Source organism: Lichenostomus cassidix, chromosome 14, assembly GCF_008360975.1.
Source record: "Lichenostomus cassidix isolate B80296 chromosome 14, HeHo_3.0, whole genome shotgun sequence".
NCBI lineage: Eukaryota > Metazoa > Chordata > Aves > Passeriformes > Meliphagidae > Lichenostomus > Lichenostomus cassidix.
The window spans coordinates 6,809,914-6,867,130 of NC_139495.1; the positions used below are offsets into that span (position 1 = coordinate 6,809,914).

General features: G+C 39.0%; 5 protein-coding genes across 9 annotated transcripts; 4 read left to right on the plus strand and 1 right to left on the minus strand.

Annotated features, from left to right (window-relative positions):
- The first annotated feature begins 345 nt into the window (after window positions 1-345).
- LOC146430736 (parvalbumin, thymic) lies at window positions 346-5,398 on the plus strand. Its single transcript, XM_085074648.1, has 5 exons — window positions 346-454; window positions 2,168-2,235; window positions 3,012-3,144; window positions 3,362-3,471; window positions 4,754-5,398. Exons 2-5 carry the CDS (start codon window positions 2,175-2,177, stop codon window positions 4,777-4,779), a joined length of 330 nt encoding a protein of 109 aa, XP_084930774.1. The 5' UTR covers window positions 346-454; window positions 2,168-2,174; the 3' UTR covers window positions 4,780-5,398.
- Window positions 5,399-10,632: 5,234 nt separating this feature from the next.
- Window positions 10,633-13,311, plus strand: LOC146430737 (parvalbumin beta-like). Of its 2 annotated transcripts, none has more exons than XM_085074649.1 (5): window positions 10,633-10,711; window positions 11,064-11,134; window positions 11,747-11,879; window positions 12,631-12,740; window positions 13,216-13,311. In XM_085074649.1, the coding sequence occupies exons 2-5, from the start codon at window positions 11,074-11,076 to the stop codon at window positions 13,239-13,241; spliced, it is 330 nt and encodes a 109-aa protein (XP_084930775.1). In that variant the 5' UTR covers window positions 10,633-10,711; window positions 11,064-11,073; the 3' UTR covers window positions 13,242-13,311. The 2 variants fall into 2 exon arrangements, with proteins under 2 accessions (XP_084930775.1, XP_084930776.1); XM_085074650.1 differs by having other exon boundaries at window positions 10,649-10,711; window positions 11,047-11,134.
- A 7,820-nt stretch (window positions 13,312-21,131) lies between these two features.
- On the plus strand, window positions 21,132-23,900 carry LOC146430738 (parvalbumin, thymic CPV3). The gene is made up of 4 exons (XM_085075337.1): window positions 21,132-21,192; window positions 21,560-21,692; window positions 22,118-22,227; window positions 23,737-23,900. Exons 1-4 carry the CDS (start codon window positions 21,132-21,134, stop codon window positions 23,760-23,762), a joined length of 330 nt encoding a protein of 109 aa, XP_084931463.1. The 3' UTR covers window positions 23,763-23,900.
- A 6,548-nt stretch (window positions 23,901-30,448) lies between these two features.
- CCZ1 (CCZ1 vacuolar protein trafficking and biogenesis associated) lies at window positions 30,449-42,417 on the plus strand. Its single transcript, XM_085074657.1, has 15 exons — window positions 30,449-30,690; window positions 32,277-32,374; window positions 32,501-32,594; window positions 32,693-32,767; window positions 33,790-33,837; window positions 34,095-34,178; window positions 36,157-36,332; window positions 36,562-36,643; window positions 36,795-36,856; window positions 37,351-37,462; window positions 38,059-38,092; window positions 38,447-38,564; window positions 40,112-40,270; window positions 41,221-41,348; window positions 42,070-42,417. The coding sequence occupies exons 1-15, from the start codon at window positions 30,589-30,591 to the stop codon at window positions 42,123-42,125; spliced, it is 1,428 nt and encodes a 475-aa protein (XP_084930783.1). The 5' UTR covers window positions 30,449-30,588; the 3' UTR covers window positions 42,126-42,417.
- A 170-nt stretch (window positions 42,418-42,587) lies between these two features.
- LOC146430740 (radial spoke head 10 homolog B2-like) lies at window positions 42,588-56,817 on the minus strand. Of its 4 annotated transcripts, none has more exons than XM_085074653.1 (20): window positions 56,687-56,817; window positions 55,757-56,043; window positions 54,975-55,050; window positions 54,686-54,754; window positions 54,306-54,479; window positions 53,673-53,758; window positions 52,918-53,038; window positions 51,960-52,136; window positions 51,144-51,282; window positions 50,558-50,685; window positions 49,901-50,090; window positions 49,108-49,216; window positions 48,945-49,024; window positions 48,697-48,845; window positions 47,791-47,898; window positions 46,561-46,737; window positions 45,293-45,344; window positions 44,664-44,777; window positions 43,373-43,571; window positions 42,588-42,950 (listed from the first exon to the last, which is right to left on the minus strand). In XM_085074653.1, exons 2-20 carry the CDS (start codon window positions 56,008-56,010, stop codon window positions 42,680-42,682), a joined length of 2,673 nt encoding a protein of 890 aa, XP_084930779.1. In that variant the 5' UTR covers window positions 56,011-56,043; window positions 56,687-56,817; the 3' UTR covers window positions 42,588-42,679. The 4 variants fall into 4 exon arrangements, with proteins under 4 accessions (XP_084930779.1, XP_084930781.1, XP_084930780.1 ...); XM_085074655.1 differs by lacking the exon at window positions 56,687-56,817 and adding an exon at window positions 56,547-56,686 and having other exon boundaries at window positions 50,558-50,679; XM_085074654.1 differs by lacking the exon at window positions 56,687-56,817 and adding an exon at window positions 56,547-56,686 and having other exon boundaries at window positions 50,558-50,682.
- Between the last annotated feature and the right edge of the window lie 400 nt (window positions 56,818-57,217).

A 57,217-nucleotide genomic window follows, 5' to 3' on the forward strand; every position in this document is an offset into this window, starting at 1 on the left:
AGCGTCTACAGATAAGATAACAAGTTATCAATTTTAAACATTCATTAAAGACATCTCTTCAGAAGTTATTGTGCTTCATTTCATCTGACTCCTCAGATCAAGCACATCAGATAGTGGGGGTTTTTGTCTTGCCCTACATCACATAGAGAAGTTGGTGTTTTCTGCTTAATTCAGAGGAAATTTGACATGACTCTCTTCTTTTTGCCTATCTGGCCACTTATCTTGTTTCGTTTGCAAATATCATATGTATTCTCTTGAGATAAAAATAGTGCAAGATGATTAGTTAGGCAAGTTCATTTGACACCATTCCCCCTTCGTGACGCTGAAATCTAAAATCTGTATATGGTATACAACTTAAAGTATATATATGCAAGCCCAGCTCTGCTGGAGACACACAGCAAGTACCTTCCTCCCAACCTGACTGCTTCCTTATCCAGCCAAGAAGACCACAAAGGTAAGCTGATTAGATCTTCTGCTTTCAAAGAAACACAAAAGCAAAATGCTCCCTGAATGGAAAGCAATTAAAATATCTATTCTTATCTCAGCTTCCAGTCTGTTGTATCTTTACTAGCTAACATAGAATTGAATCAGCGTTTGGATCATAGGATGGAACAAGACAGGAATGATGCCCCTTGTAAAAAATGCTGCAATTTTTAGGTTTTCCTTCAACTCTTCCCCTTTTTAATACTGTCAGCAGCAAGACTTAGGTGAACAGCTGAGTTCCAAATTACCTTGCCTAATGCTGAGAGGGGGAAGTATTTTGCACAAGAAACCACTGGGACAAAATAATTGGTAGTAAAACAAAAGTAATTCAGCTGCCTGAGCTGGGGAAGGATCCATTGCCATCAGTGGAAATGTGTCTCATCACTTCCTTAACAGCTTCTGAGATATTCAGAAAGGGATCAAAATGATTGACAATTTCTTCTGCTGCAAACCAAGAGGTACAGAGGCAGCCATTTCACATTTTAGGCAAAGTTTAAACCTGTGTTTAGATCTCAAACGAGTGCACAGAATATAAATGGGTACCACCAGTTGATTCCTTCTCATTCCATGCTTAAACAAGAAGAATGATGCTGCTGAAGACCAGTTAGGGATTAATGAAAAGATATTTCTATTCACTTGTGGCTTTCAAGAATAATTTTCTATGCCTTAGTCCCCTTTTTCACTAACATGAATTGATAATAATGTTGCGAGTTTTAAACTGTAACCTGTCTGCACTGGTGTGTGCAGTTTACCAAACTGTAAATGCATCAATCCACTAAAAATTTATTAGAAATTCAGGCCTTACAGCATTTTGTTAAGTAGTGTATATATTACATTGGCAAACTATGGCAGCTGGTGGTGGCTGAACGGGTCCGAGTATTTTTTGCAAATGAAATGCTGCTGTGCCAGAAGAAAACACCTCTGTTACTCTACTAAGAATGGATATTAAGTCTCCATACTTCTTTTCTAAGCACAACAATTTACTGAAATGCCAAAATCTGGGGAAAAATATGGTTTATTATAATCTATATGGAATACAAAAAAAAATCTCCTCACAAAATACTTACAAAAACTTTTTAATAAAGTTCTCATGAAATGCAGTCTTTTAGTGATGCAGCAGCCCAGCAAGCCACATTTATTGTTGCAATTAAACAGAGGAGGTACATAATCTCCAAATTTATAGCAAATTACTATTGCTAATTATACACTAATATTTTCATTCTTTGTGAAGATCCCTACATCTGTTGATAATAATTCTAGATTTTTTCACGTTCCAAGTACACTTATTCCAGCTATAGTTCTAGGAGACATTATCAAGCCTTATCTTTTATGTGTGCTGAATATGGTCTGGTTTTATTTGAGTAATAATCCACCTCCAGGAAAACCCACACAGAAGTCATGAAGTTCTGTGGTGCTGGACACCTTTGATTTGCTCTCCCAGCACAGCAGAGGCATCAGATCCTCCTGCAGCCCCACGCTCCCGCGTGCAGAATTCCTCCCTCATTCCCAGCTTTCAGTGGAAGCACCTGCTGCAGACATCTGTTACAGTGTGCTCCACTTGCCATCAAATGAATAATGTCTCCCCTATCACACACGGTCACAGCAGCAACTTCAAATAGAGCCGTGAAAGTAGGAGAGAAGTCATTTTAATGACTAAGTAGCTTACATTTAATTTATTTTACAGTTCAACAATGGCCATCACTGACATCCTCTCTGCTAAAGATATTGAATGTGCTCTCTCCAGCTGCCAGGGTAAGGAATGGTTGCTCTGCAGACAGAAGATGCATATCATTTTTATGTCTTAAGATGACATGCCTATCATTTTCCCCTTAGATTCCTTCCCTGTGAGATCTCTTTCTAAGCTACATTACAGTATAGCCCCTTAAATTCACAAGGTCTCACAAGTGGTGAGCAGCAATTAAGGGGCCACAGTTTCAGTTAGGGCTGGCTTAACTGTAAACTGTCCATGTTTAAACCTGTTAAAGGCTTAAACTTAAAGTTAGCCTTTCCCTTCAAAATTTCAGAAAAAGCCTAAGCTTGCAGAATCACAGTGTCATATGAGAAGCAATGATCAGTCTCACTTCTCTTAAGGACTGCTCAGCAAGATCAAGCCAATTTTCCAAATACTCAGAGATCTGTCTGTGAATTACTTACTTTTCTATCAAATTCTTCACCTAAGTAAAGACTCAGTGAAAATCAATTAAGAATTACAGGAGTTACTTGTAAGTCACAGCAGCACCCTCTAAATATTTATTATTAATTGCATGTGACACATTGCATAAATTCTTATTTAGAAGAATGTACATTGAAGCGGAAAACTTCAAACTGGCTGAAAAGAGATATGACCACAGGCACAGAGTGATTAAAAAGGGAAATTATTATCCACCGTATCTGCTCTTTTGCTACACCAGGGAACACGAGAAGGAGAAGCAGGCTGATGCTTAAGAAAAGACATACATATTCACAAGGAATACATACAGTAGTAGCAACTTCAAGGCAGAATATTTAACAACTTCTATTTCTTCCAGCTGATGATTCCTTCAACTATAAGTCTTTCTTCTCCATGGTTGGTTTATCCAGCAAAACTCCTGATCAGATAAAGAAAGTTTTTGGAATCCTTGATCAGGACAAGAGTGGTTTCATTGAAGAAGAGGAGCTGCAGTAAGTACTGTTCAGCTGCACTATTTCTTTAAACAAAGAAAACCTTTGAATTTGCTTGCTGTCCTAGAAGAAACCCTTGATGTTATTTTAAAAATAAAACACAAATCCTTGTCTTTCCTTGAATCTGTGTGGATTCCCTCAGATAATAAGAACAGACATTACCTTATGGGACATTTCAGAGAGTAAAACTCAAACACAGCACCCTGTTCTATTTCAGGCTGTTCCTGAAGAATTTCTCTTCAACTGCCAGAGCCCTCACCTCGGCAGAGACTAAAGCTTTTATGGCTGCAGGAGACACTGATGGTGATGGCAAAATTGGAGTGGAAGGTAAGAATTTTGGAAATTTGATAAAAGTTGTAGTTTAGAATGCACACATTTATGGCTGCATTTAAACTGGGGCATGAAGAATACACCTGAGTACTTTGGCCCGATACTTTCTGCTACAATTTTTATATGAGCAAATACTCCTTTATTGTCACAGCTGTATTCCCATTTGTTCTCTGTTGCAGCAACAGAATATTTAGGCCCAGTGTAGAGTCTGGTCTTCCAATCAATGATAACAGTTTTGGGATTAATCCTGCCGTGTGTCTGATCCATATGCTCAATGTGCCAGATTCTTAAAACATTCAGAACATCTGAATTTCTCTGTATTTCCATTTCAGCAGTGGATGTGCCACACTTCTGGCCATATGACACTTGAATTTTTAAACACACTTCCACCTAATGAAATTTATTCTTTCATCTTCTGCTATCAAATATTGGCCACTATTACTGAGTGCTTAATTCACTAATGTAAAATATGACTGGTATTGTTTCTCAAGGTTGCAACTGCTGCAGTGCAGCACAGGATTTTGTGTTGGAAAATTATCTGATAATTGCATGTTTCATCGGACAGTTCTTTGAGAAACTCAAATTCCTGAAGAAAACCTCACAGGGACGATGTGAACTAGCCAGGGTATTTCTTTTAGAAACTGTAGCTCAGAAAAATAGGACATTATGCATCATGTATTAGAGATGAAGTCGCTGAAAACAGGGCTGTCTCAGCTGAACTAGGACAGGTGGCAATAACTCCAACAGACACACGTGCTAATCTTAGCCAGATTTGGGAGGAGAGAGAGATACACTGTTGGAGGAATTTGCTTTAGCAGCAGCTTTTGCAGCTTCTGTTTATGAGCCCCAAATAGGGCATTATATTGTGCAGATCTTAGCCCTTAAACACTGAATCTCCCATTCTAAACTTGCATCACTATGAATATTTTTTATTTGGAATAACAAAACAGAAAAAAGTTCCTCTCACTACAGGCTCTGCTTCCTTGGCTATTATCAGAGTTTGTAATGGGGTAAAGATAGCTTACCTTTAACTCAGGATTTCCCACAAATACGAATTTACAGACACACTCCTCCTCTCTGCACTTACTCTTTTTAAGGAGTGAAAAATCTGTTACGCCCCCAGAATCTCAGTTTAGCAGTAGCTTGTGCAGTGTTATAATAACTTTGGGAGCCCTTCATGCCTAGAGTTTTAGTCATTTTTATCTATCTTTTTAAAGATGTCAAAAAAACACTTTCAATGAGTTTTATTCCCTACTTTTCTCACTTTCTTCCTTGACAGAATTCCAGTCTCTGGTGAAGGCATAAACAGCAATAGACCAAAGGCAACTTTGGACTGACTCTGCCAATTACCTCGTCCAACAAGCACTTCGCACTCAGCATGTGTTTGTACATTTTTATATTGTTTCAGACATTAACAATTCCCCACACGTGAAGTTCACACCCCCGACTGCTGAGAAATCTTGCAATGTTTTGGTCACATGGCATTGTTACATTTCCATTGTAAAGAAGGCACTTTGTGATTTTTCAACCACTGATAATGTTCAAATTGTGGCTGGAATAGGGGAGAAAAAAAAATTAAAAAATCAACTAAACAAAAAGATCCTTGGGGGGAAAAGCTGCTTTTTAAAATGTTGTCATACTTGAGCATGCTAACTTGCCAGACACAGTTTTGATGATCTTAAAGCAAATGATTTCTTCTAAGGCTAAATTGTACTGATTTAATTAAGGTTTATTTCTGATTAATTCTCCGATACTTGAGGAAAAGCAATGCTAACAAGACAGCTAAAAAGAATTCATACTAAGTCCCAACCCTGTGAATATAAGAAAAAAATTTAAGACATTTAAGAGGAGTTCACACATAGCTCAAAGCACAGAATAAGTTTGTGGGTAATTTTACAAAATAAAGTAGTAGATAACAGCGTAATCGTATTGTCAGAAAGTGTTTATGGCCTAAAATGTGACTCTCCCTTAAGAAGATTTATCTTTCATGAAATCTAAGGCAGCTGTGAGATAGAGGAGAAGGGTCTAATCCTACTCTGACACTGTCACAAGCCACAGTCCCCTGACAACCTGGGCCACAGGCCTGGAGGTTTTTCCATGAATCATGAGCCTGTTGCTTATTGTCTCTTAACATGTAGAAAACAATAATACTTTGCCACATCTGTGAATTTCTGTGTTTTCTACAGATGACAAAGCAGCCAATCTTGCTCTTTGATTACCTTAAAGTTCTGTTACATTGTTAAATAATGGCCATTGCTCAATTCTTTCATTTATTATATGAATTATCACCTATACGTTCCATAATTATCACCAGATTTCTGCAGCCTGAAAACTACTAAGAACTAGTCTTCCCTTTGATAAGTGTCTTACAGGACTTAGAACTGGTTATAGCATTGTCTTCATTAATGGAAAAAGCAAATAATATTCATGGTTAAATGCAGAGGTCAGCAGGCTGAGTAGAAGTTGTGCATTTCTGGCTGTGTGTGTCAGAAATTTCCCCACCAGGACTTAGCTGTTTCCTTCCCCATGTACCATGCTGTGGCTCCAGCTCACTAGCAGACTGTCATTTTAATACTCCTCGCTGAAACGGAATGATAATTATAATTTGGCAGCTGTTTTGAAGAAGAGCAGAAACAAAGCCTTCTGGAACTTTTATGTAAGATCCTGTGTTGGCATTTCCATGAATTGCTAGATAATTATGTGAGGCAAGTAGAGCTCCCTCATTCCCCGGCATGTAAGAGAGCTGGTCGACAGATTTAAGATGGTTAATGCAAAAGAGGAATTCCAGCAATCAGACTCGCTGAAGCCTTGGCAGAATTATAGTGAATATAAATCCTAATTCCATCCCCACTGCCTTTGATGTTAAATCTGGGCTTAAATTATAGCTGCTGTTAATTGCAGCACTGAAATATTTTGCATAATAATGAGCCTCTGTTGGTTCCTTTTACCTTAATGATTTCCCTGCTGAGAAAAAAAACCTGGGGCAACCCAGATCTGCAGCAATATCCAGATGTAATATATACATTAGCTCTCCACTGCTTATCACTAAACTATCCTGTCACTGGCTCACAAGCAGATGGCACATATAGTACCAGAAGTGACAGACCTGACACTGCATTCCTTGCACCTCTGAGAGTCTCATGTGGAATGCAAGAAATGCAAGACTGCACAGTGGCCCATCCTGTATTTCAGTGATGCTGAACAACTGCACATCACTGCCTTGTGCTGCCACAGGGGGATGAAGCACTCCCAAGAATCATGAAATCCTTGCTATGCTGCAACTTCACCTGTGCTTATAAGAAAATCCGTTCTTCCTAAATAGTGACTTGTGACAAGAAGATGTGGTTTAAATCTTATTAAAATCATCCAGCCATTTCATTGCAAGGAATAATAATAAAACTCCAAGAAGTCCCCAATTTAAAAAAAAAATCCAGTAGAATTCAGCAAAAGTACCACCTACTCTCTATTAAGGTTTCTGTTGGCATTGGGATCCAAATTTTAGATCCACATTTTAACCAAGCTAGAAAAGAGTATTTTTCAACTAAAGGACAACAAATTCAGAAAATGTAGTTTTCTGGCAAGGCCCATTTTAATTAACTGATGTCAGTGGCACCCTTCAGTTTTTTAGGGAATATCATGGAGTGTTCTCTGATTTTGAAAATGCCATCACATTAGAGGAAACTTGGATTTCAGGATGTCTATGTGAATGACAGCTGAAGTGCACAGAGACACATAGTTGGTATCTCATCACAATGTTACCATAACTAGGGTATAGAATCAGAGAGCAATTCCTGATGGAAAAGTTCTCTGTAGGTCTCTGGTCCAATCACTCCCTCAGAAGGGCACATCACTCTAAGATGAGTTTGAATATCTTCAAGGATAGAAGTACTAAAACCTCCTTGGGTAATCTGATAAGTAAGGAGTAAATCCTCTGCATCAAGCTGTTATGAACAAACTACACAAATAAAAAACTGCTGAGTACACAGTAAAAAACTAAAATTCTGTTAGAAATTGTTTATGCTGCAGCAAATCAGAAAGAATCTAACAACCCCTGATATTTTCACACTGTTCACCTATTCTCAGGTTTAGAGTAACTCTGTCCTACTCAGTATAATACTCAGGATAATACTGTTTCATAATTCCCAGCATAAAGAAAATGTGGTTTCTGTGTCTTACCTTAAGGCAATTAAAGAGCAACCGAAATTATGAGTGGTAGATCTGAGTTCCACTAGGCTCAAAGACTGTGAGTACTCAGACACCTCAGTCCCTTGACCACCCTGTACGAGCAGTTTAATCTCTAATCCTCCCTATACTTCTTATGAAATAAAGATATACTATGATCCCTTTAAGCAGGAACAAAACACAAAGAAACTGGTTGTCTACACGAGCTCTTAGAAAAAAAATACAGAGGGCCAGGGTCAATATCCCAAACCCACCCTAGTGCTCTAGCCACCGAATTCACAATCTCTCTCACACCAAAATTTTGGATTGTCCTGAAAGAGGAGCAGAACCCTGCATGAGATAAAACCCCTTGGAATTTAGTGGAAGCTCGCTGCCCCCTAACTTCATGTTCCTTTGGAAAGCCCAATCCAAAAGCCACTTCTGAACTTGAGATTCAGTTTCAGCTCTCCAACTGTTCGAAATCTCAGTCATCCTCTAACAAGCAGAGAGCACAGAAAGGGCAAGGGGATGTCAGAACATTCATTGCACACATAGACTGGTACAGTTTCTTCTTTGAGTTAGCAGCCAGCCCATGTGGAAAATCTTTGATGCAGCATCATCAGAGGCGCCTGGAGCTCTTCACACAAACAGTGTGGGCAGAGGGGGCCAAGGCTGGATTAATTTCCTGGAATGGGTAACTGAAATAGATACATCTTGATTAAATCCCTGAACAGACACATACCTGACTTTCATGCTTAATTTTTCATGTGTTTTAAAACATTTTAATAAGAGGATGCTGTGGAATACAAACTAAAGTGTTCACATTTCATGAAACTTAATTTCCACATTAGGTTTGATTGTAAGCACAGAAAGATACCATTACATTGCTCTGGACTTTCTGGTACACTTTGTGCACCGAAGATCTATAGAGCACACCAGCAGTTGGGATATGTATGCTCCAGAACTTTTGATTTGCTAGTCAGCATGTCCTACACATGAAAATAAGAAAATCAGAGATTTTTTTCTGTCACGTTTCAGAAAAGAAAATCAAATCCTCATACCACTTGCAATATGAAAAGCAGGTAGCCCTAGACAATGCCTTCCCCTGAAGTTACAAAGGTATTATTGGCCCTAAATTCAAAGGGGAATGTCTGTCCAAGTAGAATATGCAAATACTTGACTCAAAGGGAATCACATCAGTTTCATCACAATGACATATTAACCAGCTGTATTTTCCAAACATTGACTTTCTGCTTTAACTCCCAGGCTTCCAGAACAAACTATATTTGCATTGATCTCCATAACAGACTGTAAAATTTAGCCAACATAAACTTACACACAGTAAACCCTGCTTTTGTTAGGCAGACAAAATAACCTGTTCTCCTAAATCAAAATTAAAGGAAAGGCCCCAGGAATTATCTCAGATTTTTCAGTTTAGTCTTGATGAACTCCCTCCTGTCACCCTGTTCTCATCCTGGTCCTCAGTTTTCCCTCACCCGTAGTCCTGCAGAGCTGTCATGGCTGGACTTGCCTGTCTTTGGTGCCACCTTCGGGCAAGTGCTGGTTTGATACAGAAATACTCCAAAACTCTTCTCTATAGATGCTTTGTAAGCCCAGTGTGGACTCCTCACAGGGATTACTTCTTGAATACTCAGTAATTCCCTTACAATTATCAGCTTCTCTCTGATCCCAGGCCATACTCTTGATTATTTCCTAGTAACCTGAGCCAAAGGCAAAGCTATGTTCCCAACGGAAAAATGGAATAATTTAATTTAGATATCCACCTGTTTGGGATAAAATGTCTTTAAAAGTAACTTGTTTAGCTGATCTTATATCAGCCTATCAGCCGGAAAATTTAGTTTTCACAATGTTCAATTTACCACACAGCAGTGCTTCTCTTAAAAATTCTTCTCTTGAAGAAATCAGGGGAAACTGAAATTGATGGGGTTTTGTCTGTATTTTCATGTCCATAATTTTTGGAAGATACTATAGTGATTAGAGGATAGGCTTTATTTTAAATGTTCTTATCACTCAAATATTATATAAACCTAGGCAATCCTCCAGCCATGTTTACATAAGTATCTGTGTCAAATGTTCTCCCAATGGCTTTGTACACCACTGACCAATTTCAACTATTCTAGAGGCCATTAAGTTCCAGTAGATTTCATGAGATAACTGAGTGGGAATTCCTATTAATATCCAGTAAGAGAAAAGCTGCAGTTTGAGCTCAGCTGCTCTTTGAGTCCTTACAGAAGTTTATTTTTTCAGCACAGCAAGGAAGAACTAAATGTCACTGATTTCACTGCTCTGTTTTCCTCCTGGCCATTACTGATCCACCCTCCTGTGTCCTGCTGAAGAACTGACAATCTTCATTCTATAAATGGACACATATATTAGGAGGATTTAAAAATGTGCACCATGAAATTAATTAATGCTGATCAAATGCTGTCAAAATTAGACTTTTATAGCTAACCCAAGCTTATATAACAACTTATTAAAATACTTTGGGCTGAAGAAGTTTTGTCTTTGAGGTTGTACTTGTATATCAGATATATCTATTACAAATGTATCAGTATTAGTATGTTTTGAAGATTACTAGGGCAACTGCAGGCGTAGTGTTTCATGGATAATTCATATCAGGATTGGGCCCTTAAAAGTCAAAGTGCATTATGAAGATGTCCACTTTTTGCTATCATTAAGCAATTAAAAATATATGCATTTTTTTCATTTATACATCAAAAATAATTCACTTCACTAAAATAGGTGCAAGCTATGAGGATTTACTTTGCATGGCACTAAACCTTACATATTGTCTAAAACACCATGCACATTCCTTTGGGATATAAATATCAATCTGATTAGCTAGCAGGTCTTGTCAGCCACAGTAACTTATCCCCTGGGGTATCTGAGCCATCACGTGGCTTTAGGACTTCTGTAAAAGGTCAAGAGGACTTAACTAAGGTCTATATAAGTCCTTCTCTATGTCATTTGAAAAATAATTAAGTCAAGAGGACTCTGCAGATCTTTTACCTGACAATATTTTCTGTTCTTGGCTTGCGGAAAACTGACTGGCCAGGTGAGTTCAATCTTTCCTTGGGAGCTTTAGAAGACATCACAATAATTCACACCAAAATGCATGGAGATAACCAAAGACACCCAAATGCCGGGCAGTTCTATAAATACATTTGGCTTTGTCCTCAGCTTCTACACCTGAAGACTTAACTAGAAATGCCAGTGACTCAGATGCACAGTGTGTATCTGAGCTAAAGGATGGAGCAGTTGGCTCCTGCAGGGCAGCTCCCCTGCTCTGCCCTGGCACCTGGGCTCATCTGCCCCCTGATGAGACCTGGCTGCTCTCAGGGCCACCTCCACAGCTGCGAGAGCAAGAGCAGTGACAACTCTACCCAACAGTATTTTTCATTTTGCAGTAATTTTGACATGGCCCTTTCCAGTATCCTGACAGAAGCTGAAATTGCTGCTGGTCTACAGAGCTGTCAAGGTAATATTTATGTTTTTAATTTGGCTTTTCAGTTTTTCTATCCATTTCCTTTGTGCTTCCTACCCCAAAGTCCCAGTTCCAATGGAAACAGAAAATGGTGTCTTACTAAAAACAGAAAAAGGATGCAAGGCAATGGAACAGATGCGAGTTTTAATCTTGGCCAACCAAGGAATAGGCATCCATCATCACTTGTGCATTGCAGCAATTTTAAGGATTAAAAAATCCAAAGGCTGAAATCCGGTGGCAGAAATGCTGTTTTTTTCAGAGAACAATAATAAAACTACTGCTGATTTCAGTACAAGCACAATATTTATCATCAAGTTCTACCAATGTGTCTTTCAGTGAAGCATCTATTTACAAGTGTATGTTCTTGCATGCTGAAGACCACAGTCATTATTTCATTATCTTCCTAGGTGTGAGACATCACTGACGGAAAAATCCCATTAATCTGATATAAACTCAGGAGAATCAAAAACTGTTACTTGGGGTTTGTAATGACCCTCATTTACTACAGGATAGTTTGTTACTTTTCGATCAAAAAGCTACATTTTTTTGTTCCAGATTTTTTGCTACTTTTGTTCTTCTCTTTTTGTTTCCATCTGCTTATTTCAGCTGCTGATACATTTGACTACAAAACCTTTTTTGTCAAAGTGGGTCTCAACTCCAAGTCCAATGACCAAGTTGCCAAAGTCTTTGGAATTCTTGACCAGGACAGGAGTGGCTTTATTGAGGAAGAGGAACTGAAGTAAGTAAATAAAAAAGTTACCAACAGGGTGGAGTTTTACCATCTAAAAATGCATGATAAGATCAGAAATATTCCCTTTCCTTCTGCCCCTTTGGATGAGAGACTATTGTGTGTTTGTGCACCTGTGTGTGAGTGCTGGTGCTGGAGGAGTCGTAAGTCAAATAACAAAGGCAAGGCTGGATCACAACAGGAAAACTCTCTGACAGCACTGAAAATACTTGTTTCATGTAGCAATAATTGACAGACTGTGAAGACAAAAATAGCAGTTCTGCTACAGCTGCTTTTTATTATTGCAAAATTTTTTACCAGACTGAATTCAAAGAGCTATTTTTCTCTCATCTTTCTTTCTGTCACATGAATTCTACCTTCCAGATCACATTCATCTGACTTTGAAGTTAAAAGTAAGGCTAGAGAAATTCTTGACGCTAAGAGTCTGCATCTTAGGTGAAAGAAGGAAGATAACGAGGGAAGATGAATCCTGCCACTACAGAGTCAGTGTTAATTTTGCCTTGTTAATCCAATAAGAAAGATGTCATCCATGAAATCCAAGATGTCATCAAGGATTTTTACAAGTTGTTATGCAGCATTCTCTTACTTTCTCACCCTTGTTCTCAATGAAGTTAGAGGAAGTTTTGCCATTGAAACAGTTTTCAAGAATTGTATTATGCTTGCAGTTTTACAGCTATTACCAATCCAAACTCTGTACACTTGAGTACTATGCCTCACTCATTTTTTCTCTCATCATTAACAGACTTTTTCTGAAGAATTTCTCAGCCAGTGCCAGAGTTTTGACTGATGCTGAGACCAAGGCATTCCTGGCAGCAGGTGACAGTGATGGAGATGGTAAAATTGGAGTGGATGGTAAGACTGCCCTTGTTAAAAGGATCATACCTGCCTTTGAACTTCCTAAAGGCAGCTCTAAGCAGCTGTCCTGCTCCATATATTGGATGTTATGGATCTGATACTGAGCTGCTCAGATCTGCTCTGTGCTGTAGAGAGGATCTAACAGGAACTGGTCTGTAGTCTACCCCTGGCTAAAGTGCTCAATCTCTTTTCTCATCTATGGAGATTTTTTCAGGACTGGAATCTAAATTCAGTCTATAATTTCACTGCTTTTTGCTTATGAGCTGTGATACAATGTAACATTTAAATGCAACACTTACTTTGCCTGAAGTATCTATTATTATAAATACACAGTGTGCTGACTTTAAGGAGTGGTTATCAGAGGAAGTAGCATTAATTTCCCATTTTAACTCTAAAAATTAGGAAAGAAATTATTGACTGTGTGATTACAAATTGAGGTGCCACTTTATTACTATTTTTTCTTCTTTTTCAGAGTTTCAAGCACTGGTCAAATCATAACCAGCAGTCAAGACAAAGACCAAAATATATGTGCCATAAACAATCTTTCCTATTGCAAACCTACCATTTATTTACACCCTGAAAGGCTACATTTATTTGTACCCTGAAAGGCCATAAACAATAGTTGGCAAGTGATTTCATATTGCTGGAAAACATCTGAAGAAGTACAAACACTACTTTAGCCATGCTCCCAGGTGTTTTAAGGCAGAAGATCATGCCACTGGGAGACTAAACTGGAATCCATTCTGCTCATCTGAATTTAGGGCATTAAAGATACAAACAAAAATATTAACAGGAGAAAATAAAAGCATCTCTGTGGATCATTGAATTTTCAATATTTGTATAAATAGCTAACACAGGTTGTAAAAAACTGGAATTAATAAAATATCCACGTGTAAAACTTGGTTGTGGTAACTAGTAGCAGCATATTTAATTAAGAGGCATATTTAATGTTTCATGCTTTCCATGTTACTCTGTCATTCTTTATGCAACTGATTATGTTTCAGAGACTAATTATATTGCCAGACCTTGCACTAATTAAGTCATCAGTTTAAGGTCAGTTTATTAATCCAGGATGAATTTAGATTACTGAAATAGCAATACCTTCAAAATTCCCTAAGGAATCCCTCACCTTCATGCCCACCCGATGGCACTATTGTTCCACTGCTGAGAAGTAAAAACAGTGCTCTGCTTGAATGAATTCCAGGCAGAACACTCCTCGTGTCCCACCTGCCACTTCAGCAAAAAACACTTCAAACAAACAAGTCCACAGTACTCCATGAGAGCAAATGGGGGAATGTTGCCCAAATAATCAACATTCTGCTGCTTTTCTCTTTCTCAGGACTGAGGATAACATAATGCCCACATCTCACAGGATTGTAAAATGCAAAAATGTTTGTGAGGAAAATATAATAAAATTAAGAGTGTCAGATATAATGAATGGGGAGAATGCAAAATTCTCACTAGCTACTCATTAATTGAAGTTCATTCACTTTGTACACTAGGTTAGGGTGCTGGTTGAAAAGTATGAGTGTGATGATGTAATCACATCGTCGTAGTATAAACACACTGAGCAATCAAACTGGGCTACAAAAATGAACTCATTCTTAATAGTACCTAATGAAACACTGCAGTGTATCAGGGTTTTGTCTTAGGTCTGTGATCAAAATAAACACAGAGCCAAACAGCCTTTTAAAAAATCTAGATGGCTTTAACCATCCCATACATTATACTTCCAACATTATAGTTGCTCCTACATACTCTTCAAAAAAAATTTGGAACTCTTGAAAAGTCTGTTCTTGGACATTATTCTTGCAAAGACTGGTATGACTGTCTTGTATTTGTTGGAGTTATTTAAGAAGATGTTTCAATATTTGCAGATCAAAAATCTTCTTTTCAAAGTTGCCTGCTGATGTTGTGGTTCTGATATACAGCATATGTATTATGAGATGTTATGGAGAAGGAAGGAAATATCAATACAACGTTGGGGAAATCATCATATTACACAAGGTTAAAGCAATCTACAGGACTTTAATGAATACTCAATAATGTGTTTGTGCCCTATACATTAGCCAAAAATGTATTTTCATTAATTTTAATGAATTAATCAGGTCCTAATATTGTAGAATTTTCTGTAACAGTGAAAAAAGAATTATCCATCAAACAATTGACATTCACTATTTCAATGTCATTTCAAGAAAGCAATTTAAAAAGGAAATTTTGTAGAATTAATAACTGCAGCCTGATTACAGGGCTAAAAGCTCTCATTATTGTCAGAAAATACTTTGTGTCTCAGCTGATGTTATGTTTTATGTTTTCATTGTGCAATATGGGTCACACAGACATTTTCAAGGATTATACCAACATTAATGGCTAAATAAGAGAGAAAGGCACAGACAGCTCAGATAACTTCTGAGATAGCAGGCAGATCCTTTATTTAACCACACTTACTTCCACCCTGATTAGCCTGCTAGGCCTACAAATCTAAGACAATTTCACCACTTACCATTCCATTAAGAACAGTAAAAAATTCATGACAAGGTAAGTCTGGTATCAGCTTCAGTGATCACTCCAGAAAGTAAAGAAGAGCTTGTGACCAGAGATGTTTTTAGACCTTTCCTTCTTCCAGCATTTCCACTGAGCAGATCATTGAAAAAATGCTGTTTTCTTTGTACAAAAATACACTCACTCACTTTCTTTTCCTCTCTGCCTCTCACTCACACAGGTTGTCAGGTACTGTGAAATTTCTGTGACTACTTACCATGGGATTGAAGAAAGCTCTTCAAATTCTGTTTCAGCTGGAAATTTTGCTGCCTGATCATAAACATGCATTCCCAAATAGCTCCCTCAGAGTGAGGAACATTCTGATGGAATCAGACATTTGGAGGTCTGAGACCCCAAATATGGGATTGCCTCTTGTCAATGGAATTTTGTCACATGCTTGGTACATATGTTTTAAGAGCTTGTCTGAATCGAGACCCTTGCTTCTCCTTTCTTTAGGCCATTTCTGTTAAATGAGTGACTTTTGATGATTATTTATTATAAAGTTAATTCTAATGATGGCATAATTTTACTTCAAATCTCACTAAGGGTTATACACCTTCCTACTGCTGAAATTAGTGGCAGAAATCCCACTGAAATCATTGAGGACAGGCAGTGAACACAGAAGTAGTAGGAAGTACCTCCGTGCTATTTAGTTTATTTTACACTGGCTTCTTACACTGTGGGGCACAGTGAAACGCAGCCATGTGCAAAGGGCCTTTGGTAACAGTATAGCAGCACTACACTTATCTTTTACATGCCATGGTAGGCAGCATCCAGATTATTTCACAGCCTCCAACATTAGGGCACTCTATTTTATTCCTAAAACAGACAGAAAACCTGAACAACTTAGATTTTTAAAGGTCACTCCATCTGACACTGTCTGTAATGCAGACAGCAGACAGAAACATGCTAGACAATTACATTAAGGGTCAGAGACAGAAAATTGCATTACTGAGTCACAGAAGCTCTTCGAAGAGCATTTAAAGACACATATTAAATGCTAGCAGAGATCTTCCAGGACAGCTTCATAAGTGAAAAAATATGTTTATCAGACCACTCTCTATGAAATAGTAACACTAATTACTCAGCAATGATAGTCTATTCTGCTGTTATTTTCAAACAGAAATCAAATTCATTCACACACAATGATAACGACATAATTTGAACTCAGAAATGTTCACATGGTATTTCCCCTAATGTGAGAAAAGTACCTGTTTTCTTTCAGCTGCAGACTCACAGTGCTGCAGGATCTGTCTTGTATCTTAGGTTCTACAGTCCAGATCTCTGCTCAGTGCTCTGGGTAATATCCTCCACCTGCTGCAGGGAAAGAAAGCTTTGTCACTGAGGCCTGGCTTTCCTCTTTCATTGTAGTAGTGCACAGGACCAAAAAAATCAAACACTACACCATGTGCTCAAACTTCCCTGTCAAATATGGCAAAACACTACAGCCCAAGCAACAATTCAAATTAAATGCTGTCATATTTCTTTATTTCTATATAATTAAAGCATGTGCCCTAAGAGACAACTAGAAGTAGCTGGATATAATTCATTTTGTTGTAAAGGTCCTTTTCAATGATTATAGCTGTAAACACACCAAGATTCTTTGCCATCACCACTGAGACATCAACACTGCTATCAACCACAGAGGTTACTGAGTATCTATTTTAGTTACTTCCAAACTCATTACAAAGGCAGAATCTGTTATCCAGGATCATGATACAATTGGCCCTGACACAACCAGGGCTGAAAGATGGAGTTGTGTGGGTTTGAGAACAGCTGCTGCAGCATCTCTTTACACTGTTGTAGTTGGTCTCAGGTTAACACCTCTCCTCTGATCTCACCTGAGACAACTGCTGATGTTTCTTTTGCATCTGGTCAAAGTCATGGCTTTGGTTGATTGCCGCTGCTAATTAACTCAGTACTTTATGCCAAAGAGAACACAAAGGCTACAAGACTAGTCCACAACCTGTCAATGATTTACCAAAACACAACTTTCCTCTGATTTTTAGAGAAGTAAATAGCACTTGATTTGAAGAAAATTGTTTTATATGTTTAGATTCCTAGCAAGAACTTATCAATATGAATGTTTTGTATTTCTCAGAACCACATCTTCAAGTTTAATTCTAGAATTCTAAAAACAAAACAAAAGAAATTGCTTTAATATTATTTGATAAAGATAGCTCAGGTGAAAACAACAGTAGGTGTACAAGTACATAAATATTCAGATGATCAACCCAATAGTCAGATGATCAACCCGACAGAACTTGCAGATGTCTCTAACAGAGCAAAGAAGAACCCCCAAACCAACCAACCAACCAAATAATTTTTTTCTCGGATTTCATAGGAACAAATGCTATACATTCCTGGAAACTGTCCAATACTCAGAATCTGTGCCAGATTTTGCACTATTGTTAACTGACCATTATTTAGCAGCTGTTGTTCTGGTCGAATTATTAGGGATTTTCTTTTTAGTGTTACATTGTTTGCATAGCATCTCTTAAAAAGCCACTTTCATAGATCTCAGTATTTGGATGCATAAAGTAATTACAACTACCGAAGTTAACACATAACCCAGAAATAAGGAAAACAGGCAGATAATTCAGATGTAAAATAGATTATCTCATTAAAACATCCCTTAATATACTAATCCCTGATTATTGTATTCTAATTGTTGTGGAGGGAAACCTGTACTTCAGATGAAGTGTCATTAATAAATAAATAAAACCCAGTAACCTTAGATTCCCACCTGTATCAATGTACAGTGACATCAACTTGATTCTGAAATTCAGCTCTTTTAGGCTTTTGTAAACCATCTTTCAGCCAGGATTAGCATCACTTTTGTTGTCAGCGTTGAATTTCAAACATTAAAGAATCCCTTCAAAAGCAATTGTAGCAATTATCTCACTTTTATTTGAGATCATATTCTAATATAATACTAATTCTGGCTACTTTATTACTGCTGAATACACATAAAACCAGCTCAGCACTCTGTGTGCCATGGCAGAGTATATGAGGTAAACAGATGTCATTCTTTGAACATTCGGTGCTTATATTTTAATGCAATGCCCAAATCAGTCGCAGACATATTTTGAGCTCAAGCTCACCTTGATTTTGTCATTTTCCTCTACTTCATTTCAATTCCCTCATTCTCATGAGCTGTCAATAACTAGTGTTGTGTGGCAAGTCAAACATTTTAACAGAGCAGTTCCATGAATACTGTGTGGGAAACAGCAGAAATAAAGGAAGTCTCCTGTAAAGGAACATCTATGGCACCACCACAGAGGACTGAAAAGAACCCTTTTCTCTAGAAACATCTTGCCAGTGAAAAAGAACCCTTCTGTTCATATCAACTTGACATGATCATAAAGGAGAAAATACAACAGAGTGTAAAAAGGTACCTAAGAGGATCAAAGTTACTTCAGGATGATTCTGGAGAAAGCACACTATGAACTTCATTCCCACTGCCACTGTCTGACAGATCATCATATCATGGAAATGTCAGGCAGAAAGCAACATGAATATATAGTACTAAATGAAGAAGATAAATGGAAAGAGCACCAAAAGATCTATGATCAGATCTTCAGCTTGTACAAATCAGCACTGTTTAATTTGTTTTAATCAGGCAATACTAATTTACAACAGCCCAAGGTTCTTAGGTTAACAGGAAAGCTAAAGTTCCAGTTCACTATAACCAGTTTTCCTGCTGTAAGCAATAGAAGGAGCATGTGTTTGTTCCTGGACAGGTGGTATTTGGGACCAAAGGCAAGTCTAATTATTTGTGATTTATGCCACCTTCTTTTGTGTACAAAAGAGGTAGCAAAAAAGGTAAAAGTATCATTAAATTATGTCTGCTTTTTGTGTTACTTATACCTTGAACTCCTCTATCCAAAATTAAACAGTGACATGGCACAATTGCTATCACTGACACTTTTCTCACTGTCATTAAACCAAGCAGGAGTAAACCCACTGTAGTCCATTAACTTACATCAAGGCTTAGATATACTTATTACTCGGCTCCACAGTATAATTTGTAACTGTTGTTACTATAAAAATATTACCTCTTTGGTATACCATGCTATTTCCATTCATTAAAAAAAAAAAAAAAAAAAAAAGAAAGCTCATGCATTAAGAGCACATTCGTTTAGATATTACAATTGACTATTACACAATAAATACTAACCAAAATATGTGTGAGTTTTATTGGTCTTCATCCTAGAATTTTGCCCATATAAACTCTCTTAAAGACAGAAAGAGATTTTTGTCTGAGAAAGAAAATCTCTTAAACCTCCTATCTGCTGTTACAAATTTTCTTAAGTTTTTTTTGTTCCAAGTGTAACACTCCTGAAATTTATTAAAAACTCTCATTTATTTATACCTACAATTAAAATCTTGTTATTAATGAAGTAGATTGTGAGCATGTGTATTATAAAATGTATATTAAACTACTTCCACACTAACAAAGTCTGATTCCTACAATCTATAGGACTTGCTACAACTAGTAAGTCTGTTATTGATCTCCTGTAATTCAAAATATTCAAAATAGATTACTAGGTAGAGCACCTGATTATACATAACCTTCCATGCAATACTGATAACAAGATCAGTTTATTCAGCTTTACCTAGTTCATAGTTTTCTGTCACTGAAGACATTGGTTTCTGTTTCTGTAATTCAGAAAATGGTCAGGAAATACAAAATGAAGCTCACTGTAGAAAGATCATCCAAATTACAAAGTGCTTTCCTCCACCCTAGTGACAAGTTATCTTTGTCAGAATGACACATTGTCACCTCTGATCTTTCATCTCCAACCTCATTTATACATTCCAAAGGATCAACAGACTCAGGGAAAACAAATTCATGTCTTTTCATAAGGGTTTGACTGCTGGAGTCATCTTCCAAAGAGTGACTTTTGGGTGCAGAGGTTACCTGTTAACATACTTGGAGACTGAAAGGCTGTTTTGATGGCAGAGTTGTAGTTAATTTAGTACCAGTGGATTTATTTAAAAAAACCCTGTTCTTTTTGTCCATATTATCTTAGGATATAAATAGAAAGAAAAGTTTAATTAGTTAAGGAGAAATTTGAGCCAGGTCTCAATTCAAACATTTGATCCATGAAAGTGTAACCTAAGCAGTGGTTATTGTCACCTTTTGAATCCTTTATAAGACAGAGTGGCAAGCCAGAGCCAACATTACTATTTTGCCTGGTATCTCCTCAGCTATTTTTCCTTTACTTAGCTGAGAAAACTCTACAGGTGAGCAACTGACTTGCAATTAATTAAATAAAATTACTGTGCAGAGCTGCACCAGTAGTAAGTACAATAACCATTGTTCTAAGACTTTTATTTTAATTGATGGAATTACATATGGATGGACCTTATATAGATAAGTATTGGTTTTCTTTTTATTCTTCAGAGCTGTTGGGGGAGATAATAGAAGCAAACTTTCTTACCTTTCCTTTTCTAACTGCATATATTGTTACTTGTATTGCCAGATTCCATTCTTTCCAGTAAGACTATTTATTAGATTAATGGTTACAAAGAGTTTAAAAATGTGCTGTATTTATATAGGTTGCAGGTAAATGATAAAAAATTGATCATCAACTCACAACATGATTAATGTAATCCATCTCATTAAAAGGCACTATTTCTGCACTACTATTTTTAAGGAAGTAATGCACTAAATCTTGGAATTTGTTAAGGAATAACAGAGATATTGCTTTGATCAATTAGACTCATCTACTCTTGTTGACTTCATAGTATTCCTCAAAACACAGAAAAACCCAATTTGTTATAAGATGCATTTGCATTTCAAAAGTCTCCTTGTAATGTACTATTTTGCACAGGTTTAAAATGAGCCTTACAGACATTCTAAGCCCTTCTGACATCGCTGCTGCTCTGCGGGACTGCCAAGGTAAGAAAACAATTAAAACTCTCAAAATCTATTATTATGTGCAACCCATGGCAAGTTTAACTCAGTCCCAAAGGAATACTGAACAAACGCACACTTTAAACAGATTTCTGTAATCTCGTTACTCAGCTGTCACAGAATGTTTGTTCATAACTGGTTTATATTGTCTGTTTGGAGCTTATCCCCACATGGTTTTGTTGGATGTTTAGGAGGGCATGGGACAGTATTGCAAATGCATTCATTCTTTGATAAGCTTCACCTACTGATCATGTTTAGAACAATTAAAACGTAACAAAATAGCATCCTCAGACCATTTAGGAACAGTGAACGCAGTGGTCTGGGGTTAATTTCTTTATTAATTTATTTTCAGCTCCAGATTCCTTTAGTCCCAAAAAATTCTTTCAGATCAGTGGGATGTCTAAAAAGAGTAGCAGCCAGCTCAAGGAGATCTTCCGGATTCTCGACAATGATCAAAGTGGCTTTATTGAGGAAGATGAGCTCAAGTAAGGATTTTGTTAACTACTTGGAGGCTATCAAAAAAATTAGCACTTTTTCCATTCCAGAACTCTTGGTAAATGTGAACACAATTTTTGCTAAATGTTGATAAAACCTTCAGCAGATTGTGAAATGTGTATTTAAATAGAGAATCCCTTAAGAGAAAAGCAAATTAGTAATACCTGCCTTTTATGTTCAGTATAGAAAAAAAGAGCTCCCTGAGGCTGGATTTTTATAATGGACAGAATCAATTCAATAAGGGTTGCACTTACAAAGCAGAAATATATAAACTAAGATTTAGCTTGTCAAACAAAGCAGTGTTTGAAGGACTTGGCTATTGTGGTAAATCATTTAGAGATAGCTATCTGATTATACAAGAAGCATAAAAAATACTATGGTATGAAAATCTAAATCAAAGTTGTTTCCTTCCAAGGTATTTCCTTCAGAGGTTTGAGTGTGGAGCCAGAGTGTTAACCACCTCAGAAACCAAGACCTTCTTGGCAGCTGCAGATCATGATGGGGATGGCAAAATTGGGGCTGAAGGTATTAACTACTTTTTATACAGAATGAGGCACCTCAGGATGTTTGTAGAGATATGGGATTCTCTTCTGTGTTGATGATACATTGATGTACCACCAGTGATTTTATTGAAACCCCTGACTAGCAACCTGTTTAAGGGTGGAAGTGGTCCTTGATCTTACAGGTTCATCTCTGCAACTCCTTTTGCATGAGCAAGTAAAAAACCCTAAGGAACTTTCCTGTTGCCACTCACTTCAATATTTCCAGATGCTCTGAAAGGAATTGCCCCTTATTTCTCCTCCCACTTACTCTAATATGAGGCAGCCCTGGCATTACTTGGAGTACACAAATGTGAAGCCAAAGACAAAAGAACCAGCTGTACACAGGAGAACAAAGAGCTCATACATCAGCTCTTTTCCAGCAGCTACTGCCCCACAGAAATTCCACTAGTCACTGAAATAATTCTCAATATGCAGCATGTAGTTCCGTATTTGTTTTGCATGATAAGGAGAACAAGTGTCACTACCCCAATACAAGATCCCACAACAGGATCTGTGCACAGATGGATGCTATTTCTCTTCAGTGGCAGGTTAGGGACCAGATAGGAAGGAGCAGCTGATTTAGGAAGCAGCACACTGCACTCACCGCATGGAAATGCTTGTGTGATTTAATGGCTGCACAGTGCAGAAAGCTCCTGATCTCCTAATTCCATATTTCTGTACCCCGCTTTGAAGACAAAGCACACACACAAAAGGCCTGCAGCTAATGGCAGCTCACCCCATGAGAGCAGTGAGCTGCCTAGACAAGCATGAAAGGGGCTTAGGGAATAGCATGCAGGGAATGTGCTGGCATGCAGATTCCCCAGCTCACTGCACTAGCAGGACAGAACTCTTCTGTTTCTTTCTTTGGAAGGAATTAAATCCAGTTCCTTAGGAACTATGCCAGAATAAACATACATGATTTATGAAGCAATCTGTATATTAATACAGTCACTCAGGAATGGGACTGATCAGATACTCTAATTCATGGAAGCCAAATATTTCAATGATCTTTAAAACACAACTCAACACTCCAGGACCATACCACATGGAACTGCACAATGCTTTTAGCTTTAGACTGTGCTCTAAATCAACACCCTCTCAAAGTCTGAAGCATTGCAAACAGCTAATAAAACACATGGACTCACTTTTCATTTTTTTAACTTCAGCTCTTCACTACTTCTTTCTTAAATTCCATATAAGCCACTCCATTATTTCTGCATAAGATCAGTATTATGCAGAGAGAAGGCCAAAGCTACCCTGAATATTTAATTATTCCCTGTAAGTGTCAGTGAAACAGTGACTTTCCTTGTGTTGTTTTGAAGAGGATGTTTAGGTAATGCCTCTCATCCACACATTTCTTCTCTGGTCATCTATCAGAAAAGTCATCTCTGTTCATTCCTATTCTAAATCTCTTGAGAAGCCACTAATCTTTTACTCCTAATCCTTTCATGTCAATATTTCTTTCATGTAAATATTCTCTTATCATTCACAGAATTCCAGGAAATGGTGCAGGCTTAGAGGCTCAAAAGGACCAAACAAGATAGAATTGGAATGAATCTGCACAAGACACTCCAAAACCTTGAAAATCAGGAGTCCCTCATTTAACTCAACAGTGTCTGTTATTTTTTTCACTGCCTTAGCAACGTAATGAAACACTGATAACTGATTTTTTTTCATTGTGTGGACTATTTACCATGTTCTAACCTCTACTTTAGCAGACACTTCTTTTAAAAATATCCAATAAAAATGAATCATATACAGTAGCCTGTGTCTGGTTTTTTGACTCCTAAATTGAAACATAAGAATTCTCAAACAAAAAAGTGTTAATCTCTCCAAGATCTTGAACTTATCAGATCTTCATATATGGAACATCTTTTGAAATTATTGGAAGTTCTGTTTACAATAGGGCTTCTGGATTAAGCTTAAATTCTCAGAACACTCAGATCTTCATCAAAGACTGGGACCTCAGATGCAGTTGAGAGGTAGGTGAGGATAATATCTCTCACTGACTTCCAAGTGAAAAGCAGTCATATATTTTTGCTTAAGAAGTGGCTTCTTCATGAGGTTGTTGCAGGTTCAAACCACTCTTTTACATCAGCCAGTTAATAGGTGAGGAAGCAAAAACCACATGCTTTCCTGCAGAGAGAATTAAAAGGAAAGCCTATGAGGACTTGAGGTTTCATATAACTGTAGGTTTTAAGAAGCAGAGGGGATGCAAGATATCTTCATGGTGGTATTTTCTCATTTGCTCAATAGGAAGGACTGAAAGTATGGAGAAAGAATTTGTACAAACTTATGTTGACAAAGTTCCAATGTACTCTCCCTCGTGGGCTGGACTGGCATATTAAAAATGTCCTTCACAAACACATCTGCCTCTGGGGATGATGAAGAAATGTCTTTTTATAGCAAACAATTCATTCACTCATTAGAAAAGAAATATTCAGATGCTCTGATGGAGTATTTATACCTTCACTTGCTTTCTCAACATTAGCAAGTTGCAGGTCACACACACACAGCATGCAGAGGCACCACAGTATGACAGAAGCCTTTAAGCAAAGCAAACAGTTCAGTCATAGCAGTTTCAGTGCATTTCTTCCTTTGCTGCAAACGACTACATTCAAAATTAACTGCATTTCTTCCTTATCAAAATCTCTATGAACACTGGCAATTGTGCACAAAAACACCAAACCCAGAACTGAACTGTTTATGAGAAAACCAGCTGTTCCTGGGCAAGAGACAAAGGAATCTGAATAACCTTGTGAAAAGGACAATGTCATGGACTCAGAGCACCAGAGACACAGAGTCCATATGGTTAATGCTTCCATATGCTGGGCCTTTGCTCTCTCCCAGTCTGTGTGTTGCAAACCTAACAAAACAGTACTTGAAAAATTTCTGCTGGTTAAAACATCCTCATCATCAAAGCAAAAGCAGTTAAATAAATTAAAATTCTCCTGTACCTCTTGCGAAGAAAAGTTTGTACCCTTCTCAATGTTATGAAATATGCTCTGGAGTATAAATCTCTAGAGTGCCAGTGATTTAAACAGAGCTATTCAGATTTACACAAGCTGAGGGTCTGACCCATGAGGAACTGACCCACAGCCATTCTCAGAGCATAAGATAGATGTCACAGGACAGTCACAAGAAATAAAGTGTGTTCTTGGCAATGAAATCAGACTGATGACAGAAGGGTCTTGGAGTAGTTCACATGTAAGTAACAAACAAACTGCTCTCCATTTCACTGACAATTAAGTGTCCTGACCTTGAATAATCATGTTACATCAGGCAGGCAAATGCCTATAAAATAAAGCATTTTCCAGGTGTTGCACTCTGAACTCTAGTTCCTCTCAATGTCTCAGCCTTTGCTTTGTGGACCTCAACAAAGAAACCCAGAGACAAAGCACAAATTCTGTTATTCTCCACTGAAATGCAGCAAGGCTGCTGGAACAGGTCACCAAACTTACTCTACTCAAGATATTCTGAGATCTCTCAAACATCCAAAGTATCACAGTTAAAGAATCTTTCCATGCTTTCCATCAGGAAAAAATGTACCTTAAAAACTGCAATAGTACAGCACCTACCTCAGCAGATTTAAGTAAGAGAAAACCTGTTGACTTGTAGGAAGAAACATTGAATGTTATAAAACATCTACTTGCTTTCCCAGGATCCTTGAAACATTAAATCATACTTTTGAATGCTCTTGTAAAACATGTGATAGTGATAACTCAAACTGTATTTATTCACTGACAAAGATATTTGTTTTCTTCCTGGCCTAAAACAAAACATCATTGCTAAAGCTCCTGGAGACATGGCATGTAGAATTCCCACTGCTTCAAGCAGGTACCTGTAATTGAGAAAGCTCCTGAGCAGGGTTTTATTGACTGACAAGGAAGGAAAACCTAAAGATACTGACCATATTTAACCCCCATTTAACATATGGATATGGGTGCTCACTATAAGCTTATATTTAATGAATGGGATGGAAAGAATAATTAATCAACTGCATTCACCACAATTTGACATGAAAGGCATCAGTCAGAAATCAGCCATCACTGAATGCAATAGAAGTTGCAACTGGTTAACAGAATTACCACTTGTACATTGCATACTACAATTATTCAATAGACACAAATACTACAAAATATTTTTAGAAAACACCAGAATACTTATGATTCCATTAAAATACAGGTCTCAAGAGTCCATGTTGACACTATGTACCCCCTAAGACCTTGTGCTAGTCTACCCTGTCTATGAACAGTTAAAATTAAAAGAATAAATAGTAGCTTTATTCAACCTCTAAGGACAAAAACTGCCATGCCTTAAATATGTCAAACTGTGACATCATTCTCAATCTAATTCTCACTTCTTGCAGTGCTCAGAAGCTAAATAATTAACATCATCAAATAATTCATCTTCAGAGCTAAAATCCTTCTAACTGCCTAGCCCCTTCCTCATCTTCCCTTCCCAGCTTCTCTTTCACACATTCTACAGACCCAGGCTAGTAACACTAAACAAATAAAAACATTTCAGTATCTCAAGTTTTGCATGAAAGCAGTTTTTTAATTGCTACTCAGTAACCTTGTATTCTTAATCATAACCCAAGCTAGTGTAAAGTTACTGTCTTCCTTTATGAAATCTCTGGTCCTACAAAGCAAATGCATCCATTATTAAACCATTACTCACCACGACACTCAGAGTGTTGCTCACATTCCCTGACATCCCACTAAGAAGAAGTCTGGGGGAGATGAAGGCTGTCTTAGCAGGAGCCCTGCTCCAGCTGCACTGTTGTGTTTTCCCACACAGCTCCACAGGCCTGTTGCAGTGTTAACAAAGCGTGCAGACCAGGGTTACACAGGCATTGTGCTTTTTGCTGGATCACAGCATTATTTTGTAATTTATTTGCTAAACTGATCCCAAACTGCTGAGTCTACGCATTTGTTAACACATTTAGACCACATACTGTCAATGGAACAGCTATTTGAGCTGTCAGCTGTATTTATTTAAAGCTGTCAGCTCTAACACCCAGAGTGATTTATAGTATACCTTTCTGTGAAGTCTGCTACTACACAGCTGACGGAAGTGCTCAAAATAGTATCCAGAAATAGGCTCAACAAACCAAAACATATGTCTACACAATCCTATTTCTTACTCCTATATATTTTTTAAAATAAATTGGAAAGCACTCATAAAGTTGTTAATTGTTTGTCCCTTGATGCATGGGTTGTCCTGCAAATTCCCAATGTACTTATGCAGCAGTTTAATTTTACATAATCATGGGCTAGGAATCACATTTCAAACTAGGGGTGATCTGATGCCACTTTGCAAATGTCAAGGTGTGGTGTTACTGCACATACAATTAAGAAGATGGGATGAAATTGGAACCACAATCGAAGTTTCTTCATGCCCTGTTAATGTGTACATTAGAAATGTAATAATTTAATTGAATCTGTTATCACTTGCTCTTTGTAGATTCTCACAAATACGCCCACCAAAATCAATGTCAAGTTACGGATGAGGTTGCACTGAGCAGAATTATATGTTAGCAATCACTACACATATATTAATTCCCTTCTTAGGGAAAGCTGGACATGGAAACAGCCTCCTCAGAAATCCCCATTTACAGTGAGTACCCAGTGACCAATTCTATGTACCTCCACAATATATCCCTTGCACCAGTGTTTGTATTGTGGCAATAAACAGACACCCCAGTCATAGCCCAGGATCTCCATCTGGTTAAGTCCTGAACAAACACATATCTAAAATGTCAATGAAGATAAGCAAATATCTACAGTCACTGCTGTTTTATAATTTCTTTGGTAAGAAATTATTTAACTTGACAATCAATACTACCAATTTTAAGAATTTCCCTGCTTTGTTTCAAGTGAGTAGTATACACAAATTAACTTCCCCTCTGGTCTGATCACCATCTCACCCCTGACTGCAGTGGAGCACAAGCAAGGAGGGGAATTTGACTCTTTTTTTTTTTCTATATATTCAGTCCTGACTGGATGTTCCCAGAAACTGCCTCAAGTGTGCAGCAGCCTTCAAATGGACAGACCACAATGAAAGGGCTGTTCTGCACAGAGTGCTGAATTTTAGCTCAGAGCTGTGGTGTAGGAAACAAGAATTACTGGATGTGGATATCTCATCCGGACACATTTGGCCTGATCCTTCCTCAGACCCTGCTCAGGGAAACACTGGGGAGCTCAGCACAGCAGGGCCTTCCCTCATCCTGCTTTGCTGGCAAGGGGAAGGAGTCACCTTCTGCAGTGGCCTCTCTGAAAACACCATGAAATGATAAAGCAGATTCTCTCTGCAGCTTTGGAAACATTTCCTACCGCTGTCTGAGACCTGGCCAGCACTGTCTGGAAATGCCCTGTCTGTGGTGTGGCTCAGCCTGTTGTGTCACCCAGGCATGTCCAGGCCACATGGGAGGAGCTGCTCAACTCTTGGAAGGTTTGGGTTAAACGCCACCCATGTGGGCAGGAAAGGTGACACCCAAGGTGGTGGTGATCTCTGCACCTGTGGAAAGGAGCTTGCACACATCCACATGAACTCACATACCCAAACTCCATGCTGAGCCAGCCCAGAGAGCCTCAGCACAGCCGGGGGCAGTGAGCCAGCACCTCTATTTTGTGCCTCCTCTCTCTCACAAGGCATCAGCCTCCTCCCGGCCAGGCACTGGGAGGCTTTGCAGCCATGGCACAAGGGAGTAGGGATGGGATGGAGTTGACTCCACCAGCCCAGGGGGTAACAGCGGTCATCCCTCTCTGGCTTACACTGCTCAATTTTTGAGTACACACATTAAATATTAAATTGCTGCAGTCTTACAGCATCTCTGTTCCACACAGTGCTCCTACTGCACTGCATTGGCTTCTCAAGGAATACATCAGCTGTTGAGGCTGAGGAGGACTACCTGGAATGATGCTACTGGAAATGAAAGCAAATATAAACTAAGAGCAGTGATAGGAACTGAAATAATAACAAAAGGGAAAAAATTGAAAAATTAAATGAATACTGGGGTTTTTCATTTTTAATTTGGCACAACTTTAAGAGAGTGTACCAGCACATTCTTCCAAATGACTTGGTGAAATGAGATATTCAATTATATCTTTATACCTTAGCCGGGTGTTTATTTAAGCAATTATGTAACCTTAGTTTATTCAGATTCCTAAACTTCACTCTCCTATGTAGAAGAAAGTTATATATCTCCTACCATATAGCCATTTTTACTTCTAGTTTAGCTCACACTGAATTTTATTAAAATGGGAATTGAAAAGTGAAACTTTATTTTATTAGTTAAATGCCGCTATCTTAAATCTGCCAGACAGAAAACTGAAAAATAATCAGAATATAAGTAACATATCTATTTATGGCAAAAGGATTACCTGCACTAAGTGATGCTGCATGCCAATTCCTTCAACAAACTTGATCTCATCTTTCAAATCTCAGATTCCACCTCTACAAAAAAAGCGTTTCTACTTTTTCCACCTGCCAGGCAGCTCCGAACGAGCCAGAGGGGAATGAACCGCTCGTGGTTTTGTGCTTCGAACAGGGGGGCGATGGCCGAGGCACCCCCGGGCCCACAGGCCGGAGCTGCCCGCCTGCGGAGCGGCTGCCCGGGCAGGGCTGTGCGGGATCCGCAGCGGGAACCGCGGGCCCTGACCGGGCACGGGCTCAGGCTGAGGGAGAACCGGGCACGGGCTCTCGCTGAGGGAGAACCGGGCACGGGTTCAGGCTGAGGGAGAACCGGGCACGGGCTCTGGCTGAGGGAGAACCGGGCACGGGCTCTGGCTGAGGGATCGCCGGACACGGGCTAGGGCTGAGGGAACACCGGGCACGGGCTCTGGCTGAGGGAGCGCCGGGCACGGGCTCTGGCTGGGGGATCGCCGGGCACAGGCTAGGGCTGAGGGAGAGCGGGGCACAGGCTCTGGTTGGGGGATCGCCGGGCACGGGCTCTGGCTGAGGGAGAACCGGGCACAGGTTCTCGCTGAGGGAGAACCGAGCACACGCTCTGGCTGAGGGATCGCCGGGCACAGCCTCTCATTGAGGGATCGCCGGGCACAGCCTTTCATTGAGGGATCGCCGGGCACAGCCTCTCATTGAGGGATCGCGGGGTCTCGCAGCCCCCGGGCGCCCAGCGCGGCTCCCCCGCCCGCCGTTCCCGCGGCCGCCGTTGGGGGCGCTGCGCGGCGCCCGGGCCCGTAGCGCTTCCGGGGCGCGCAGGCGGAACGGCGGCAGGGCCGGGGCCGCTGGAAGCGCGGCGGGGCCGGGGCCGGTGCCGGTGCCGCGGCGGTCTCGGGCCGATCCCCGATGGTGTCTGGCGGCTGCCGGCCCCAGGCTCAGGATGGCGGCGGCGGCGGGGGCGGCCGGCCAGGAGAAGCAGCTCGCTCCGACCCTCCTCAGTTTCTTCATCTACAACCCCAAGCTGGGGCCCAAAGAGGGAGAGGTACCGGCGGAATATCGCGCCCGGGGATGCGGGGAAGGGGCGGCGGTCCCTGCGTGCCCGAGGCCGGGCCGCAGCGTGTGCGGGCTCGGCGCTGTCCCTGCGGAGCGGCTCCGGACAAAGGCGGTCGCAGCTGCGGCTTTTCCGGCCCGAGGCCGCCGCATCCGCACCTGGGGTTTGGGTACCAGCGGGGCATTGGGGTCTGTCTCTGCTCCAGACCGAACAGAAACAGTAACCGGAGGTGTTGTCAGCAGCAGGGCGTATACATTAGGTGGGGAGCTGGACATTCAGTAACTATGTTTTACTGATGCTTTAAGTTTCGCTTAAAATAACTTTCTGGACGTAGATACAATATGGTAGAAAGGCTTATGTTTAGCTTGGTTACGTTCAAGTTACTGCTAGTGTTTATTCGCCATTGTGCCCCTTAGTAAAGAAAGTCAAGAAGCTCTAGTCACTAGCTTTAAGAAACAGCGTATTGTGTGGTTCATGTGATAATCTTCAGCTTTATCAGGTTTTGAAGAGAGCAGTGTACTTACATCCTTAGCACTGACAGGATGAGGAGGCTGAGCGTGCCCTCAACACGCTCCTGGGTGACTCCAGACCGGGGGAAGCTGTTCTGCTGGAGGACGAGATGCTGTAGGAGGGACCCTCAGCGAGCTGGGGACTGGGCTAGTAGAAACCTCGTGGAGCTCAGCAAAGTCCCATGTGTGGGGTGGAATAATCTGGCTCACCGTGGTTGGGAGCAGCTCTGCAAAACAGGACCAGGGAGTCTGAGAACAACAGGTCGTACGTGAATCAGCAGCGAGCGCTTGTGGCTGTGGGAGGGAGGGTGGCTCAGCAGGTCCAGCCAAGCCAATGCTTCTCCTCTGTCCAGCACATGTGAGACTGCTGGTGGGTGCTGTGTTCCTCCAGGCATTCCCAGAGTAGGAAAAATACTGGCAAGCTGAAATGGTCCTGTGGAGAACCTCTGAGTCAGTCAGGGGGATGGCAGTCTGTGGCATACCAGGGGAGCCTTTGATAACTGTATTTGTGCAGCGTGGAGGAGAGACAATGTAGAAGAGGGGCAGAGGGCAGTGTCACCTGCCTAAAGGACGGCTGTGGATGATGGAGCCAGGTTCTTGAAGTGAAAGAATGAGGATGGATGAAGGCAAATTCTGATGAGATAGAAAAAAAAAATTCTTCACAGTGAAGTGATCTAACATTGGAGCAGGGCTGGAAAGTTGTGGAATTTCCATCTCTGGAGGTATTGAACACATGACTGGACAAGGCCTGGAGGAATCTGAGCTGCCTTTGAAGCTTGCTGTGCTTTGAGCTGGCTTTGAAGCTCGCCTTGCTTTGAACAGGCTCAGAAGTGATTGGGGCCTGTGATTTCAATAGCCTTCAATTTATAAAGTGCTTTGAGATATCACGGGATGACTGACTGCTTAAGTGTGCTTAAATATGCCTTTTATTCATTATGGCAGAAGCCCATTTTGGTACAAAATAAAATTCTGCCGAAGTAATTAAGGGATTAAAAAACAAGCAAACCATGAACTCAATATTCTTTGATTCTGTTAAAATGCATTTGCAATTCTTTTTTTGAATTTTAGGAAGAAAAGAAAATTCTCTTCTATCACCCAAATGAAGTAGAAAAGAACGAAAAAATTAGAAATGTGGGGCTATGTGAAGCTATAGTGCAGTTCACAAGGTAGGAAGTCTGGTTGCATGGCTCATTATTTTGGCACAAGCACGGTATTTTAAAGCACTCAGTCGTATGTCTTCTTGTTGTGAGTGTGTGTAAATATCCTTATCTACATATATGTTTTCTTTCCAGGACATTTAGCCCAACAAAACCTGCAAAATCCCTACATACGCAGAAGAATAGACAATTTTTCCATGAACCTGAAGAAAACTTCTGGATGGTCATGGTACTTATGCACGTGATAATGCATATTCCTAAATCACCATTCTGCAATGTTCTCAATGCATTCTGCATTGTCTAATACCAGCCTGCTCCACTTCCTAGGTTGTACGGAATCCCATCATAGAAAAACACAAAGATGGAAAGCCAGTCTATGAATATCAGGAAGAGGAATTGCTGGTAATAATGAACTTTCCCTTTTCTTTTTTTTTTTTTTTTTAATGGGTTATGTTGTATTTTAAGAGTACTTCCAGAAATATCTTAGTTTGATTCTTCTTGAACTGTTGTCAAATTGATTTTTATATATCTCTCTCCATAATGAAAAAAGGGCAAAGTACTTTTCATCAAAGTTTAAAGAAGAGCACAAGATAGAGAATTTTCCAGAGAACAATTCAAGAGCATTCAATAAACACTGGTAAAATATACAGCTGTGAGACTTTTAGCTTGGAGTAGGTGAATATTTCTTGAGATCTGTCTGTTTAATAAAATTCTTTAATCTGTATTTTTATTAGGTGCCAGTATACATGTTACTACTTTCTTAAGACTGCTAGTAATATTTACTAATAATCTGAAAAACCAAAAAAGCTCGTAACTGTTATGGAATTTCTTGTCCAAGCTGGAGTATCATTAGGTCTGTTTGATTGTATACAGGAAGGATATTTGGCAGGGTAGGATAATAATTAAAAAGCTAGTTGGTTATCCTGCCCCTGTTCATGACAGTGTGCATTACTTCTGTTCCTCACTGTGTCCTAAGAAAAGGATTGGTGTCATCGGGACTCTCTTTTGCCAGATAAAATAGTCTTTTTTCATCTGGGTTAAGATCTCAGCCCCATAAAACCTGCTGTAGTGTCCCACATTCTTCAGCCTTTGATTTGGATGAAGAGGGAGCTGTCAGGAAGAGGTTCATTTTCACTGACCACTGGCCCCAGGGAAGGGCACTGTTTCTAACTGGAATCCTTGGCATGAGTTCTTAAGGTGCTTTTGGTACTAAATGGGAGGGGGGAAGGGACTCCCTTTATTGATACCGTACTTTATAAGACAAAGACATTTCTAGATGCTGACTGAAAATGTTGTTTAACTTTTCAGAGATTGATTTCTCCAATTTGTGTCTTGCTGGCTCTTTGAAAACACACGTGTAACTCATCTAAAATACTTGTAATTCTGCCTCTGCTCCTACTGACGTGCTGCTCTCTTTCCTGCAGGACAAGGTTTATAGTTCAGTCTTGCAGCAGTGCTACAGCATGTACAAGGTAGGATTACTGGAGGCTCAAGGCCTTTTACAAAACAAGAGCATGAGATACTTCAATGACACATAAATATTCTGCCTCTGCTGCCATATATACCTGGACTATGTTTTTTTGATAAAAAAGGGATACATTTGGATTGATGTGCAGTATATTGGGGAATGGGAGCTGTATTGTAATCTAGCTATATTTATAGCCAAGTTACAAGAAATTACTGTAAATGATTACCCAAATAACTGGTTTTTTTTTCTTTAAACTGTTAGCTTTTCAATGGCACGTTCCTGAAAGCCATGGAAGATGGGGGTGTCAAAGTTCTAAAGGAGAGACTAGAGAAATTCTTCCATCGGGTAAGACCTTACTTTTCAGACACATACAGTGTGATTCTGCACTGGAAATAAAATGAGGAAAAAAAAAAGGGGCTGCAGTGTGACTATAAAACACAAGCAGTGGAAAAGATGTAGAGTCAACACAAAGTATCTGGTTACTCATTTTGTCAAATACTTCCTGCTTCTTCTGACAGAGTAGGTTCTGTAGGTGGAGTTGAACCACAAGCATGGTTATGGCTTGATGGAACAACTTAACTGTTGGATCTTTTTTCTGACGGAATTGTGTTCCTTCTTTCAAAATTCTGCTTTAATGTTTGAATTGATTACTGTGATAACAGTTTATGCAGACCTATTTGAGTGACTATTGAAAAATCATTGAGGTTAGAAGGAATTTGGGGAGGTCATCTAGTTCAGCCTTCTACTCAAAGCAGGGTAACACAGAATTTAACTCTCCTGCCCAGAGCTTTGGCTGGTTGAGACTTGAAAACATCCAGGGATGGTGATTCCACAACCTGCATGCACAGGCTTAAAGTTCTGTAGTACTGTGAAACAGTGAATAGTTGAAATTTTTAACTTCTTCCTCCTACTCTGCGCCCCATTGTGGAATTAGTAGCCATGCCTGGGAAGGTTTCAGGAAATACTGCATGCATTATAACTAGTCTTCAGGATGTCATTTCTAAGCTGATATTTTAGTGAAAGGATGAAAAACAATACCTACTTTTCATGTAAAGTAACTGCATGAGTAGTCGTGTCTGGCAAACTTTTGAGTTCCTACATGAAACGTTTCATCAAGCTCTCAAGGGCCTGCCTGCCCCCATTTTTCTTATTTGCACGGAAGGAAACAGGACTGCAGTCAGCAGTTTGTACTCTTGTGGTAGAGATGTGAATATTGAGATTTCTGATAATGATAGAGTGTAGACACTGCATAATGGTGTTAAGAATTTTGTTTGTTAACAGATTTCTGGAATAGCACAATAGTTGTGACAGTGTAAACAACAGTACAGGCTTTGATGTGATTTGGGGGACATCTTGCTTGTTTCTTTGTAAGACTTGTGGTAGACTCCAGAATAAACACCACTGGCGCAAGAAGTACCATGAGGAGTTGGTGTGTGCTTCTGTCCAGACTAAATTAAAAGTAGACCTTGGCAAAAAAGAAAATAATAGATTTTTATCGCTAAAACAGAGACTTATAAGCTGTGACAGAGATCTTGTCATGCTGTTTGTCTGTATTACTTGTGGGCATTTGGTAATGTGAAGTGACTGTAGAGGGAGCCATTGGATAAAGCATCTTTCACAGACCACTTGACAGTGCATTTGAAATCTCTTGCTAAAAGTTACAGTCCATTTAGAAAGTGATTAATAGAAATTATTTATTCCATTGCACATTGAGCTAATTATCTATTCCTTTTCTACAGTTAACTCTGAAATTAAATATTAGAAGATAGGCTTTGATATCTTATATGCCCAAAAGATTTTGAAATTTCCTTAAAAACTATTGTCATAATGATTAAATAAAAGCAAAGTGACACCTGGAATCACATTCGCACACTCACACATGGAATCACAGAATGGTTTGGGTTGGAAGGTACCCTTAAAGGTCTGATAGTCCAACCCCCTGCTATGAGCAGAGACATCTGCAACTATATTGGATTACTCAGACCCTTGTCCAACCTGGTTTTGAATGTTTCCAGGGATGGGTCATTAACCACTTCTCTAGGCAACCTGTGCCAGGGAGTGACCAGCCTCATTGTAAAAAACTATTTTCTTGTATCTAACCTGAACTGAGCCTCTTTCAGTCTGAAACCCTTGTCCTGTCAGTACAAACCTTTGTAAAAAGTCTGTCCCCTACATCAAGGAGTGTGTCTGACAAGCAGCACTGGAAGGATTTTTTCTTTGATTGTTAGTCCAGATTATTGGAGATTCAACTCAAATTTGTCATTTAAATCTACATATTGGCAGTTTTCTGAATTCTAAAAGCCAACTGTCATTGTTCTCTCAGTACTTGCAGACACTGCACTTACAGTCTTGTGATCTGCTGGATGTGTTTTGTGGAATCAGCTTCTTTCCACTGGATAAAATGACTTACTTGAAAATTCAGTCATTTATTAATAGGATGGAAGAAAGCCTGAACATAGTCAAGTACACTGCATTTCTCTACAATGACCAGCTTATCTGGTAGGTACTTCAGTAATTCTTTTGTGTGCCTTCAATTTCTAATCCTATGAATAAGTGCCATAATAGAAAAGCTTTTAAATTAGTGACAGAGTTGGATGAAAATGAGAAAACATGCGTCAGGCTACCATTCCCTAAGAAAGGCACTGGTCTGAGCTAGTTAGAGGAAAGTGTGTGATCTGAACTGCAGCACAAACATAATTTGTGTTTCTTTTTTCCTGTGATGTTCTAGGAGTGGACTGGAGCAAGATGACATGAGAATTTTGTACAAGTATCTCACAACATCTCTTTTTCCAAGGCACATGGAACCTGAGGTAGCTGGGCTGAGGGGTTTTGTGGGGAGAAGGTGGTTGGGTGTGGTTTATTTTCTTCTTCCTGTTTCTCTGGTATTAAAGGCTAAAATATTAAAGAGAAATATATCTCTTCCCTCTGCCTCTAAGCTGTTTTTTTCTGTGTGTCCTTCAGTTAGCAGGAAGAGATTCTCCAATACGTGCTGAAATGCCAGGAAATCTACAACACTATGGAAGGTAGGTCTTGTTTTATTGTCACTAGCTACTGCTTCTTCCCTTCAGGGCAGAACATTTGGGAGGAGTGTGTGTATTTTGAGTACATATTCCACACAGAGTTCATTCCAAAGGGTTACACAATAGTTGGTGCAATGTAAAACCTGACCTCTGGAAAAAAGAGAAAATGCTTCATTAACATTACCGCATATTTGTACTGCCATTGTTCTTAATGGACTGTATGACAAATATGGGTATTGTTCCAGTCATTGCCTTTCAGTCAAACACTCCAGACAAAGGTGTAGATTTAATTTAGGATTTATCTATTTGTTTTTCCTCTGTACTCAGCATGTCAGTGAGAAAATCTGTACTTAAGCAAGTGGGCAACATTGAGTAATTGTGGGTTTGGACATCCTTAATCACAAGAATTTCTAATTGCAAGTTTGGAGAATATCTTTTAAATTCAAGAAACTGAATACAAGAATTCATCACATCTGACCTGTTGAATTATTTTCTAGGTTTCTTACTGGACCTTTAAATCTTAATGATCCAGAAACAAAATGCCGCTTCCCCAAAATATTTGTTAACACTGATGACACTTATGAAGAGCTTCACTTAATTGTTTATAAGGTATTACAGTTTCCTCAGCAATTATTCCACAGAATTAGGAATCTCTATGCAATGAAGATGACAATGATGCGAAATACTTAGGAATTGTATAGAAAGGTGCACAAATAAGGCCAGATTAAAGCAAAGGGACAGAAAACTGGCATTTCTAGCAACAAGCTTTAAAGCCTGAATTCTCTTTTCCCCTCTCCTGATCCCTGTCCAAAACAAACAACTGTTTTATTAGAACAAAGTACCAGCCTTCAGTTGCTTTAAGGGATTTCATGCCTGGCTTTATGTTGGATTAAACAATAAAACCAAACGGGTTTTTTTTTTTACATTAAATGGAAGTTTCTCATAGACTTCTTTGCATAAATGCATTTTTACCAAGTTTTGTCTTTTCCCGACAACTTAAACTGTTAACAGGGCTGAATTTTAAAATCATAGCTTACCTGTGTTGTGCAGGACTGCAAAAAGATTATCCTATTGAAGTGTTACCTTTAAAAAAGATTTCTTAAAATTCTTCTCACCTGTGTGTGACCAGTGAAGTATTATCATTTGGGTTAGCTGAAGTAACCTGTTGTAAATGGTTTTTTTGCTTTATTATTTTTTTGTTCCAGGCCATGAGTGCAGCTGTCTGCTTTATGATTGATGGTAAGTACCTATTAGCATCAATGATTCAAAGACTTTTATATGCAAAACACTTTGACATGCAGCATGTTTTACTCATGAAAAAGACTCACATTAATTTGTTATTTGAGTCACTTTTTCGTGAGTGCTTTTATCAGTCTTTTGTCTTTGTTCCAGTGGTATAAGTAACTTAATTTATGCAATAAAATGACTAAATACTGCTTCAATTAGCCACTTTCGAAATCACCCCTGAGGTTTTAATTATGGAAGAAATTTGTCCTTGGCCTCTTACTGATGTTTAAAGAAAACAACTACAGAAATTGTACCTTCAGCTGTGGGAAGAGAATCTCATCTCTCCCTTTTCTCTGCCTGACACAGCTTCAATTCCACCCACGCTGGAGTTTTGCCGAAAACTGGACAGCATTGTTGGGCCTCAGCTCACAGTGTTGGCATCAGACATATGTGAACAATACAACATCAACAAGAGAATATCAGGGTTTGTACCACACTTCTTTTCCTGTTGCATTCCCTCATTAGTTGGTGAAAAGTTGGCTTTAATGAACTGCTTAAATAATAGTAACATGAGCCCAAATTTTGAAAACATTAATGGTGTACTTCAAACAATGCTTGTCTACCTTTCTGCATCTTAAGTGTTTATAAAGTGCATGTTTTTGCATATTTGGGTCTCCCTGAAGTAACAATAGATGTTACTAACTTAAGAACAAATGTTTATTGTCTGGCTGAAATGGGAATTTTAGTGAGTAATTTATTTGGTTACAATGGAAGCTTTACAGTTGAGGACTTTTCCAGAATTACTGCTTCTTGAAATGTTGCCATGTATAGTAGATGAGGAAGAAAAGGTCTTTTTTTTTTCTATTTTTCACAACTAAGATAACTACTTGAGAGGCAAAAAGCAGTCAAATGAAAAGGATGTTAATGCTTTGGAAAATATACTTCACTTAGAACTACAGCTGACTTGCCATATTTAGTTTTTGATAGATTTATTAGTTGGGAAAGCAAGAACAGTATCACTTATGGCAGCATAGGAGGAATTCAACCAAAGATAGGTGTGTGGGTGAACTCAGTCACTGGTAACATCCCAAATCAGCAAAATCGCACTGGATAGAATAGGATGTGCTTGAAATTGTGCCAATCTACTAAATCATTAAACTTGGGGTTTTTAAATGTCATCTGGGACTGGCTTTGGCAGCTTTAACTCTTTAAAAGTTTAATGCCATGGTGTCCTGAAAACATGATACAGTTCCTTGACACTAATGCATGTGGGTGACAGAGAGCAGGGGTATCTAGTTGTTTGCTAAGGTGAGTGGTGTCATCACAGTATCTCCTGGTTCTAAATAATGCATTGCCTCAAGTACCAATTGCTGTAGCCAGTTTTTTGTCAGTCTGAATTTGTTGTGACTTCTAAAAAAAATTACAGCTCTAGGTTTTTATATTGACTTCATAAAAGAGGACATGGAGGAGGACTGCCAAGGCAGGAGTTTGAAAATAGTCTCTTGCTTGGCCTACAGAAATGATGGAGCAAATCTAATTGCCTGGATCAAGGAAGAGTTTGTTCTCTTGGTTGTAACAAATAACAAAGATATGAATGGAAGATTACTTACTGATCAAATTCAAGACTGAGCATCTATTCAAATGAGCTTGGACTGGCATAGGGGAGAGCAGCAGGAACAAAATGGGGCCAGAGAAGAAAACAGCTCATTAGAAATATGCAAATGAATTACTGCTGTGAAGTGGGACAAGGCCTTCAGACTCCCCTGTGTGTTTACTGGCAGCCTGAGTGGCAGAAGGGGAAACACTGTCTGGTTCTGCCTAGTTGTGTTTTGACTTGCTTTTTTCAGACTTCATTTTTGTTAAAATGAAGTTCAGTCCCACAAGTCTTATAATACTTGGGTCTCTTGACTGTGAAGATAACTCCAGGCTGTCTAAGTTAGCTGTGCACTGGCTCACTACCCAATCTGTGCTTATAGAACATGTCAGTATTCACAAATCACTATTTTTTTCTTCCTTTTTAAATTCTTCTAGGGCTGAGAAGGAACCTCAGTTTAAGTTTATCTATTTCAATCACATGAACCTGGCAGAGAAAAGTACCATTCACATGAGGAAAACACCCAGTGTATCACTTGCATCTGTTCACCCTGACCTTATGAAGATTCTTGGTGACATCAACAGTGACTTCTCCAGGTAATGCTTAACTATTCAATAGTCTGTAACTCCTACTGTCAAGCAGGTTTTGTTTTTTGGGTTTTTTTTTTTTTCAAAGGAGTAGAGCTTTCCAGTCTTTTTATTGATGTCTGGCTGTTTAAGTTTGGTGTTTGTGTTCGTTTACAAGTAGTCCATCTTAAAAAAACTTCTAGCATCCTTTCAAGAAAATAACTTCTAAGAGGGCCAGAGCCTCTATCCAAGAAAATATCTCATCTATTGGAGGCTTCAGAGTCATAACAAATGGGATGGGATGCACCACAGTCTGTAGAGTCTAGGAAAGTAGTGTAAAGGACAGAGACACCTGAGAAGATAAGTGGCTTCTTGTCAATAGGTATCATGCTGCAAGGTGGGAGAGACCCTGTCACTACAAAAGTTAATAAAGAACGTGACAATGCTGAATGATTGTGATGCCCATAACTAATTAGCAACAAGCCATTTTCCCACTCTGCTTAAGGACAAGGTTTTCATTTTTCTAGAAATGAAAAAAGCACATTTCATCATATTATGGAAGCACTGGGTTAGTGACAGCTTTATAGAATATATCCTGTTGTTGAGCATGATTTAGGTTTAGGTTTAACAGGTTCTGTGAAAGCTTAGTCACCAAGCTATCTCCAGCTCTCAGTATTTGGTCACTGTGTAGCAAATCCTCATTCTATGAAGTGTATCCTTACCAGGAGAGGTGTTTTCTTCAGAGCACTGGAGTGTTTGGCTAATGAAAAAATTACTGATTTACACATTTGGGGATGTCCTAAGCAGCCAGTAATGAAGCTTTCATCCTGGACTGAATCATGGCCAAGTTAGAACTGGTATTTTCTTTGATACTGCATAACCACAACAATTTCTGACATTGAGCTGTCCTAATAATTACAGATAAAGTTGTTGCTGATGAACTTGATGCCACCTTCTTTACTTTCTAAAACTTCTTTCAGAGTTGATGAAGATGAGGAAATTATTGTGAAGGCAATGAGTGATTACTGGGTAGTTGGGAAAAAGTCTGACCAGCGAGAACTGTATGTTATTTTGAATCAAAAAAATGTAAATCTGATCGAAGTTAATGGTAAGGATTGTTTCTTACTACCTTTAAATACAGTTACTCCTAAAATGCATGCCCCTAGAGAAGTAATAAAATCCATCTCATGAGAAATCTAGAGAAGGATTGATCTTTGATAGAGCAGGTCAGTTTGCCTAAGGTTTTAGTCTGTCTACTACCAGCTGTGAAAGGACAGCATAAATATTCATCAGGCATTCTCAATTATTAATCAGTCATTCTTCCTCCTTCAAATAATAGAGAGCACTGTGAGCTTAGTTTAGGAGTAATTAATAAAGTGTATGACAGATGATAGATGAATATATTTACATCTGAGTTCTTATTTGTCAGTGATCCAGGGCTAGTTACTTACTCATTGTGAGTGTCCTGTCAGTGATCCTCATCCAGCACTGTCTTGTTTCTAATGTGGTTTCCTCCTTTCTGTGAAAAAGAGCTTATAATATACTTCCTTATGTTGAAGCCAAGTCTGCTGCTGTTGCAGTGGTTGATGAGAGGCCCATCATTTACACTTAAGCCACTTAGATACAACTCACCTTTCAGACAGTGGGAGACATCAGACTTGACTTTCTCCTACTGAAGACAGTAACATTAAGTGTATTTCTATATTAGAAACTCCTCAGGCTTTTTCTGTTTGAATTTAATTATACTCTCCATGACAATCCCCAGGGTTTTTCTTGAGAAGGTTTCTGTAAAACACCATACTGATGTATCTTTTTTTTTTTTTTAACAGAAGAAGTCAAGAAACTTTGTGCAACACAGTTTAATAATATTTTCTTCTTGGATTGATCTGCAAAGGGCTGATTTATTGAAGATGTCAATGTCAGGCACTTGTTCAACATGAGAAGTTATTAGTCATATTATTGACTGGAATAATGACAATAGTAAAGCAATACTTGCTTTGTAAGAATCAAAATTTCTACTAAAATCTGTAAACTCTGACCATAAAATTTTTAAATTTTAAACATGTTTATGTGCAAACTAATTAAAAAACAGTCTGAATTTCATCTGTACCATTCCATTCTGATATGTTATGTGAATATTTTGCTGAAAAATAAAACTAATAATTGTTACACTTTAAGAGCATCTGTTTATATGGATTGTGTGACTTCCTGCTAGTTTACCACTTGCCTGAGACCCTGGTGTAAAAGACTTCCCTCTGAAACCAGCAATTCTTGTGCATACAGTTGTATCATTCTTACAGCTTCCTACAGGTGTGGTTCTTCTGGGGTTCTTTTGGTTTAGGGTTTATTTTGCTTATTTGAAGGGTACTTGAAGCTTCAGTGGTTGTCACCAGAGGATTCACTTCTCTTTCTGTCAGCAGGTGCCTTAGTACCTGTGGGTTATGCCTTCTCTGCCTCTTCCTTCTCAGGCTTTGCTGCCTTCTTGGCCTCTTTCTTTCGTGAGGGTTCTTTCTTTGGCAAGTGACCTCTCTTGGGAGAGCGTCCTTTCCTGGAAGCACCTTTCTTTGACAAGGCTTCTCTCCTGCGGGACTTTCTCTTTGATGCTGTGGCAGCCTCCTCTAACTCTGCTGCTCTCTGGGCAGCAAGGGCCTTTTCTGCTTCAGCTGCTTCTCGCCTTTTCACCTCTTCTACTTCTTTTTCAGCAATAAGTCTGAGTGAACAAAATTTGAATTTAAGGTACTGCAAGAAGAGGGAGACAGATTTCTACTGGCTAAGCAACTACCGCTCTAGTCACAGTATGAGCAGTATGAACCATCACAGCATAGAGAAGAAAGTCTCTAATTACCCCTTCAAGTCCAACTATGTCTTAACTGCCTTTGCACAGAGCAGGACCCAAGTGCCAGGAAATATCAGAGTTAAGAGTTTGTAACCTGAAAGCAGCCTGTATTTGTTACTCCAGCCAGTTACAGAAAGCATGAGTTACATTCTGTATGTTACTAATTATACCGGGGTGAGTTTGTTTTCCAGGCACAGTATGCTATACTACTTTCTTAAGCACATTTCTCATTTTCAATAATTTTGTAAGTAGAAGATAAAGGATAACAGTATTGCCAGACAAGATTCAACACTCACCTTGCCAGCTCCTCAGCCTCAATCTTTCTCAGTCCAGCTAATTCAGCATCCTCCTTTTTCATTTCTTTAATTTTTTCCCTCAGCACTATTTCATGCTGGAAAGCAGGGAAGAGCTTAGTTGTGAAAAAGATTTGCACCTGACACATCCACAGACTAAATTCCTCCTCCTCTTGTTCATCTCTGTCTTCTTTTGATTGCTCTGCAACATGTAAATTAAACATGTTTATTTAGCAGGGCACTTCTGTTTCAAATGTGTTTTGACCTACAATATTTCAGCTCTGATACTCTGCAATGGGAAAGTCTGGCTTCTGCATGGTACAGAAAATGAGAGGTGTGAGACACTGAACTGAAAGGGGGTAGCCTTTTTGTGAAGCCTTGGCCCTGGGAATGGCACAAAAAGACAATGAACTCTTCCCTTTAATCCTGTGATAAGAGTCTTCTGCAGTAACCTGATGACAGTTCAGTATCTGTGACTCCTGTGCACAGGGTAATGGAGGAACAAACATGACCACCTGAAAGGACAGAGGACTGTGCCAGTGTCCCTTGTCATGTCAGGAACCAGGCCAGGGCCCAGCTGATGGGCACTGAACAAACAGTTTTCCAGATGTGTGACTTTTCAGCCATCAGATTTCAGCAAAAAAGCTGATGACTACACAAAGACCCTGGATTTGAGTTCTGTAGCAGCAGCAATCATTTAATGAACACAAAAAACCAACCTATATGAGATCTGCTAATCACCTGGAAGCAAGATGATGCAAAAAAGTTATGAACCTCAACATACCAAAGTGCTCTTACTGCCATTCTTCTGCATGGGTGTTGGCCTGTTCTAACATAAGGCATCTTATCCCAGCTAGTGGTGGCACACCACTATTAATTCTTACATTAAGTAAAAAAAATAGGACATAACAATAATATATTTTATTTGTCCAAGACACTACAAGGACAGGATTGCAGCTTGAGCTTCTCCTAGAGTAAATACAAGTTACAGCTTATGGAAGCCCTACAAATAAAATGTAGCATTTTAAAATTGGGGGAACTATGTAAGTACTTAAATGTCTCATTTAATAATAAAGTTTTATTCTCTTTTAAAAAATATTTTAAGCTTTTTAAAAATCTTACCCCAGAATCAATGCTCATTTACTGCCCTCTTGTGACAAGCTGAAATCTGCATATAGAATTAAAATTTCACAGTTCAAGAGCTTCAAGAGATTTGTGTGTGTGTGTGTGTGTGTGTGTGTGTGTGTGTGTGTGTGTGTGTGTGTGAAGCCCTAAAACACTAGGACTGTTATACCTGTCAATTCCTTTTCTGGACAGGAATCTTCTTCTTCTTTTATTTCATCCTCGTTGAGCAATGGCACATCAGCTTTGCTTTCTTCAGGAATTGAGGGAAATGAGAGAAGAGTTTCTGATATTGCAAAGAAAGAGAATAAAAATTATTCAGCCTTTAATTCTGTGCATGAAATTAAGAAGTTTGATCTTTAGCACAAACAAATGTAGATTGTCATCTGACCTGAGAGCCAGACCTGTGGTTAAAATACTTCTAAAACAATGAAAAGTTTATTTCTAATGAAGGTGCAATCCAGAGTTCATTCTCCTGTTTCTATGTCCAAATGACTGGGACAGAACAGGAAGAATTAAGGTTTAAAAAGCCTTTAAAGTTACTTTTAAGGAAAAAGTGATAGCTTCTAGTTTAAAAGCACAGAGAATTCAGAGATCCCAACTTGCCCAGCTATCTGTGTACAGCAGGTATGGAAAGCTAAACATAAGCCTTGTCATAATTCCCAAGGAGCTGCCATCTGTAACTGCAATACATCAGCTGTTTCCATGATCAGCTCCTGTTTAATTGTCTTGAAAGCTGCACAAAAAGTGAATCTCTTCTAGCCACTTTATGATTTTATAGCCACTTTATACAGTACTCACCCAGCAGAGAAGGTTGATGATCAGCCACGCTGTCTTCACAGGGTTCCAGTGGCTGGCAAGAATTAAATTCAGTTTTCAGAATTTAAATACAGTTACTAAATGTCTGGGCTTGTGTTCAAATTAAAAAGTGAAATCCCATGTCCCTTTGAGTAATGCAAATTCCCATCTCCAAAGCATTCTGCTAACCAAATGTATTCTGCAATCATGCCTATCTCAAAATATTTAAATTGCAGAAGTATTTTACCTGTTCAAGTATTACCAGGTAACACTTTCCCTTTGATACCAGCGAGGCAAGTGGGATTATCCTATTTCAGAGCTAGGGAAAGACAGCACTACAAAGAATGAAAGCTCCTGTTCTTTGACTTGTTCCTCTGTTCTTACATGTTGCTCCACATATTGTTCATCTATTCTTCATCTACTTCTGAGTGTACAGCTCAGCTGCCTCAGAAATGTCATCATTTATGTCTGTACCAATTATACTTCTGCTGTAGGTGCACTAATGAAATGTAACCCAAGAAGAATTTTACCCTCAGTACATTTAAGTCAGGATTTTCTTTTATTTTGTTTTTTTGGTTTTTTTTTTTTGGCGGGGGGGGCTATTTTAACTGGACCACTTAGCTGTGCAACTGTGTCAGTGGGTCCATAGGGTGGGAACCACTGGCCAAAGAAAGGGAAGTGGTGGTGTACAGTGGCAATACTGGCTCACAGAGGCTGTGAAATTATGTATTTGTGAATACTTTTTGAATTAATACTTTCATCTCGTGCATAATTCCACATAGTGGAATTCATCCCTTCAACGACCCTGTATATCTAAATTGCACCAGTGTCATAGGGAGTATCTAACAACCTACAAAATCCTTATTCAGAAGTTTAGCAAAAAGAAAAAGAGCACAACTTAACTGCTGTCAAACAGCAAGCCTTGCTACATACAACAGCTGCAATGCCATTTTTACAGGACAATTTTAGACTTTCAGCTTAAAGCAGGAGTAACATCTTCCATCAGCCAACCAATCTGTCAGTTCCCCTTCAGAGGTACTCTGTGTGTATTTATAGTTATCTAGGAAGATGTGCAAGTGTGTTAAAACTGGCTCCACTGATGTTACAATTTAAGGTACCAACAACCAGAAAAAGCACGACTCAGCCAAATGATTGTTTATGCAAAAAGAGGAAATTGGTTTCCATGGCTGGGAAACAGAACATTTTCAGGGCCAGACTTCACCCTCTAAGTGGACACATAATAATATTGAGCAGGTTTGCATCAGCTTTACCTGGGGCTGAGAAGATTCTGAGTGCAGAAACACAGTTGAGTTTTTCTTGGAGAAATCCTGGCTTTTAATGCCACTTCTTTTCCGATTATCTTGAGCTACTTGCTCTGAGATCATATCGTGGGTAACATACACCAGTGCACATTCAAGAAGAGCTTCAAAAAAATCCAGAAAAACCATCTAGATTAAAACAAATGCAGTGGTAAATTAGTTAATTTTTACAAAATCTCTTCATCAACAGGCATATGTACCTGAGCAAGCAAAGAACTCACAAGTGATAGTGAAGACTCCCTGGCCTCATTTATCTAGTCAAACATCCCTTCTTCAGGAGAAAAATTCAAAACAGCCAGAGCTCAAAAAATTCAGCAGGGGACATAATATGTTACACATTATACAAGTCATATTGAGCTAAACACTGCACAGATTTTTGTTGTATCTGGAGCTACAAGAATTTCTCTAACATGTAACTCACAACTACAGCCATTACCTAAAACATTTTCATTGCATATGATGCTGCAAGAAACCCCAAGAATGGGTGTATAATGGATCCCTTAGTAAGACTCACACCTTGTGTTCAGTTTGTCAGATCCTGTTTAAAACAAATGCAGTCATGTCATTTACAAGAGACTGTTGGTAAATAAGAGTTAATTCTTTAAGGGTGAAAACCCTCTATACTAGGCCAGCTCTGAGGCAGCACAAGCTTCTTTCCCAGTCACTACTGACCTCACTGAGGCAGCAGCACCTCATGTGTCACTAATCAGGTTTCTTGGGTCACCAGATTTTCAGGATCAGTGGCTTCACATCTTAATTACTGATCCACCTTAGCAGTCTCAGCAGCTGGAAGTGCAGTGATGGATCGCTCTGTAATCACTGCATATCCATATTCTCAGGCAGTGCCCACAGACAGAACTATCACTAGCAGCACTCCACTGGAAAGGGGATTTCTCTGCATGCTTTATGGCACTCTTAAGGACTTATCTGAATTGTCAAGTATGCTGAGACTGTGCTGAGATGAAGTGATAAGAAAAACATAGAAATATATGACCTAAACTAGAAGATACACACAGAACAAACTAAGACAAAAATAGAGGCTCAAGTTTGTACTCTTCTTTGTTTTAATAAATTAATTCCTTTTCCTCCTGTTCCAGCAGGCAGGACAGTATTTGCAGCAGTTTTTAAAAGCAATTTTAATTGTTCCTGTAGCAATGGACTATGTTTTTTTTCCATACACACCTCCAGATCCAGGTTGACACCACTGGCATCAGGTACACAGCAACCAACTCTGACAAAAATTTCCACAAGTCTTGGAGCAGTTAATTGTTCACTGAGAAGTTTAAAATCCTGGGTAAGAAAAAATGTTACATGTTAACAGCACTTAAAGCATTCCCCACATGGACCTAATTTACCTCCCTTTCAAGCCTGTGACAAAATTCCTAGTGGTTTCAAATGTTACTTCTACACATGTAATTAACAACAGAGTGAAATTCTAGTGCTATTGAAGCCAATGGGAATTTTCCCTGGACTGCAAAAGCAGTGTTACAAAAGAATTTGTGAAAGCTCATAAACAAAAATATAAAATATTATAATTTTGCCATCTGATTTCATCATTAAAAAAATTGTTCAGATTTATAAAGTGACAGTATCCAAACCCCAGGCATATCAGTGGGAATTGTTCTCTACCTTCATAGCAATCTCGATCTGTCCCTGAATTACTGAATTTTAGTAAAAATCTCATGTTCTTCTCACAGTAAATACATTATTGAAATGGTTTACTGTGTTATTTCAATAGCTGCCAGTCTTTGAGTTCTAACCATAGGACATGTTCACATATACATTTTACAGATGGGCCAGAGAGAGACACAGTGGGCACCAGCAAAAGTATTTACATTCCCTTAAACACATTTGTCTAGGATTTGATTATCTGAAATGATAAAGTACAAAATTAGAATTCAATCCTGAGAAAGTGCATAAATAATAGTAAATAATAGTAGAATAACTGTTCCTTGGACAGTTTGCACAAATAACCTCACTCCTATCTCAACTGTGCAGAAGCCACAGGAACTATTTTAAAAGACTCATATAAACTGAACAAAGAAAGCACATACAATCACACAAAACAAAACAAAATTAGATTATTACATCCAACATCCAGACGAAATGCCTCATCTTCACTGTGGATTCAAATGGATGTCTGGGACATGGGCTACAAAAATATCTGTATATTTCCCAGCATTTGTCAATGTAGCTCATGGCAAAAACCGTGAATTGTTCACCAGAAAATAAGACACCTTTAAAAATGAATTGGGAAAAAATAATAATTACAAAAAAACTGCAATCCATGTGGTACTAATTGATGAATTCTGCACAGAAGAAATATCTTGGCTTACCTTGGACATAACAGGCAGAAGGCAGAACATTCCTGGACATCATTTCTAAGAAACACTTTTGCAGATGAGGAACTTTGTCTCTACAGTTGAAACAAAAGTACTCTTGTCTGAGAAGATTCAAACTGATTACACTGAAATAAATTTCACTAAAGATGAAACTTACTTGTATTCTTCATGATACATATGAAATGCCAGGTGAACAAGTTGGGATAAAAACGTTCTGAACAGTAACATCTCATGTGGACAATGTATATCCTCATGTGATTTAGTACCTAAAAAATTAAAATAAAATCTCTACTGTTCTCATGTACATTAAAATGCTCATAGGCATATTGATTTGTCAGTCTTTCTTAACGTCTCCATCTCTACCTATCACAGTGTAAGAACACTCCTGGAAGAATCAGACCAGACAATGTAGCACTTCCAAACAAAGGTCAAGGGAGAACTGTCCACCTGCAGCTGGATCCTGGACAATGCTCTCTTTCTAGGAATGCATCCATTCAGCATATATAGAAATCAGAGGATGCAAAGTTGGAGTTAAACCCTTCCCATACTAAGGACACTGCAGATTGATTAACTGGCTCTATGGAAGAAAAAAACATACTCCATGCAGACCAAAGTTAGGAACATCGGAAAAAAAAAAAAAATTTGTTTCTCCTATGTCTCTCTCCCTTAAACTTTATCAGTAATGGCAAGACCAGGAGTGAAACCATATTTTGAACAGATGGCTCTCCATTGCAATTTTTTATGTTATATTTTAATTTCGTATTTTCTCATTTAAGGAAGTGCCTGGAGAAGTGTTAATACATCCTCTGAGAACTCACAGGCACAGAGGTACTGTCTCAGGGCTGCTTAAGTCCCAGAGCTGAGCTGCCAGTAGGACTTGCCACTCTAACTCTCCACAGCTTACTGTTAAAATTCCTCCATTCTAGGCCCTGATCAACAGAAATACAAACCTCTTAACAGTCGATCAATTTCCACAAGAGTTTTGAAGGAGAGATGAAACTTGCAGTCCTTCAGGAATCTCCAAAACTGCAGCTTAGTCAGGACATAAGTGTTGTCAAGACACTGAACACTACCTAAGTGACTGTAGACGTAGTAGGCTTGTCTCAGTTTTGACATATGCCTCAACACAGCCAATTCTACCTAAATAAAGGAGGATATGTTTTCAGCATCATCTCAAAGCAAGCAGAGATCAGTTTGTATTGATCCTGTAACTGGGCAGATAATTACTTGACCCTGCAACTTAGAAGAACATATCCCTGGCTAAGTGTTCACAAAAGCATTACTCAAAAGCAGTTTTAACGCATGGGTTTTGGTGACTGATAAAAAAAATTATCCTCTGTCAGCAGACAAACCTCAGAGTAGCTAAAGATGGTTGCTGAATGACCTTCCAGTTATGTTAACCTATTTTTATTTGGCCTTTTTTAGTGGAATCTCAGAAGAGGCAATACTGTCTATTCATTCCTTTTGCTTTTCTGTTTTCATGGCCTTTCAGATTTTCAAATAATTGTTTAATGCAAAGAGTTATTTTAATACAAATAAACCAGAAATAAAATAATATGAAACACAACACAGTGGAAAACTGAAAGTATCAAACAGTAGAATCTTACGTGTTTCAATTCTTCCCCTCTCTCTTCCCACGGGAACGAGTGAAGCAGTACAGATATATCCAACTCAGTATCTGATCCCAGAATAGAAGTCCTTCCCAAGACACTAACGATTGTGCTCCTTTCTACTACTCAAACAAAATAAGTCAGAACAAACTAAAATGAAGTTTAATATATATATACACACAGAAAAACAAAACGTGTTATTCCCTCTTATCTTACTGACTTGGAACAATAGATTCCTTCATAGTGAGAAGTAGAGATTTCATAACCAACAGTATAACAATTGAAGAGCAATTTTGTGAAATCAACCCCTAACCAAAAGGAAATGCAGACATTACATAAGCTCTGAAACCTTCAGACAACAGTGTTCCAAAAGTGTTACAAGTTGTGGTGTGGATGTGTGACTCCACTCCAAGTGTCACACACAGGAAACACTGCATGGAAGCAAAAGTCATGACTCCCATTTTTATCTAAGTTCTCTGAAGAAATACATCTGTTTCTTAAGTATGTACAAATGGCTTCATGTTATAGTAAAATGGAACAACAAATGTGAACAGAGTAAAATTTGATTTGTTAAGCTGCTCACCATGGCCATGCCTTCTTCTGCCAATGGCTCTCTGCTTTTTGTCTTCCACAGCAGCCCCTGCAAGAGCAGGATATTCCACCAGACAATCGTCTATGAATTCTCCTTCAAAAATATGTCCATTCTTGAAGATAAACTTGCCCTACAAGTTTAATATATTAATATAATATAAATAAATTATATTAATTATAATAAAAATATAAAACAAAGATCATAAAAAATAATACTAATGCTCTCAGTCAAATTTCCTTTTCAGAATCTTGGCGAGAATGTAATATATGAAATAAAATACAGTAACTTTTCCTACCCTCCTTTATAATGCATTTTGTCACCTATTAAATAGGTACATTGTTGGGATAAAGAACTGCCTATACATTTGTTTGATTTTGAAAAGTATTTTACACCCATACATGAAGACTTGTTTGCACTCCTTATTTTGCATATGTGACACTCCACTCAGAGTTTTTTCAAGTCTGGTCTATGTAAGAACCTCTCTGTGCAAGGACAGCTTGGAATCCATTTGCACAGAGTGGAAGTGTGGAATTCTGACCAACCACTGCAAAACTCAAGATGCACCAACTGCACTGAAAATCTCCACAGTAAAATGTATTTCTTTGTACACACAAAACACGTCTAATCACAGAGTCAATCTGTGTCCTTGGAAGGATTCCTACTGCTTGCAGTGGACTCTGCCCTTTGTGTGGGGATTGCATCCACATTGCAAACTCAATGTAGTTTTCTGTACAGAGATCTAAAGATCCAACTACACAGAGCAGAATGGTTTGCTCTGCTGCTGTCTGTAGTTTTGTCAATGCTTACCTTGCCATGCTTCTTATTACAAAGCCATTCTCCAATGTACACTGCTCCACCAGCATATACAAACGTGCCGTGTCCATGCCGCTCCCCTTTTACAAAATCACCCATGTATTCATTCCGTAGAGGATACTGAGACAGAGGTGTTCTCTTCAAAAACCAGGTGTAGGTGCCATATCCATGCTGACAAAAAATTTTGTGTTTAAAAAAGGTCCAGACTTTGGCACTTCTCTGAAATAAAAACCCCCTGCTGATGGCTGCAGCACTTCCAAGCAGGCACAGAACTATAGCCTACAAAGGGGCATGGGAGAAGCACCCACAGGATACACTGCATCAACACATCCATAAGCAAGTTGTGCCACAGAACTCCTAAAGCCACCCACCCTTCCTGCCTGAATCCTTCTCCTGTAAGTGCTGAACAGCCAGGTTCATGAGGAACACCTTGCCACAGAACCACGATGTTCCACAAACTGGACTTCTTGACAATTTTATACAGACTGAAAAGACAGAGCAAGTAGCTATGATTCTTTTTAAAACAGAATAATAAATGGAAGGAACTGAAAATGCCACAAAATTGTCTTCCATCCTAAAACTCTTCCATGAGGGAACAGTGCAGTCTACTGTTTTACAGGTGACACAGAAATAAACTGCCACATATACCTACTGCTGAAGTCATAGCTCAAGCTAAGTCACAAACACTTCTTTAACTTTTTATTTTTTAATTGAAAAATGTTTCTATTGTGCAATAAGGAATTAAATTTTGATTTTATAAGATGAAATCAAAAGCCTTTAAACAATTTGAGTATTACTAACATGAGAATCAATTTACAATAAAGAACATTTCTGCTATCTCAACTGGCAAAAATCATAACAAAGCTCCTTTGATATTGCATAAAATACCTAGTTAGCTATCATAGCAAACAGATGCCAAACTAAAGAAGGTTCCTGGGGAAGAAATTAGTACCTGTATGCCATTCTCCCACTGTCCTATATATTCTTGATTAGCTGTCACCCATATCATTTTTCCATGTCCATGTCGTAAATTCTTCTCCCACTGACCTTCATAAGTATTTCCAGACCTGTAGCTGCAAAAAAAAAAAAAAGAAAAAAGAAAAAAAAAAGTTAATTCATACTAAATTCTAAGTTGATCCTATGAAAGGTTTATGCAAAACCTCATTGCTGATAAATTTAGAATTTATTAAGGCTAGATACAAGCATTAATTTGAAAATTGACTCACTATGACATTGATATAGGGGTTTGATTGTAGCCACTGTTTACATCCTATTTTTAATTTAGAAATCACTAAAAATATTAACCAGCTCTTTTTTCCAAAAAGTCTTTGCCATAGCTATTAAAAATATTTGTTTATATATAATTCTATAGATAACTCATTTACTCATAAGGCAGCTGCACCTGCTCAAATCAATCGAGTGTGTTTGTTTTTAACTACTGAATTCTGGTTTACCAAAGCTGATTTGGGATTTTGTCTTCAGCTGTTCTTTTGAGCGAATGCTCAGTGGAAATACAGCACATAAAAATAAACTTCTGAAGAAGGTCTGGTTTGTTACTATAAAGCACTTTGCACATTTTTATTCCATTGCAGAAGGTACTATGAAATAACAGCATTTGTACCCAATTTAAACAACACAAAAGACAGTAACATAATACACAAAAATTTTAAAAAATGTAAGGGTAAGAACAAGTGTTATCATATTTACCGTCTCATTCCCCATCCTTCTTTGACATTATTTACCCATTCACCTGAGTACCACGAGGTATGCTCCTCATCATAATAAATTACACCCTGAAACAAACAGCATGGTCAATTTAAATACCTAAATATTAATCTACATTAGTAAAATACCACATACAAATTATATGACACTTGTAATCATGTTCTAATCCTTAGAGTCACTTTCATTCACTGTACTGAAAGCAGCTGAAGGGATAAAATTAAATATAAAAAAGCAACCTCTTTTGATTAATATTAGGTAAGACCTTGGAAAACACCAAGTGTTCAAAAGAAAAATCCTATTACATTACATCAAAGTCTACCATGTTTTTCAAACCCCTTGGAAATACTTTTAGAGAGCTAACTTTGGCATCTTAATTACAGTACTCACTCTGAGGTAGATCAGTTTTCTGACCCATTCAGAATTTCACTTCCAACAGTATGCCTACAGCATTAACTGTATTCACCACCTCAGAAAAACTGCCTAGGAAAAACAAATCTCTACACAGCATAAGACCATGCAACAGAACAAAATACTTTTGCACAACTTTTGCACAATAATGCTTGCTGTTCTTGAGGGTATCACCCAAGCCCATGCTCCCATTTAGCTCTTACTGACCTTTCCATGTCTTTTGCCATTGCACCAATCACCAACGTAAGAAACTGGACGAGTTCCACTCCTGAAAATTCCAAATCCATGCCTAAGTCCATCTTTGATTGACCCTTCATAAACACTGCCATCACTCCATGTGTAACAGCCATTACCCGTTGGTACATTCTTAATAAACGTTCCCTGCAAAATTAAATTACAACATTAAAAAAACTAAGACTCTGTTTCCCAGCTTTCTGGGAGAAGTCAGGCTTGTGATTTAAATCATTGCCACAGTTCTGCAGTTGCCACCTGTACTGTACCAATTACTGCCACTTATCTACTTTCTTTCAATTTGCACATCTAACTGGGTGCAATTGTGTTCAGTTATAACTCAAATTGTACTTTACCTCGAACTTTACTCCATCAGCCCATGTGTAAATCCCTTGTCCATTCATACGCCCTTCAGAAAACTGACCCTTCAAAATGAAGAGAATAGTATCATTTGCAGATTTATTCTTACCCGAGCTGAAGCCTACAGTGACTGTAAGATTTCAAAAGAATGACATATTAATTCTCCTCCAACTACTAGTTTCAAATCAAGAGCTTAAATGCCAGAAACTAAGAGAGCTCTCAATGCTTCTCAGTGCTCTTGAGAGAGAACTTAGTCCATTACTTTTTTTAAATTTATATACTCACCTTGTATGTATTTCCTCCCTCAAAACATATAAATCCTTCACCCTCACAGAATCCATCACCTCGTTCACCTTCATAGCTACAAAGAAAACAAACTAAATATGAAGATTTCAAGTCACTGCCAATAGATCTAAATCACATGTAATGAATTACCTTTGATTTGCCATGGTCTACACATAGGTCAGCTGTTGCATCTTGAGTAGAATAATTAACTACAAGAAAATTTTCAATTTTTTGAACCTTCCTTGTAACATTCCATGTAATTTTTGTGGTGCCTCAGACCGATATTTCCTTCAAAAAAGGAAAAAACCCACACTGGTAGCATTTACTACCTTACAACCAGGCATGCCAGTATATGAAACATTACATATAGTTCCCTTGAAATACCAAAGGATTTTGTTAATGTTGCCATTCATCTGCTTCCTCAGTTAAGGATATTCTGAAGGGATATAAGCAGCCCTAAGCATTAAAAGGCTGCAACAACTAAAGAATACATGATGTATTTTTTTCACCAGTTATGTGTATACTTTAACAAAACTTCACTGAAAGTAAACAAGCTAAAAGAATGAGTTTTTGGCAGGCAGAGAGCACCAGCAGCACCCTAGGATGCAAGGAGGCAGCAGAATTCCACATGTATGTCTCCTAAAGTGTCTCTGCTACTAGGTCTGAATAACCCGATTCTCTGCTTCAAACCAAGAGTCAAATCTGTTTGTACGACACAGGTTACAGCAGAGATACATAAATGAAAGTTCTTGACTTCAGTGCTGTATTTGTAACAAATGTACCTTTCTATAATCATTTGAACAAGAACAAGCTCCTCATGGAATGGGGGAAGACGCTCGACTGGCTCCTCTGGCTCTTTATCTGGTGCCTCTGGAATTGCCTGAGTTTCTTCATTCACTGACTCACTCCGCAAATCTGTTGAGCTACTCTCAGCTGTAGGACCAAGAGATTCTTCTGCCTTCTTACCATCTTTCTTCTTGGCATCTTTCTCCTTGACATCTTTCTTCTTGACATCTTTCTTCTTGGCTTTTTTCATAGCTACTGAATTATCTCAATGTGTATTTTCCTTCTGAAAAATGAAAATTTACTTCTATCTTAAATAACTATTTTTACCACATAAACTAGTTAAAAAATCCCAAAACACAGACAACTGTAAAAAAAAAAAAAAAAAAATCAGTATTTCCATGATTACTATACATGCATGCATTTAAGTTACTTCTGCAACAGCAATTCCTCAAGGCAGTGGTGTCACCTTGCAGCAGGGAGGCCACAGGATTAACAGGGAGCAATGCCTGTGAATTACCTCCAAGTCATCCATCAAAACCACTGCGATGGAAGTGTTGTCAGTTTTGCCACACTGAGATCTCCATCTTTACTCGATTTTTAGGTGTCATTTAGATTTAATTATGTGGAAAAATTGAAAGCCATTTCTCAAAGATACGAGTTCAGCAAGTTCTTGGAAGTTACAGCTGCACTACTATCATTGATTTAACTTGCCTTCCAAGTTGCAGACTGAACCATAGCACAGCACAAACACTGTATCTGGTAGTTATTTTGCCAGTTAAGAGCTACCTGAAAGCTCCAGGACTGCCTGAACAGCCGCAATGGTATCACAGCCGGGTATCACCGCTTGGCAGCTCAAGAACCCAACCCGCGTGTGCCGCAGGGGCGAGGGCTGCCAGGGACAGCCTCAGGCCCCGCCGGGCTCTCACCACCGCTCGGGCGACCGCAGCACCGGCACCTGCACGGGGGACGGCGGGCCGGGCCGGTAGCGAGCTCGTCCCACGGAACGGCGGGGCCAGGCGGGTACCGAGCCCTTCCCGAGGCACGGCGGGCCGGGCGGTATCGAGCCCTTCCCGAGGCACGGCGGGCCAGTCCGGTACCGATCCCCGCTCTCCCCGCGGAGCCCCGGCCCGCACAGGCGCAGCACGGCGGGGCTGCCGTAGCCATAACAACGCTGCCGCGGGGATCGGCCCGGCAGGGCTGTTTCCGCACCGGCAGAGCAGGGGTGGGAAATCGAGGCTCCACACGGAACACGGACAGTTTGTGGAAGGCTCTTGGCCTTGACCATGGGCTCGCTCTGCCACGCTGCTCGGAGAAGCGCCGCGGGAGGCTTTGAGCGCTAGCGGAACATCAGTAGCACCAAATGGAGTGTGATGGAAATGTAACCCAAACACACGGATTTCTCGGGTCAAATCTTAGCCCTACAGAAGTGTAAGAGCAAAGTTTGGGATTTGGAAGGG

What these genes read in the sequence shown, in the direction of transcription:
- LOC146430736 (XM_085074648.1), top strand. Translation starts at nt 2,175, where the DNA reads ATGGCCATCACTGACATCCTCTCTGCTAAAGATATTGAATGTGCTCTC. An exon ending in TGCTCTCTCCAGCTGCCAGG is followed by an intron (nt 2,236 to 3,011) that starts GTAAGGAATGGT and finishes TATTTCTTCCAG; the next exon opens with CTGATGATTCCTTCAACTAT. An exon ending in ATTGAAGAAGAGGAGCTGCA is followed by an intron (nt 3,145 to 3,361) that starts GTAAGTACTGTT and finishes GTTCTATTTCAG; the next exon opens with GCTGTTCCTGAAGAATTTCT.
- LOC146430737 (XM_085074649.1), top strand. Translation starts at nt 11,074, where the DNA reads ATGGCCCTTTCCAGTATCCTGACAGAAGCTGAAATTGCTGCTGGTCTA. An exon ending in TGGTCTACAGAGCTGTCAAG is followed by an intron (nt 11,135 to 11,746) that starts GTAATATTTATG and finishes TGCTTATTTCAG; the next exon opens with CTGCTGATACATTTGACTAC. An exon ending in TGGTAAAATTGGAGTGGATG is followed by an intron (nt 12,741 to 13,215) that starts GTAAGACTGCCC and finishes CTTCTTTTTCAG; the next exon opens with AGTTTCAAGCACTGGTCAAA.
- LOC146430738 (XM_085075337.1), top strand. Translation starts at nt 21,132, where the DNA reads ATGAGCCTTACAGACATTCTAAGCCCTTCTGACATCGCTGCTGCTCTG. An exon ending in ATTGAGGAAGATGAGCTCAA is followed by an intron (nt 21,693 to 22,117) that starts GTAAGGATTTTG and finishes TTTCCTTCCAAG; the next exon opens with GTATTTCCTTCAGAGGTTTG. An exon ending in TGGCAAAATTGGGGCTGAAG is followed by an intron (nt 22,228 to 23,736) that starts GTATTAACTACT and finishes TATCATTCACAG; the next exon opens with AATTCCAGGAAATGGTGCAG.
- CCZ1 (XM_085074657.1), top strand. Translation starts at nt 30,589, where the DNA reads ATGGCGGCGGCGGCGGGGGCGGCCGGCCAGGAGAAGCAGCTCGCTCCG. An exon ending in ATCAGGAAGAGGAATTGCTG is followed by an intron (nt 32,768 to 33,789) that starts GTAATAATGAAC and finishes TCTTTCCTGCAG; the next exon opens with GACAAGGTTTATAGTTCAGT. An exon ending in TTCACTTAATTGTTTATAAG is followed by an intron (nt 37,463 to 38,058) that starts GTATTACAGTTT and finishes TTTTTGTTCCAG; the next exon opens with GCCATGAGTGCAGCTGTCTG.
- LOC146430740 (XM_085074653.1), bottom strand. Translation starts at nt 56,010, where the DNA reads ATGAAAAAAGCCAAGAAGAAAGATGTCAAGAAGAAAGATGTCAAGGAG. An exon ending in GTTCAAATGATTATAGAAAG is followed by an intron (nt 55,051 to 55,756) that starts GTACATTTGTTA and finishes TTTTCTTTGTAG; the next exon opens with CTATGAAGGTGAACGAGGTG. An exon ending in GAAGGATGGGGAATGAGACG is followed by an intron (nt 53,039 to 53,672) that starts GTAAATATGATA and finishes TTTTTTTTGCAG; the next exon opens with CTACAGGTCTGGAAATACTT.